At 42.2% G+C, this 72,089-nt stretch overlaps 1 protein-coding gene across 1 annotated transcript; it reads right to left on the bottom strand.

The window, feature by feature from the left end:
- Window positions 1-24,968: 24,968 nt before the first annotated feature.
- On the bottom strand, window positions 24,969-43,996 carry LOC126189749 (proton-coupled folate transporter-like). The gene is made up of 11 exons (XM_049930966.1): window positions 43,990-43,996; window positions 41,119-41,238; window positions 36,162-36,440; window positions 35,810-35,984; window positions 33,717-33,903; window positions 33,468-33,615; window positions 32,386-32,487; window positions 31,735-31,872; window positions 31,364-31,447; window positions 28,841-28,997; window positions 24,969-25,177 (listed from the first exon to the last, which is right to left on the bottom strand). Exons 2-11 carry the CDS (start codon window positions 41,216-41,218, stop codon window positions 25,096-25,098), a joined length of 1,452 nt encoding a protein of 483 aa, XP_049786923.1. The 5' UTR covers window positions 41,219-41,238; window positions 43,990-43,996; the 3' UTR covers window positions 24,969-25,095.
- Window positions 43,997-72,089: the final 28,093 nt, after the last annotated feature.

Genomic DNA, 72,089 nt, shown 5'->3' with positions numbered 1-72,089 from the left:
TGTCCTCTTATCCTTACCAGTACGAGAATCACTTCCTGTGTTTTGATGTAGTCAACTTCACTACATAATTTCGAAGCAGAAGGTAAGAACAGTCTCATGAATCTTATCAACTGGATATTGATCCTTCATTGCAAGTGCTGTCAATAGAAAAGTAAAATTGTAAGGTAATTCATTGATAACTTGTTGAAAGTTGTGAATATAAGAATCCCAAGATCAATGACAGTGATCAGACAGCATATTTAGCGAAATTCTTTCATAATCTGTTCTGAGGAGTTTGAAGCAGGATGATACATTGTGATAAAAGTAGTTTTGACTTATCTCCATTGCAAAGGCCTTTACCACAGTAGCTGCTGAAACTGTAGACCACTATCTGAAATGACTTTATCATCATGAAAATACTCGTAAAATTTCAAATGACAGAGCTACTAGTTGCTGTCCTGAGATGTTTCAATGGCACATACTCTGACGTCAGTTCTACATCTGTAAAAATATAAGAGGCATCCTTAGCCTCTCTGTATACGAGCACTGGAACGACAGCATCGACTGCAACTTCCTTTAACATCCAGGTAATAGTTGGAAACACTGGAGCATGACGAGATACCACCGGTGGCTTTGCCTCCATACAAATTAAGCTAAAACTTTGCTGATTCTCTTCATGTTTATGAAGTAACATGGATTACAAAGTTTGTGATAGCACTTCTTAAGTCAAAATTGTGAATAACTCGAATGAGTATGGCAAATCAACTTCTTAAATAGATCACATGGTATACACGCAGCCCTGTGTGAATTGCCAAAATCCTTCTTTTTAAACAAAATATTATACTTTACACTATAGTACTGTCCAACTGCAACATTGGATGGCCCTTCTACTTCAGTTTCACTTCTCTCTAGGAGAAATCTTTGTTTCGTTTCTTGACAACATCCTCAAGCAAATATGTGATGCAATTCTTCAAAGCAACGTATTTCAGGTACAAAACACTAAAATTATTTTCATTGCTATTTTCTTTTGCCCCATTTTGGCAATCTAGAGGTGATCTCTAGAGAGAATCTGCAACAATATTTTTCTGTCCAGGAATGTGAACCACAGTAAAACCAAATTCTTGTAAATATATAACCCATTTGCCTAAACATCTGTGTGTCAGCTTAGCGTTCATCAAAAGCAAAGCAGGGTGTGTAGATCTGGGTCTATTAAACAAATAAATAATAAGGAAATTTGACAAACTTCCGTGCAAGAACCAACGCCCCCAATTCCGTGATAGAGCAATTACGTTCACAGAATGGTTCAGATGGGTATGAGCACTATGGGACTTAACGTCTGAGGTCATCAGTCCCCTAGAACTTAGAACTACTTAAACCTAACTTATCTAAGGACATCACACACATCCATGCCCGAGGCAGGATTCGAACCTGCGACCGTTACGGTCGCGCGGTTCCAGACTGTAGCGCCTAGAACCGCTCGGCCACCCCGGCCGGCTTACCTTCACATTTTATGAGCACACAGCTCGCAAAAGCAACAGTTCTACAGTATGTAACATCATCTGCTTCGACTTCTTGAAAGGGTTCTGTTCCAAGACCAGTTTTAGAATTGTCTGAGCAAAGACAAAGTTCCTTATTCAGGTCAGGATGACAGGACAGAAGCGTTAAGAAGAGACTGCTTCAAATTTTCAAATTCAGTTTGTTCGTGCGGTCAATAGATACAAATTTAGTTTCCAATTTTTTAATTTCTTCTTCTAATGCTCTTATGCTATTTTCTTCCTGTATCTTACTGGCATTAATTTTTCATGTCTGCTGAGGATTCCTTTATTTATTCGTTACTGACTTCTAACTTTTCTCTTAATTCCTCATTACTGACCCTTTTCATTTAATCGTTAGGTAGTACTCTGTAACTGCCTCTGATGCTAACTTACTGCTCTCTAGCACTAGGCTCTACTTTTTCATTTTGCGCTTGTACGCTAGTCCCTAATCATTCATCTAAATTGTCACTGTGTTCCCTCATAGCAATCTGCAACATGTCAAACCTCGATCAAGAACATTTTTATGAACTGAAACTATATTCTGTGGTTCAACTTGAACGTTCAGTTTAGCGGGAAGTACAGAAATACTTGAGAACTCTTGATGCCTGCTAGTAGATTAAAGTAGAATCGTCATTTAACAACCACATACATCCCCACTCATATGAAAACAATTTATTTCCCAATACATGCACTAGAGCCTAGGTTACTCACTCCTGTCTGCATTCGTATCCATCCTGGTATTCCTTGTCTCGATTCTGCTTGCAAAATTCCTTTCCATTTTGTAATAAATATTGAAAAGAACAAGGCAATAAACAAACTCACCTAATAATATCGCATAATGTCACACACTAACGGAATATCTATGATTCAAGCAACTGGCAATAAAGAAACAATATGCCATTGCACCAGCAAAATAAACAAAAGTATCCAATACTGTTCTTCAAGAAACAACATTATGCTCCAGGACCAAGATTGAATTCAGACATGTCTAAAAAAAAATTCAAAATGTCCCACAGACAAACAAAGAAAAGAATAGTGTATCAGCAAAGCATTAGTAGTAAACACTAGTAGTTAATGGTTGTACTTGCAGATAAATACATCTAAAACTTCAACAATCGAGACCCAATAGCTCAGCAGACCACAAAATTTTTTCGTGGTTCAATATGAACTAAGTAAATAATTGAAACCAAATCACTAGATCAATTCATTTTGGTGTACTTCTCACGTTCATTACGTGCAAAAGTGAATATAAACTCCACTATAGAAGTGTCCTCAACATCAACTAGAGGTGGCATTAGGTGGGGAGGGGGGGGGGGTTGAGGGTACGGGTCATTTTCCAAACACTGCCAAACCTACAATATCTCTCCACTGCTCATCATAGCTCTGTAACTGACAATCAAAGCTTACTCTCTATATGAATGTGTGGTATATGTTCTTTTGGACAAACCGAAAGAAAAGACACAGGAGGTCGGACATATTTGTGCATCCGCACAGAAGATGGTGGATGCATTATCCAGGTAAGCGTATTGATTATGTGATTCCTGATCCCTGGTTCGAAGCCCTGTGCGGTACACATATTCACACGCCGTCCCTCATTCCGCGTAATGTCCCGATGAAGTTGACAGCAGTGATACCCTCCCTTTTCTTTCTTCCCCTCTTCACCTTCAATTTATATAGAGCTTTCTCTATCATTTCACTTACAATGTTACCTGCCACAATAACTTATAAGAACTGCAATAGTGAACTTCACTAAAAACATTCAAATTACCGTTTAATGACAGATACACTGCATAATCAGATGAGTAATCTATATCGCAGATACTGCTTCAGTTAAATAGTAACTAAATTCTCACGCATATATGGCCTCGACTAACATATGGAAACACACGAGAAATGCACGTTTGAACATAAATGGAGATATTAGCCAAGCCTGCAGGTTGCGTCGTTGTGCTTGTCCACGAACGACAACTGTGCAATATCCTCAAGACGTTACAAATGTCATTCATGGTCACGAATGTGTTGTGTGTAAGTGCATTATGTCAGAGCTACGTGGGCAAATTGTTGGTGGTAATATGGCGGTGCTGAAGCCATAAAACATGGACTCTGGAGCAACGGAAGAAATCTTTTATGCAGATGAGTCTTGTTTTACACTGTTTCCAACATCTGGTCGAGTTTACGTTCCAAGAGTGTAGTCCTGTAAGCACCCGTGGCCAGCCTAACCCCGTCTTGGTGGAACCGCCGATACGTATACCACACACACACACACACACACACACACACACACACACACACACACGGTCCAGCTGTGACGTCACGAAAGCCCTGTAATACTAGAGTAGACGCACTCTGTCCTCTCCTCAAGAACCGTGGCGACGGCTGTCTAAGATATTCAGTACTTTCTGGGTCCTAGCCTTCAGGTCCTTTAGGTGTCGTAACCACGACAGTTCGGAGGTCAAAAATCTCACCAAATCTTTAAAATACAAAATGTTATCCCTCATACGCAAGTCAGGTAAATTATAAACACGACGAAATAGCCTAAAATTAACACACAAACACTTATTTGCAGAGAATGTAAAACCTGTCTTTGCAGCCCACTCTTCCAGCCTCTCCAAGGTAAGTTTCAACTTCCGAGTCACTGTTGCAGTGGCGCAGGAGGAAGAGACAACAGAAAAATCGTCTACAAATAAGGAGCACTGTACAGGACTCCTCACTGCAGACGTTGTGCTGTTTACGGCTACGGCAAAGTAGTAACACTTAAATCACTTCCCTACTGAACACCATTCTCCCGCTCAAAACTATTCGACAGCACATCATCAGCTAGGTGCCGAAAAAATGCATAGATAAGAAGGAACTGGTGAGTATGTTGATGTGGTCACGAAAGACACGTTGGTGGAGTTTTCTTAGAATACTGTGTCCCCAAGTAGTCTCGTACGCCATTCTGACATCAAAGAATGTGTCTTCACAATGTGGGGTCAATTTGATAGTAGTGGATCGACATTTCCTAAATCCATAGTAATAGCGACTAAGGAGCTGCTTGGCCTCCGATTGACCATTCGCTCCATGGATTTCTTACACAGATCGTTAAGGAGACGTTAAGGAGACCACTGGTACACTCCTGGCGTTTGGTTTGAAAAGAGTTTCCAAGTTGGTCAGCAGCTCCCGTCCAGGCAGCAGTACTTCAGAGCACAGCGTTTCGTAAGTGAGTTCTGTGATTTTAATCACAGTTTATTCTAAGGTTTTTCCGTATTTTGGATGGAAAGAGACTGTGACTGTTGTGTTCGGATGCGAGCTGAGTTGATGACCCTTCGCTTACATCTCCAGGTGGTGCTGGCTTCGATCATACTTGAGACTGTTGCCATTGGCAGATACTGGGGGGGGGGGGCAGATGTGCGGATCTGGGGTATATCCAGCATGTCCCGCCTGTTCCCCAATTGGTTTACTACTGTGACCAGCCATGGTGCTGCCCACACTGAGGATGACTCCTCACTAGTGGTCGAGTGAAAGATTGTTTCAAGTTGTGGAATGCAGCGAAAGGCCGATCCAAGGGCCTCCATAGTTTTTCTGTGGCTGTCAAAGACCCTGAGTCAGGTACAGTGGTTCGTTCTGTTCCAGAGGAAGCCTTTCGGTCCACAAGATCTGGGCATTCATAGAGGGTAGATTTATTGGTAACTGGGAACTTCAGTCTCAATTGTGTAGTGGGACCACTTAGAAATATGGCCGCCAAGAAGGTGAAGAAATCCATTATGCACTCTGTGTGCATAGTGGGAGGAGTTATTCCAGATGTGGAACGAGTGCTTCCAGATGTCATGAAGAACATAGGATGCAGCCAATTGCAAGTGTTTGATCATGTCGGTACTAGCGATGTATGTCACTTTGGATCAGAATTGTTTCTCTCTGGTTTTGGTTAGCTAATTGAAGTCGTAAAGACGATAGCCTTACTTACAGGATGAAGAAACAGCTCACCATCTGTAACATAGTCGACAGGATCAACTGTGGACTTTTGGAACAGACTCGACTGGAGCTTCTTAAACAGAGGCTCAGACAACGCACGCGGGGTGCAGGCTAAGATGTCTATTTGTGGCATCGTACCCAGGGTTGATCGCGGTACTCTGGTTTGGAGCAGAGTGGAAGATCTAAACCAGAGGCTCAGGTGAATCTACGACGGTGTCGGATGTGATTTTCTCGGTCTCCGCTATTGGGTACGGAACTGTAGGGTTACCCGGTCAGACGTGCACTACACGCAGGAAGCAACTACTAGAGTAGCGGAGTACGTGTCATGTGCACATGGGACTTTTCTAGTTTAGAGAAACCCTCCCTTGGGATCACTGAGGAATTGCCTGACAAATCAACCACAATGTCCTCAGAGAACGTTCGTCGTCGCAGACCAGAGATAGAAAAGTTTAATATTAGTCTAGTAAACTGGGAGCATCCAAGGAATAGTCCCAGAATTAGTGTCGCTTACTGAAGGTTATAATGCACAGATAGTATTAGGAACAGAAAGCTGGTTGAAACCAGATGTTAATGACAACGAAATCCTAAGCCAGATAGGAATATATATCGTGAGAATACGTTAGTCGCGAATTGGATAAAATCCAGCGAGATTATCACAGAATCCGATTGTTTACTAATCTAGGTTAAGTATCAAAGAGAGGTCAAAAATGGTAATCGGATCCTTTTATAGACCGACTTGTTCAGGTGCTTTAGTGGTAGAGCACTTCAGACTGTACTCGCAGAATGTTGTTAGTAGTTTTCCTGGTCATGACGTTGTAAGAGGAGGTAACTTCAACTTGCCACGTATAGACTGAGAGAGTCATGCTATCCAAGCCGCTGCCAGAGCATGGATTCGTATGGCAGTGTTCTGGATGCCTTGTCCGAATATTACTTTTGAGCAGATAGTTAGAGAACCAACACGTGAGAATAACGCCTTAGACCTCCTGGCAACAAACAGACATGAACTTATCGAATCAGTTAACGCAGAGTAAAGTTTCAGTCATCATAAGGCTGTGATAGCATCTATGACAACGGGCCTGACAAAGAATGTTAACAAAGGGAGGAAGATATTTTTGCTTAGCAAAAGTAGCAGGATACAAATTTCAGAGCATGTGAGCAGTCAGCATCAAATACACTCCTGGAAATTGAAATAAGAACACCGTGAATTCATTGTCCCAGGAAGGGGAAACTTTATTAACACATTCCTGGGGTCAGATACATCACATGATCACACTGACAGAACCACAGGCACATAGACACAGGCAACAGAGCATGCACAATGTCGGCACTAGTACAGTGTATATCCACCTTTCGCAGCAATGCAGGCTGCTATTCTCCCATGGAGACGATCGTAGAGATGCTGGATGTAGTCCTGTGGAACGGCTTGCCGTGCCATTTCCACCTGGTGCCTCAGTTGGACCAGCGTTCGTGCTGGACGTGCAGACCGCGTGAGACGACGCTTCATCCAGTCCCAAACATGCTCAATGGGGGACAGATCCGGAGATATTGCTGGCCAGAGTAGTTGACTTACACCTTCTAGAGCACGTTGGGTGGCACGGGATACATGCGGACGTGCATTGTCCTGTTGGAACAGCAAGTTCCCTTGCCGGTCTAGGAATGGTAGAACGATGGGTTCGATGACGGTTTGGATGTACCGTGCACTATTCAGTGTCCCCTCGACGATCACCAGTGGTGTACGGCCAGTGTAGGAGATCGCTCCCCACACCATGATGCCGGGTGTTGGCCCTGTGTGCCTCGGTCGTATGCAGTCCTGATTGTGGCGCTCACCTGCACGGCGCCAAACACGCATACGACCATCATTGGCACCAAGGCAGAAGCGACTCTCATCGCTGAAGACGACACGTCTCCATTCGTCCCTCCATTCACGCCTGTCGCGACACCACTGGAGGCGGGCTGCACGATGTTGGGGCGTGAGCGGAAGACGGCCTAACGGTGTGCGGGACCGTAGCCCAGCTTCATGGAGACGGTTGCGAATGGTCCTCGCCGATACCCCAGAAGCAACAGTGTCCCTAATTTGCTGGGAAGTGGCGGTGCGGTCCCCTACGGCACTGCGTAGGATCCTACGGTCTTGGCGTGCATCCGTGCGTCGCTGCGGTCCGGTCCCAGGTCGACGGGCACGTGCACCTTCCGCCGACCACTGGCGACAACATCGATGTACTGTGGAGACCTCACGCCCCACGTGTTGAGCAATTCGGCGGTACGTCCACCCGGCCTCCCGCATGCCCACTATACGCCCTCGCTCAAAGTCCGTCAACTGCACATACGGTTCACGTCCACGCTGTCGCGGCATGCTACCAGTGTTAAAGACTGCGATGGAGCTCCGTATGCCACGGCAAACTGGCTGACACTGACGGCGGCGGTGCACAAATGCTGCGCAGCTAGCGCCATTCGACGGCCAACACCGCGGTTCCTGGTGTGTCCGCTGTGCCGTGCGTGTGATCATTGCTTGTACAGCCCTCTCGCAGTGTCCGGAGCAAGTATGGTGGGTCTGACACACCGGTGTCAATGTGTTCTTTTTTCCATTTCCAGGAGTGTATTACGAAATTAAGAAAAATGAGATTGAATTCAGTGTGTTTCCCGTTCAGGATGGTCTCATGAACATTGTTCAACATTTCGTAAAGAGTGTAATTGCTGTGGTAAGAGGAAGATAAAGTAATGTTTGAACAAAACCAACAACTAATTAGAAAAGCCAAATTTTAATCAAGATTTATAATAAACGGATAAAATTGTTTGGACTAAAATTTTAATATTGTAATTCTGTATATATAATACTCGTATATATGTGTTACATATAATTCTGTATATATCCCAAATATTAATAAATAATTTTAATTGACTCTTTCCTTCATGTATAGCAAATTTATAAGGTCCATCTCTCCCAGTACACTGGGCCATCTCACCCATATACCAATTGGTGAGATGGACTAATCATGTATATTTTATTGTATCATTTTCTTTGTATTTTAAGCTGCCGTGCCTCAATAATATATTGCACTTAAGTTTGTATGAGACTCTATACGAAAATGCTGCCGCAAATAAAAAAAAGTTGGAAAACAAATTTTACGTTGAAGAAAAAAGTTGTCCAACTCTCCCGGACTTTCCCTACAAATGTGGGTATTATTAAGTTTAGTGAGCAAGACTAATTCTAGGAATTTATCACGGATGCTCCTGCTGTTTGCTAATAAGAGCTACAAGCAAGCGTTCAATGACTTTGAAAGTAGAACGTTGTCAATCGCCTTGAGAAAAAGCCCTAAGAGGTTTTGGACATATGTGGAATCAGTAAGTGGGTCAAAATCAACTATTCGTTCACTCAGTGACCATACTGGCACCGAAACAGAAGACAACAAAGAGAAGGTCGAAATATTTTATTTGGTCTATTGTTCACCGCGGAAGATCGTAACACGATCCCTCCTTTCAATCGTCGGACGAACGTCGAAATGGCAGATACTGAGATAAATTATCGCGGAAAGAAAAACAACAACAATCGCTTAGCAGTGGAAAGGCATCAGGACCAGATGACATACCTATAAGATTCCATAAAGATTATGCGAAAGAACTTACTCCCCATATAGGAGTAATTTAACGTAGATCACTTGAACAACGAAGGGTTCCTAGCGACTGGAGGAAAGCGCAGGTCATTCCCGTTTTTAAGAAGACTTATATTGTTGACGTCACCTGTTGTACAACTATGGAAGATTTTTTACGCTTTAGAAATATGAAGTTCTTGGATAAGGAATATCTCCTCTATAAAAATTAACATGGATTCCGCAAACACAGATCCTGCGACACTCAGCTCGTTCTGTCCCTCCATGAGATCCACAGCGCTGTAGAAAATGGCGCGCAGGTTGGTGCCGTGTTCATTGACTTCACGATGGCATTTGTCACTGTCACGAACTGTCTTTTAGTGAAAAAAAATACGAGCTTATCGAGTATCGGAGCAGATTTGCGACTGAATTCAATACTTTCTTGCAGAAACAACTCAACATGTCGCTCTTAACGGCACAAAATTGACAGATCAAGATAATTTCTGGAGTACCCCAAGGAAACGTGGTAGGAGCTGTAATTAGTCTAACCTCTTCTTCATGATTTCTGTGTGGGCGAACCTTATGAGGTTGTAGTACATTCCTAGAGTCATCATCTAAAGTTGGTTCTTGAATCTTTGTAAGTAGGCTTTCTCGGGAAAGTTTACGTGTATTTTCAATAGCCTGCCAGCTCAGTTTCTTCAGAAACTCTGTAACATCCTCCCATGGGTCAAACAAACCTGTGGCCGTTAGTGCTGCTCTTCTCTGTATACGTTCAATATCGTCTGTTAGTCCTATTTTGTTTCTCACATGAGTGTTCTATGACTAAGCCTAAGTGGTAATTGCATTCCACATCCCTAAAAATGTGTTACACCCATGTATTTGTATGAGTTTGTCGATTACAACTGTGACTCACTGATATTATAGTACTACATTTTTTTCCTTTTTTTTAAGTGACAAGTTTACATTTCTGAAGATTTAAAGCACATTATCAGCCTTTGTGCCGCTTTGAAATCTTATCACGATCTGACTGAACATTTATGCAGCTTCTTCCAACCATTACTTCATTCTAGAAAACTGCATCATCTGCAAAAGTCTGAGGTTACTACTAATATTGTCCGTAAGGTCATTAGCATACAATGTGAACAGTGGGGGTCCCAACAAAGTTCCCTGGGTACACTGGAAGTTACTCCTACACATGACTGTCAGCCTGCGTCCGAGTTAACATGCTGCCTCCTCCCTGCCAAGAAATCCTCAATCTTGGCAGAAACTTCGCTTGATACCCTCAGGATCGTACTTTTGACAATAAGCTTAGTTGTGGTACTGAGTCGGATGCTTTACGAAAATCAAGAAATACTGCATCTACCTGACTGCCTTCGTCCAATGCTTTCCATATTTAAAGTGAGAAAAGCGACAGTTATGTTTTAACAGGATGATGTTTTCGGAATCCAAACTGTTTGGCATGGAGGTGGTCATTCTGCTCGAGATACGTCATTATGGTTGGCCAGAGAATATATTCTCAGATTTTTACAACAAATCGAAGTCAAGGATACTGGACGGTAGTTTTGTGGATCACTTCTCTTACCCTTCTTGTACGTGGGTGTGGCCTACGCTTTCTTGCAATCACTGCACATAGTTTTTTTTAGAGGAACGTAATTTAGATTATAGTTACAGTAGGAACGAACTCAGCCACAAATCTCGAATAGACTCTGGTAGGGACTCCGCTGAGCCCTGGAGCTTTGTTCAGTTTTAATGATTTCAGCTGTTTGTCAACACCACCTTTTCATTGATACGAGGATGAAACTGGGACAGTTATTCTGTGTTTTCACTACGAAATAGAGTATTTGAAAAAGGAGTTAAGTATTTCAACATTTACTCACTTCCTATCTCGTATGTGAGTGACTGGACACTCACTGTGGTGCCACTAACAACCTTTACATACAACTAGAATTTCTTTGGATTTAGTGAAAGATCGTTTGACAATATCCTTCTACGGTAGTCACTGAAGGCTTCACGCGTTGTTCTCTTGACAGCCGAATGTGTTTCACTTAGCCTCTCTCTACCTCTAGTCCTACGCTTTGTTTCGCACCTGTTATGGTACAACAGTCACTGTTTATTTATGTGTTTCTTTAGAGTGACTGTATACTACGGAGGGTCCATCCCAAGAAAAAGTTTGACTACCTATTATGCTGTCTGTCAGACAAAAAGAAGAAGTTGTTAATCTGTGGTGATTTCAATGTAAATTCTCTCAGTAATTCTGATAGGAAAAGTGAACTAGAAGTGTTATTAACAACATATAACTTAGAATCAGTGATCAATTTCCGTACACATATAGCTCAGGACAGTAGCACGCTAATAGATAATGTATTTGTAGAGAGAGAGGATGTAAAACAAACACGGGCTTTCCCTGTGGTAAATGGATTGTCAGACCATGATGCAATACTGATTTACTTACAAAACCTAACAGGGTGTACAGTTCAGAAACCATGAAGTAAAATTGTGAGGTCACTCAACCCAGTATCTACACAGCACTTCAGAGAAAGGTTAAGAAATGTTAATTGGGGAGATGTATATAATGAAACAAATGCTAATGATAAGTGCAAAATATTTCTTGATAAATTTATATCCCTCTTTGAACATTGTTTCCCAAAGAAAATTACTAAGTGTAACACCACACACTTTTCAAAGAAACCTTAGATTACTACAAGTGTCTTCAGAAAGTAAAAGAAAACTGTATGAGACAGCAAGAACTAGTAAAGATCCAGAAGTAGTTTTACACTATAAAAATTATTGTAACATACTGAGAACCGTTGTAAAGAAATCAAGAAATATGTATGTTAGAAAAGAAATTAACAACTACAGCAATAAAATCAAATCAATACTGAATGTTGACCACTGGGGTAGGTAGTATTACTGTGAAAGAGAAGGAGACCATCCTAACCAACAGTACACAAGTATCTAATGTATTTAACAATCATTTCTTAAGTGTAGGAGAAAAAATTGGTGAGAACAGTTCAAAAGAAAAAGCTAGGCAGTTCATGGGAGATACGTAAAATTATTAAATCTCTGAAATATAAATGTTCTATTGGAGTAGGTGACATTTCTAATAATTAATATTAAAACAATGTGGAGCAATTACAGCTAATGTTTTGAGTCACATACGTAATGCGTCACTAACTCAAGGTATTTTCCCAGACAGGTGAAAATATGCCATTGTCAGACCTCTCTACAAAAAAGGGGATACCACAGATGTCAAAAATTACCAGCCAGTATCCTTACTTACAGCTTTCTCAAAAATCTTCGAGAAAGTAATGTACTCAAGAGTGGTTAACCATTTCAACAGTAATGTGATACTTAGTAAGTCACAGTTTGGATTTCAAAAATACTGTTCCACTGAGACAGCAATATACAATTTCACTGTCCACATAATAGAGTCTTTAAATAGTAAAATGCCACCAATAGGAATTTTCTGTGACTTATCCAAAGCATTTTATTGTGTGAACCATGACATTATGTTACAGAAAGTACAATTATATGGTATAAATGGAATAGCATATGAGTGGTTTAAGTCATACCTACAGAACAGGAAATAAGAAGTTTTCTTATATGGGTCAAGTGATTTAAAAAAGATTGCCACTTCATCTAACTGGGGTGAAATTACATTAATTGTTCCACAGGGTTCAATCATGGGTCCCTTTCTGTTCTTGATATATGTGAACGACCTCCCTTCCTAGCTGAAACAGGAAGCTGAACTGACAGTTTTTGCTGATGATACAAGCATCATTATTAATCCAGTAAAAGAAAGTCCAATTGAAAATGATACAAATAAGGTCTTTGGATAAGTCATTAATTGGTTTTCAGCAAATGGGCTTGCTCTAAACTTTGAAAAAACACAGTACATCCAATTTTCTGATGAAAAAAGTACAGTTCTTTCATAAAATATAACACATCAGCAGAAGTCAGTAGACAGAGTAGAACATACTAAGTTTTTGGGTGTACATATAGATGAGCACCTTAACTGGAAAATTCATATCTAGGATCTCCTATAGATGAGCACCTTAACTGGAAAATTCATATCTAGGATCTCCTAAAGCGACTAGTTTTGAGGATATAGAAATTAGTAAGCTAACATACTTTGCATAGTTTCACTGTCTGATCTCATAAAGAATAATATTTTGGGGTAACTCAACATTTAGACAAAAAGTATTCACTGCTCGAAAGAAAGTGGTTAGAATAATGTGTGGGGTTCCTAGTCACACATCTTGTAGGCATCTTTTTAAAAGATTGGGAATTCTTACAACAGCCTCACAATACATCTATTCACTAATGAAATTTGTTCTCAACAACATGGACCAGTTTAAAAACAACAGTGATATTCATGATTATAATACCAGAAAGAAGAAAGACAAACTATCCTTTGCTCAACCTATCTTTGGCACAGATAGGGGTAAAATATGCTGCTATAAAAATTTTCGACAAATTACCAGATGAAATAAGGTGTCTAACAGACAGCAGTAATATCTTCATCAATAAATTGAACTCCTAACTCCTTGAGAACTCCTTCTATACCATAGATGAATTCTTGAATAGGAATAAATAAATGTATAAATATAGTATATGCATTTGTGCCAATAAGGGAATGGGGTAAATAATAGAAATATTAATCTTCAACTCTGTATTGTAATATATATATATATATATATATATATATATATATATATATATATATATATATATATATATATATATATATATATATATATGTATTAAAAAATTTTGTTTCATATGTGCATTTCTTGTGCACTTGACATGTTCCACATCATAACAGCTACCGTACGGTGCGACTGATCAATGGAACACACAACTAAATAACTAACGAACTAACTGAACAGTTCTACTGGGTACATATAAATCAGGTGCATGGCCAAGTAATCTCTAAAAGCTGAGTCAGTTTCCCTGCAAGCTAGACAAATACAGGAGTATTTAAAAAGGAATTCAACAGTCCTCCAGCTTACACAATGCAGTTCATAGGTACCAAAACCATTATTTTGTGTCATATGTCTCGAATCAACGATAAGATTTCTGCCTGGAATTCTATGTAAAGCAGTATTTGACCACATTAACAACTTTTTCCTTCCCAGCACAAAAGTCATCATTAAACTAATGACATAGTAATTTGTGGCCCCACATTAAAAAAGACTGTCACCAGTGGTAGGGAACGTGTGTAGTATGTCAACAGTGCAAAGTTGTCAGACATAAATCAAGCCAGGGGGAGAATTTCCTGAAATAACAATCCGTATCTTACGTGTGTACGTAGATTTTGGGACTCACTTCCACCATCAGAGGTGTATCGCTATGTATTTATGGCCGTTAATCGATACATACATTGGGCAGAGGTGACGCCAGCCAGTGACGTCTCAGCGAAAACAACAGCAGAACCTTTTTAATGACTTGGCTTTCCCATTTCGGCTGTCCAGCTCATGTCACTACGGATCGAGGGCGGCAAGGGAAGCGTCGTTTGCGGATAATGATTATAAGTGTGTATATTGTTCTGCGATCTACCTACCATACATGTTATGTTTTTCTTCATTTCCCTTTTCGACAGTTCCTTGTTTACTTTCGCTTGTCAAGGGGTATTTACGCACTCGCCAGAATTAAATGTTTATTTGATTACATGCGTATTACTGAATTATTACTGCCAGTGTTTGGAAGAATCCTATAAATATTTGTGTAGAACGCTGATAATACGCCTGTAGTTTGACTCACATTCATCAGACGTGTGGTATAAGATAAAATGCGAGAAGTGATTTGAAGTGTTTTTGGTAATTACATTTAATTACAGAAAAAGTGAACGGCAAGTAAGTATTCTTTAGAAAAATTCAGAAAAGTTGTAGAAATCTGCTAGGCAAACCGCTTCATGAACCTTCGTTTGAATCTTGGTTCTTGGAGAGTGATTTAGAAATACAGTGGAACTGAGTATTGATTTTAAGAAACACAAATAAGGTAAGAAGATTATAAATCTAAGACAGTGTATAATGCTAACCACATAAAAGGATCGTCAAACTATTGGGGACGCTCCACAGGTGTTCAGTGGAGGCCCTGGAGAAGAAAAAATGTGCAGTAGAACTGAGTGTAGAATTTAAGAAAGATTAATAACGTAAGAAGATTATAGAATTAAGACATATCATGTAATGGTAAGCACCTAAAAGAAACATCGAACTATTATGGAAGTTCCACACAGCTGTTCAGTGGAAGCCCTACAGATGAAGAATCATTCCTCTCATCATATGCTGCAAGAATTTTTCAAGAGTTCACATCCGATCAAGATCATAATTGATGTTGTTATCAAAATGATTACCTTGAGATAGAGCCGATAAAATCACGATAAGAAACGCTTTTACAATTACAGAGATAAATACAGCAAGTATCTCTCTCACTTCCTCCGCCCTGTACACAAAACTTCATATGCTGGACAGCAGCCTGCGTATCACGGGCGTAAATGTAGCCGGACAACTTGTGATTAATCTTTAATGCTACTCAGACATAATGAAAAACTGCGTTATAGTGTATGAGTTCGTACAAAACTTGTTTAGTAGGAAGTGAAGATGTTTCAAAGTTATTCTATCACTGTTTCTAAGATTCTTTATCGATGACGCTCAGTATAATAACGGCAGTAATTCTTAGGAATGTATAAGCTCGCTTCCTTGCTAACCAATACGTACACCACTCTGCAACTTTATGATGACGGCGTTTTGTTTCGAATCTATGACTCACTGTCGTTTCCTGTAGGATACTATGTGTAAATGATGTACGCCACTGTTCTCAAGTTGTCTTCTTGCTAACGGAGTTATGAAGAATCTTATTAGTCGCGGAAATAAAGTTATTCCATAGTATTTGCGAAAAGTGCGACCATATAAATAATACGTCACATCTGTGGTACTAATAATAAAGGTATTAAATTAAGGTGGAACGGAATATAAATCGCAAAATATGCTTTCCATGGTTTCACTGAATTGATTAAGGTGAATTTTAGGATAACCGCTTTGACAATCTGAAAATAACACAGTAATTTGCCTTCTTCTATCATTGTCCAATGTGAGGTTATGCTCCTGTGCTCGCTTGTGCTCTGTCTCTGATGACCACATCCTTTTTTTTTACTCTCTTTTCTGTGTCAACCTCTTCACCACAGAGTAGCACTTGCAAACTATGTCATCAATTATTTGTGCATGTATTCCAATCTCTGTCTTCCTCTGCAGTTATTACCTTCTACAGCTCCCTCTAGTACCGTGGAAGCTGTTCCCTGATGTCTCAACAGATGTCCTACCACCCTGGCCCTTCTTTTTGTCACCATTTTCCATATATTACTGTCCTCGCCGTTTCTCGAGAGAACCTTGTTATTTCGTTATGAGTCCACATTCCTCCAATTAAGGCTTATGTTTGATACTACTAGACTTCTCTTGGCCAGGAATGCCCTTTCTGCCAATGCTAGTCCACCGTTTATGTCCTCCATGTCCGTCGTGAGTTATTTTGTTGTTCCGGTAGCAGAATTCCTTAACTTCATCTCCTTAGTGATCCCCAGTCCAGGTATTATTCTGTCCTAGTTCTTATTTCTGGTACTTCTCATTGATTTCGTCTTTCTTAGATTCATATTCTTTATTCATTAGACTGTTACTTTCTTTCAACAGGTCATGTAATTCTTCTTCACTTTCACTGAGGATAGCAATACCATCAGCCAATCTTAACACTGATATCCTTTCACCTCGAATTTCAATTCGGATCTGGAACCTTTCTTTTGTGAGGTTCACTCAAATGAAACCTGGTCAGTGCGTCTACCTTTGCCTTACACGTAAGGTGGCACCATGTGACTGCGGGTATGGTGGCGCCATTATTGGTAGAGAGACTGACGCGTGCGCACCGTTTGATGTTGTATAGTGCCAGTGTGGTTTCACGCTGAAGAGACGGTGGTCACTCAAGTTATCGTCCACTACCGAACATGCAGAAGAGAAAGCAGGAACAACGAGGAGTGATTCGATTTTTGCCGGCGGAGGGAGTTGGAGGCGGTGAAATGTATCGACGGATGAGGGCTGTGTACGGTAAGTACAGTCTGAGTCATTCAAGCATTCAAGTGTTGTGGAATGGCGAAAAGGATTCCTTGAGGGGCGCGGGTCACTGGAAGACGATGCTCGTTCTGGACAGGCTCATCGTGTCATCACTCCGGAAATGGTTGCGGAGGTGTATGCTTTAGTCTTGGAGAACTGCAGAATCACTGTGAACGAGATCCATCGGTCACTTGCTATTAGCGTGGGCATCGACCACACCAGAATGCATCAACACTTAAACTTTCGAAAAATCTGTGCGCAGTGGGTTCCACACAAACTGAACGCCGAACAGCGCATTACTCGAATGGCGCTGTCTTTGAGCCATCAGCAACGTTATGATGAGGAGGAATATGCTCTCTGTCGCGCATTGTCACAGGTGACGAAACATGGTGTCACCATTTTGAACGGGAAAGCAAGCGTGAAGGCAAGCAGTGGAAACATGCGACTTCACCACCTCCAACGAAATCGAAGGCCGTAGACACCAGTTCTGGTAAGTTCACGATGTCCTTCTTTTTTGACCACAAGTGTCCACTGCTTTTCGAGTTCCTGGAACGGCGAACCACCATCGATGAACAGCGCTATCACGCCACTTTACAGAAACTTGACGAGCCATCAAGTCGAAACGCAGAGGCATGCTGTCCAATGGCGTTATCCTCCTGCATGATAATGCCTGCCCACACACGGCCAATGTGGTGAAGACGATATTGCAGCAGTTTCGGTGGGAAACGCTGGACCATCCGCCGTATGTCCCGACCTTTCGCCATGTGACTTTCATGTGTTTGGACATCTAAAACAACATATTCGTGGACATCGATTCGCAACGGACGACGAAGTGCCTGGCTCCGACAGCAGCCTACTAGCTTCTTCAAGGATAGAATTGACCCGCTAGTGTCGCAGTGGGATAAATGTGCCAACTGTTTTGGCGACTATTTTTGAGTATGTGTACCGTGTATAACTACATTTTTGAGTAAATAAAATCGTTACCGTTACTTACACTAGTGATCAGGTGTCATTTGAATGCCTCTTATATTTCCGTCATCGCTTCTTCGATGTATAGATTGAACAGTAGGGGTGGAAGACTGCATCCCCTCTTACATCCTTTTTAATCTGGCCACGTCGTTCTTATTCTTCCACTCTTATTCTTCCCTCTTGGCTCTTATACATGTTGTATATTACCCGTCTTTCCGTATAGGTACACTACTTTTCTCAGAATGTCGAACATCTTATTCTATTTGACATTGTCGAAAGCTTTTCCCAGGTTGACAAATCCAAAAAATAATGTCTTGATTTTTCCGAAGTTTTACTTCCTTTATCAACCGCAAAGTCACAACTAAATCTCTATTGCCTTTACCTTTCCTAAAGCCAAACTAATAGTCCTGTAACGGATCATCAGTTTTATTTTCCATTGTTCTCTGTATTATTTCTGTCAGCAGCTTGCATGCATGACCTGTTAATCTGATTGTGCGATAATTCTCGAACTTGTCGGCTCTTACAGTCTTCGGAAATATGTGGACGATATTTCTCCGAAAGTCAGATGATACATCGCTAGACTCATACATTCTACACACCAACACGAATAGTCATTTTATTGCCATTTCCTAAATTGATTTTGGAAATCCTGATGGAATGTTATCCATCCCTTCTGCCTTATTCGATCTTAAGTCTTCCAGAGCACTTTTCAATTGTGATTGTAATACTGGATCCCCCATCTCTTCTACATTGACTCGGCTTTCTTCTTTTGTCACGTCATGATACAAGTCTTCCCCGTCATAGAGACCTTCAATGTACCTTTCCACCTATCGGCTTTCTCCTCTGCTTTGACAGCGGAATTCTCATTGAACTCTTGCTTTTCTTTTCACCGAGGTTGTTTTGACTTTTCTACATGCCGAGTCAGTCCTTCCAACAATCATTGGTTTTTCGATTTCTTCACATTTTCCATGCAGCCGTTTCGCCTTAGATTCGCTGCAGTTCCTATCCACTGTATATTATTCCTAAGTGACTGTATTTCAGTAGTCCATAATCTCCCTGAGCATTTTTATACTTTCTTTTTTCATTGATCCACTGAAGTATTTCTTCTGTTACCTGCGGTTTCTTTGCAGTTACCTTCTTCGTACTTATTTTTTTCTTTCCAACTTCTGTGATTCCTCTTTTTAGAGATGTTCATTCCTCTTTAGCTGGACTACAAACTGAGCTATTCATTATCTCAGTATCTATAGTCTCTGAGAACTTCAGGCATATGTCTTTATTCCTTAGTACTTTCGTTTCCACTTCTTTGTGCATTGTTTTTCCTGACCAGTCTCTTAAACTTCATCACTACTAAATTGCGGTCTGAATCTATATTTAATCCTGGGTAAGTCTTAAATCCAGTATCTGATTTTGTAATCTCTGCCGAACCATGATGTAATCTAGTACCAATCTTCCTGTATCTCCCGGCTTCTCAAAGTGTACTATCTCCTATTGTGATTCTTGAACAGAGTATTCTCTATTATTAGCTGAAATATATTGCAGAACTCCATTTGTTTTCCTCCTCTCTCACTCCTAGTACCAAACCTACATTCTCCCATGACCCATACTGCTATTCATTCGCCTACAACCGCACTCCATCAACCCTGACTATTAGATTTTCATCTGCCTTTGCATGCTGAATTATCCGCTCAGTATCCTCGTATACTTTATGTCTCTTCATCTTCAGCCTGCGACCTCAGCATGTATGCATGACCTATCGTTGTCAGTGTTCCTTTGCTGCAGATACTGTGAAGAACATTCCTATCGCTGAACTGTTCACACTAAGTCACACTTTGCTGTTCCTCCTGCTGCTGTTGAGATTACCTATACTCATCTGACGAGGACTCGTTGTCTTCTTTCCATTTCACTTCACTGACACCCTTATATCTAGATTGAGTCTTAGCATTTCTGGCTTCTCTACTACGTTCAAACTTCTGACATTCCACGCCCCGATAAGTAGAACGTTATCCTTTCGTCAGTTATTCAGTCTTTTTCTTATGGTCAGTTTCCACTTACCAGTCCCCTCCCACAGATCCGAGTGGGAGACTAGTCTCGAATTTTTGGCTAATGGAGGGCTCATCATGACACATTTCAGTTACAGGCCACATGTCCCGTCGATACACATTGTGTGTCTTAAATGCAATGATTTCCATTGCCTTCTGCATCTTCATGAAGTTGATCATTGCTGATTTTTCCACCTCTAGGGACTGTCTCCCACCCTAATGGTAAGGGAGTGCCCTGAAAGTCTGTCCGTCCTTCCACCCTCTTTGGCAAAGGACGTTGGCTAAACGAGGTTGACTTCGTATGCCGGTATTCGGCCGCCCCTGCTGATGAGTTTTATTCAAAATTTAAAGGATGTTGAGGTCCGAATCCAGGACCGAAAACGTTTTGATTACTAATCAACGACACTACTCCTAAGAATATTATTTCATTCATTGCTTCAAGTGATATGTCACCTACAAAGTTATCGAACAGCAGTGGATCTCTTCTTCTATCTTTTGCGCGCTGCGGTAGATTTATTTACTTCCATGGTAACTGCAAGTCCCTGCACCAATTGTTGATCCTCTGCAGCTCTCCTTTCACTTCGTTACAGCCTTCTGGCGTTGCAGCCTTCATATAGACAACAATATCGTCGCCTTCAAAGTCATCCACTAAATAATTAATACAAATTGTCAAGAGCAACGGCCTATAACACCGACTTTGGGTACTCTCGACATTACCTTTACGTCTATCGATTATGCTGTCTTAAGAACGACATTTTGAATTCTACCTGCAAGGGCGTCCTGTATGCAATCACAAATGTGGTACCACACTCGGTAAGCCCGTATCTTGTTCACTAAACGACGTTGCGGGACTGTACCGAATACCTTCCGGAAATGAAGGAAAGTGGCATGATGCCTTAGCATGTTTCTCTGTCATTCTGAATCTCATGGACGAACAGAGTGAGCTGAGTATCCAAGATCTGCAGCATTCTTGTTGATTTTTAAAGAAGAGGGTTTCTTTCTCCAAGATCGTCAAAATGCTTGGCAATAAAACACGTCGTATAAACCTGCAGCTGACTGATGCCATATAGCTCTATAATTATGTGCATCTGTTCTACGACCTTCTTTGAATGTGGAAAACACCGTTACGTTTGACAGTAGCTAGGTATCCTTCTTTGCTCCAGTGCTCTTTGACGAACTTCTGCTGTAAAGGGAGCAAGTTCTTTCTCATAATCTCATCCGGCCTAGATGCCTTTCCAGTGTTGAGCAGTGTCAGTTAATATTTATTCTGCGAGCGCTTGTCTTAATAGATGACATTTCTGCATCCGTACGGTGATTGAAAGGAGCATTTTCCGCGGTGAAACAATTTCGGCAGACTGAATTCAGTAATTAGAACTTCTCTGTGTTATCTTCCGTTTTGGTGCCAGTATAGTTACTGAGCGATTGAATAGATTATTTAGATCCGGTTACCAACTTTACATAAGACCAAAACTTTTTACAATTTTTAATTAGGTCGTTATGCAAATTTTTACACTGAAATTCATTGAATGCTTTTCGAAGCGCTCTCCTCACTCTCCTTCTGTTTGTCTACCAGGCTAAGAATTTGCTTACATCTGTGATTAAGCTGTCTTTGCATTCGCAACAAGTTTCTCACACGGATTCTGAAGCACAGTGGGTCTTTTCCATTCTTCCATCCCACACAGTCTTCCTCTGGACATACCGGGTGGTTATAATTAAAGTGCAGTTACTCACAGAGGCCCTGTGTGGACTGTAATTATCGCATGGTAGCGAAACTTGGTAAGTATTTTAATGCGTTAATGTCTAACCGATTTACACTAGGAAAAACATTAGTCCCAATTTTGACGCCGGCCGGGGTGGCCGAGCGGTTCTAGGCGCTTCAGTCTGGAACCGCGCGACCGCTACGGTCGCAGGTTCGAATCCTGCCTCGGGCATGGATGTGTGTTATGTCCTTAGGCTAGTTAGGTTTAAGTAGTTCTAAGTTCTAGGGGACTGACGACCTCAGACGATAAGTCCCATACTGCTCAGAGCCATTTGAACACAATTTTGACGCCAAGTGCAAATCTGGCGCTGTGAATGCAAGAAAGACGTATAGAAACGTTTCCATACGGATTAGGAAGGGAGAGTGGTCTGAAAGATCAAAGAAGTGAGTGAGAAAGCCATAATATTGGTTTAATTATTAACCGCCGCTTACACAATTCGTTCATTATGAGCACCGGAAATATCGGCGCGATACTGCATCCGCAGATCGGCGTGATCAACAGTTGCTCGCAACAGTTTTGGTGGAATCTCAGCAACGCGTTACTGTCTGTAACGGCCGTCAGATGAGGTACAGACCGAAGTCACATGGACGTCAGGTGATCTTGCAGGCGGTGCATCTGGAAAAGCCTCCGAAGCGCGGACGGTTGCATTAAGCAAATCTTTCACTGGGCGAGCGCCTTGAGATGGTAGCGCATCTTGCACGAAAACAGTGGTTTCCTCAAAGCTGCGCTCTTCCAAAGCAAAGTAGGAACTGCATACCGTACAAGGAGATCTCGATAACCTGCAGACGTTACGGCACATCTGAAAAGGCCTCTGGTGTATTTTATTCAAAGACGAAAGGACCGATAATAGAGGTGCTCGTAAATCCACACCACACAGTCACATTCACCTACTGCAATGGCTCTTCGTGCGTAATACGCCGTTGAACAGAATTCAAATTCGGCAGTTCTGGGTTTTCACGGCAACCTATAGTGTAAAATATACCTCGCCACTCCATACAATATTGCCCAGCCACATGTCATCAACATCGATGCTTGCCAGAAACCGAAAATCAAATTCAAAACTTTGCTGCGGATTATGAGGGTTCAGTTGCTGCACCGCAAAATTTTCCGTACTGTTGACTATCGGATGTACAATTCTTGACACCGTACGAGTCCTAGGACAATTGGGGAACGTACTGCATCGTCAGTTACAGCTACTCCAACTGGGGTAGGGAGCCTTCACCTTCCAGGTGCCACACCAATTTCACCAGTGTTTTCGAATTTCGGTATCGTGTTCTTTAAACCGGGCCTCTTCTCAGACCTTTCAGTTGGCGTTACTCCGTCAGTGCCGCACTATAATTGGTGTCGTTCACATAAAACGGATTCACTAACAGCACACTGCCAGAATGCTTTTGAACTTTACACTTTGTCTTCCTCATCTTCGTTCTGAGAGCTGCCTATAGGATGTTGACTGCTTAGATACGGTACTCTGTAAATTGTCTCTTGTCACGCTTGCCAACCAAACTTTTTCCTACGTTTCTTAACATTTCTTGTAATACTCATAATCACTGATGCTATCACAGATGGCTGCCTACTCGACGTTAACTGACTAGAAGAGTTCGGGTGTGTTAGTTGTTACGAAGTCTAAGACATTGCCTTATCTGCTCCAAGTAATTCTCAGACAAGACATTCAAAATTATTATTATACTGGAATTCGTTTCTGCGGCACCAGTTTTTACTGCGTGATTCTCGCATTATATAGATGTCGATGTGTAGCCTCCCCCCCCCACCCCCCCACCCCACCAGCACCAGCACCACCACCACCTCCATTACAACAGCATGATCAGGAAACTTATTCATGGTATTCTGCAGGTGAACTCTGAAATGCGTTGGTACTACTACAGTCACTGACACAGGTGGTCTATAAAACCAGCCTATTACCGTGTGTGATATACCTTAATGGGTTCTTTTGCCCAGACTATCCCACATTGGGAATCTTGCAGTAAGCTCTCAATTAAGAGTACTTTAGGGCAATGAATAGGCTACAATCACTGGCGCGTCGGCTATCTCGCGTCGTATATTCCTTTGTGGATTTAATATTTCGCTGTTGTTTATTTTCCGTTTCTTCTAGATTTCTGTTACTAATACTAAGTGCATGTTACGAGTATTACGCTATGTTAAGGAAGACTAATACTGTGATGTTACCGCGGATGCGCTTGCGCGTTACTAATACACATCGACATGTGTAGGACATGTGCGGGACCGAGAGTTCTCGTCCGACAGTAATGTTGCTGATCTTTCTTCGATTGTAAAGTGTTTTGTGACATCGGAGAAACCTCGAAAGAGTGCCACTTGATTTGTAAGTCAGTACTCTCACGTTAAGGATTAATTATTTCTGCACAGTATTAAAAATTACGAATTGCCGTTTTATGAATTTTTCTACTGTTTGTGACATAAATGAGAAGAACACGTGCTGATTTTGGAGACTAGCAGAGTAGCGCAGATCTGGATTGTAATGTATGATTTTCAATGGGGGAACAAATTTATTGTATGATAAATTTGAAAGACAGAGATGATCTGTTAATGCAAATACTGATTTCTAAATTCTTTCTTATGTATGAAATGGTTTTTTATGAAAAGAAAATAGTAAAAACTTTGCAATATTTTATAAAAGCTTTATCAAACGATGTATTTATACAGGTGTCACATGTATTTTATGCATACTCTACAAATATGTACAATCGTAAATCTCTATAAAAATTGGCGTTGTATCTATCGATTTATGTAATAAATAACCAGTCGGTCTTAAAATGGGTTTGAATATTTAAGTGATATACATTTGTACTGAATAATAATTGTATAAAAAGAAATAGATATTCGTAACTGACGTACAATTATGATTATATGTACAAGAAATTATAGTTATAAATACACACATACATAAACTGAAACGTTCAGTGGATAAGTGAGTGTTAGCCTGTGACGCAACAGAACGACAGAGAGGTTATTGCTCTGCCACGTCGCACTCGGGCAGCCAGCGAGTAAGCCGGCCCAGCAGCGTCACTGCACAGCAAGCACGGTCGTCCCAGCTGTGGTCTCCTAGCAACGAAGAGAGCCTGCCGTGAGTGCGCCGCACAGGAACAGGGCGCGAGATTCAGGAGGCCGCAGGCAGAGAGGCGGGCGCTGGCAGTAGGCCGCGATCCTCACGCGGGCGACGGGGTCGCCTCCTCCTCCCGCCGCTGCTGCCCCTCCTTCTTCGCTCCGCGGTTCAGGTAAACAGCAAACCTGCAGCAAAAAGTAGACGCTAAAATCTCGTATCCACTGCATCTATGCAACACGCTCAAGGACTATTCACAGGCACCAAGGTATATTACGAGCATGCATACTGACGGAGTTATAATATTACTGACACATCTGTCGCGGTCATCGTCGATCGTATGGAGCTCAGGAGGGCTGTTCGTGCGCCCTATGTTTCGACTCTGCAGGCAGCAACTGTGCTGAGGTCTAGGGTAGAAACATACGCCGCCAACGAGTACAGCTTCACCCATTTGCAGTCTCATTGTGGGCCTACGGGAAGCTGAATGGACGTATCTATGGATTGCCTCAATGGTGGGAACAATTGAACGCTGGTGTGTAGTTGTTTTCAACTGTGGTCTTTGGAACATCCCAACACCTGTTGACCAGGCTCTGGACGTTCTTCAGGATCGACGGATTGTGCGAGCAGCTATGGCCGACTGAACACCATCCAAGGATGAAATAAGGGCACCTGTTGCACTTGATGTGACACGAGAAACAAGTGGGAAACGACAGTTTGCAGTAGAATTATGTCTACCACTGGCACAATGCCAACGCCGAGCGTAGCTACTCCAGAGTCATGAGAGAGTTCATCTACATCTACATACATACTCCGCGGAGGGTACCTCGTACCACAACTAGCATCTTCTCTCCCTGTTCCACTCCCAAACAGAACGAGGGAAAAATGACTGCCTATATGCCTCTGTACGAGCACTAATCTCTCTTATCTTCTCTTTGTGGTCTTTCCGCGTAATGTAAGTTGGCGGCAGTAAAATTGTACTGCAGTCAGCCTCAAATGCTGGTTCTCTAAGTTTCCTCAGTAGCGATCCACGAAAAGAACGCGTCCTTTCCTCTAGAGATTCCCAACCGAGTTCCTGAAGCATTTCCGTAACACTCGCGTGATGATCAAACCTACCAGTAACAAATCTAGCAGCCCGCCTCTGACTTGCTTCTATGTCCTCCCTCAATCCGACCTGATACGGATCCCAAACGCTCGAGCAATACTCAAGAATAGGTCGTATTAGTGTTTTATAAGCGGTCTCCTTTACAGATGAACCACATCTTCCCAAAATTCTACCAATGAACCGAAGACGACTATCCGCCTTCGCCACAACTGCCATTACACGCTTGTCCCACTTCATATCGCTCTGCAATGTTACGCCCAAATATTTAATCGACGAGACTGTGTCAAGCGCTACACTACTAATGGAGTATTCAAACATTACGGGATTCTTTTTCCTATTTTGCATTAATTTACGTTTATCTATATTTAGAGTTAGCTGCCATTCTTTACGCCAATCACAAATCCTGTCTAAGTCATCTTGTATCCTCCTACAGTCACTCAACGACGGCACCTTCCCGTACACCACAGCATCATCAGCAAACAGCCGCACATTGCTATCCACCCTATCCAAAAGATTATTTACGTAGATAGAAAACAACAGCGGACCTACCGCACTTCCCTGGGGGACTGCAGATGATACCCTTACCTCCGATGGACACTCATAATCGAGGACAACGTATTACTTATGAAGTCTTCGAGCCACTCACATACTTGGGAACCAATCCCATATGCTCGTAACGCATTGGTCCACGACACACAGGTTCCATCCCAGGATTTGTGGCGTGTGTGGGTCAGTTATAACTGACAGTCACATTTCGTGTTTCTGCAGTGGGGCACCGAGTCAAACGCTTTTCGGAAGTCAAGGAATATGGCATCCGTCTGATACCCTTCATCCATGGTTCGCAAGATATCATGTGAAAAAAGGGCGAGTTGCGTTTCGCAGGAGCGATACTTTCTAAAGCCGTGCTGATGCATGGACAGCATGGCTGGTATGGCGCTCTGTTGTCTTCACTGAATGACGTGGGCTCTGTCGACGAGTGTTGGACATACACGTGTATGACGTGGATCTGGTGACCTGAGTATATAGGAGTGGATTGGTCCACGACACACAGGTTCCATCCCAGGATTTGTGGCGTGTGTGGGTCAGTTATAACTGACAGTCACATTTCGTGTTTCTGCAGGCTAAAATAACCAGTACCCGTTACATTTACAGCCTGCTGTTTCTTGGACAAGAGTGCTTTTTCAGCAGTAAAACGCACATCCACATACGGATACTGTGACGGAACGTGCCCTTTCTAGTGTCCAACAACTGTTCTGACCAGCAAGATCACCAGATCTCTCACCAACTGAACAGGTACAGAACACGATGAAATAAGAACACACACGTTTTCCAAGGCCTGCAAGAATCGTTGCCGAATTGCAACAAGAGATGTAAGATACTTGAGACCTTCTATCGTAGGATGCCACTCGGCAACTTCAGTATCTTTTGCATGTGAGGACACACGCCTGCTTTACCGGGAACTTGGACATATATTCGTCCTGTATCAATTAGAGAATAAAGAGCATGTTATACATAACTGTACCGTTACTCCACGTTAGCAGTATCCAATCCCAGAGTAAAATCTAAAAATTATTTAACTTTTTAGAGGAGATGATGCTATTTAGTATAATTTGACATTTGTAGTCCTTTCTCGGCAACACCTCCCCGATGTCTCATAGACTAGCTCACTCTATTAGTACCTGACATGACAGATAAATGAATCTAAAGTTTGCAAGTTGACAATTAGTTCAAGACTCTGTCCCTGATCTAGTCATGAGACAAATTTATGTTTTGACTTTTTTCGAACTTCTCGTCTTCCTGTAGGTGTCTATCGTCTGAGCGGTTTCAGCTAAAAAGGCTTGCGCCAGGTGGCTGGGCTCCACGCAGGCCGGGCTCCCAGACTGGCCACTGTCATCATCATCATCTCTAGAAATAGAGTAAACCACAAGAAGATAACGCGGAAGACAACCATGGCTACCTCACGCAGTACTGTCAGCTGGCAAACGTTGACCGCAACCAAAAACAAATTACTACTGGCCAGTGCAGCCAAGACGATAAACACTAGTCTCCCTTTCATCTGCTATGACTGACGCACCTTATCATCGTTCGTATTCGCATACACTTCCTTGTTAAAAGGTTCCTCTTCGCTTTCTGGCGGAGCATTGAGGGTCGTCAACACGTAGAGATACACACAGTTCCCTACGTACTACTATCCACTCTAACGACTTTCGCAATGAATGAAACTAATTTAGATTTACACAACTGTGAACAAGGTTATACGCAAGCGAAGAACTTAGCATCGTCTGCAATTATGAGAGACTTAACTCTGTCAGTTGAATCACAACGCTAAGCGTGAGATAGGCGGTTGTTACTAAAAATATATATCTGTGGCTGTTCAACCAGCTTCAAAATTTAATTTTCACACACTGCATTTCAATGATTGTTCTAATCGTGTTCAATAATGACGCTGCAAGCTAGAGTCTTACAAATGCTTCCAACATGGAGTCCACCAAGACTGTGCAAGAGTATTGCATTTCAGCCCAGTATTACGTTTGTAAACATTTCTTTCAATCAAACCAGAAGCTCGACAGAAGACAACTAAGTCCCCACTTACTTGGCGAATACAGATGGGCTATGGAGTTACGTCCTCTGATAGTGTCACCGTTTCACGGAGCGTTCCAGGAGGTGAGTAGTACAGAAAGTGTGACATGTTGTTATTCCTGTCATCTCATAATCGTAGACTAGGATACATTGGTGTAAGAATACTCACAGCAGCACAGCGAGGTCGAGTGCCATGATCCCCGCGGACAAAAGGTGGAAGGCTCCAGGGAAGTAATCGATGGTCGCATTGAAGACGGCGTTGTAGATGGGAGGCCCCGCCAGAGGAGTCAACGCCTCCAGAGTGACCGCCAGCGCGAACACCTGGCCTGTGGACACACGAAACAGACGGGGCGCTGCTAATCAGACTCTCCACGCTGCAACCACATGTACACCTTGCGCCTCAAACAAGTAACCATACGGAAATTGTTCCTCAGTCTCGGTAGTACTGAAATCGGATACAGTCAGTGAATAGACTTAGATCCTAATCTTCTGTATTAACATATTCCACACCGAAAGTGTTGTGGTGGTTTTTCCCTATCTTAAATTAAAGTCTGCCATTTTTCAAGGTTCAGTACCTACAATGATAATACTGTTACTGTTCTGTAGTGGGCTCAGACATTTTTGCAGAATTTTTGATAAAAAGTTGAGTGAACCTTCATCGCTACATCTTTCTATGATCAGTTCTGGCTGTGGCATCTATCTGAAAAGATAGATGGAACAGTGGTGTTCGACATTAATAGAGAAGGAAACACCAATATCGAAAAGAAGGTTTCCTGGCTATATACCAGTCATGTTGCCGTGTAACACTGTAAAAGCTTCCAACGTTTTGGTCACATTCAAGGTGTGCATATTAGATAAGCGAGTACTAATAACACATGACGCCGTAGAACGCCTCGAAGGGTAATTTGTGAAGGTACCTCATTCTTCCATTACATTTATTTTAATATATTAATATTTCATACATGCAATGTATGAACTGCACCCTACCAAGAATTATGTTACTCAGTGTTAGTACCCTGTGATTACGGTTATAAAAAATAAGTAGAAGGTTGAAGCCATATTTTGACAGTTTTTTAGACGAATTGAAAAACTAACCATGTGTAAATTTCTGTACAAACTATTCTTCATTCACTGGAACACAATTGTACTTTTAACATAGTTTCTGGTGTTTTCTGTCTCGCACCTTCGTGACTCCAAGTAGATTCCTCTTCGTAAAATGCTGATTTCCTTCTTACATTTCCAGATGCTTTACGTTTTTTCCATTTATAGTTGCTCAAAATTTTCGATATATCAAATGAGAATCTGAGTCATTGTAGATAACATTTTTATGGCAAACTAATTCTCGGTAGAGAATTGTTCGTTATGTTACTTTTCATCATCAGACTTTGATTTGATGGATCTCTCCATGATATCTTCTTCTGTGCCATTGTCTTCGTTTCAGAGGTGCACTTACATTCAATATCATCAGTTATTTGTTGTAAATCTTACCAACAATGACTGTCAGTGCAGTTATTACTCTCTACGGCGCCCTCTAGTAAAATGTGCTAGCACTTATCCTATCATCCATACGCCCCTGATGGCTACAGTTTTTCGCAAATCTTTGACGGTTCTGCTGTGAGCCTCCTTAAGTCTTATCTTATTAGTACACTTGACATGCTGCATCCTTCTGTAGCATTATGTCTGAAATGCTTTGATCTCTTCTTTTGCGGTTGTCCTACAGATCACGATTCACTTCAATAAAACACTGCGCTTCAGAAGTACATCACAGAAATTTCTCTCTCCAAATAAGGTACATGTCTGATACTAGAGGAGTTCTTGTCTTAAGATGTGTTGCCTCTCCTCGCACTAAATTATGATCTGAGTCGATGCCTACTCCTGGGTATGCCTTACACTACAACATCTGATTTTGAAATCTGTGTCACATCATGATGTAGTACAGCTGGTATCTCTTTGCGTCTTCTAGGCTTTTGCAAGTACACCTCCTCCTCCTCCTCCTGAGATTTTCGAATGGCGTATTCGCTGTTATTCGCTGGAATTTATGGCACAAATTATTCGCTGGAATTTATGGCACAATGCAAGGAACCATTCTCCTGCCTCTTTCTTATTAAGGAGCTCGTATTCTCTAATAACTCAATTCTGTTTTCCTGTACTACATAGTTCCAATACTCTATGGTTATTAATAATTCTTCTCATTATTGCATACTAAGTTACGATTTCAATTCTCTCATGTGTTCTCTTCATCTCGCCATATTCTGCTGTGAATGTTGAGACGTATATCTCAACTGTAGTCGTTCGCATTCTTTCCGTTTAGATTTTGATGAGAATAGTGTTATCGCTGAATTTTTCACTGTAACTTCTTCGTTGTCCTACATTCCTACAATGAAAAAATCCTAATCCTGATCCTGATATACTGTTTTCTATTGCTGTTCATATTACCCTATATTCGTCTGGCAATATATCATCATTTTACTTTCATTACAACTCCCAAGGTACTACTAGGCCTAGTTTCTAGCATTACATTTGTCTGTTCAGACTTTGTAGTTTCCGTAACAGCCTTCATATGCTCCAGATTCGGATTCATAGAAAGTTATCATCTCTCTGGTTTTTCGCTCTTCTTGCCATGGTCTTCTAACGTTAAACAGTACACTGTAATCCACTGCTATAAAGGAGAGTGTTTCTGAACTGCACTCACCTATCTCGTCCTTGGCGACCAGCCTCGTCAGCATCGCCCTGGCCAGAACCCAGATCAAGGCTCCGAAGCAACTGATGGCTCCGCCTGCAAACAAATCAGAACACATTTTATTCGCGGGAGACCTGCAGCGCCGGACTCGAGGAGTGGTGGCCATGGTGAAGAATACAGCTGCACGATGCTTCCTCTGAATATACTCTGTATAATAATACTGGTACAAAGAAACGTAAAAAACATATAAAGCTTGCAACATAGAAGAGGAAGCTTAATGGCGTAAACATTGGAATAATATAGACTAGGAGTCGGTAAAGTGGTTGTTGTTAATGACAACAAGCCATAGCCAATTAAATGTCGCGGGAGAGGTGACAACTTACCCAGAAACATAAACCAGGATTCTGGTGATATGGCAAAAATTATGGAGGCAGCGATCTTGCAGGAGAAGGTGATGAGGGCTATCCAGCCGTCGCCCAACTTGAGCCACCGCACGAACACCATCACGCCCACCAAGGTACCTGCAAAGAGGGTACGTGTCGTGTTGAAACAGTAACTCACTTGTTCATCGATCGAGTGAATCAGTGTAAATGTATGTCGATCATTGCCTGGTATTCGTAATTGGAATCTAAAATCTAAGATCGCCGAATATTTATAATTTTATTGAAAGACAATCTGTTCTACAGCTATTAGCAACAAAACTGGAAATATGTTTATAATTCACAAGACTTTTACTCAACATATCTTGACACTATAAAATAATACTCATTAAGTTGAAAACAAAACCGGACACTATTACTAAGCAGAACCTGTGAACTGGACAGGAAATGAAGAAATTCTCGTGTAATTGCTGGATGCCCAATTGCAGTTGCACCTCGTATGGATTTGAGCACAGTGAGAGAAAAAGCTATTTTCAGATCAATATACGATTATGTCAACTGAAGTAGTTTTAATGTTAACTGTATTTACACTTCTCTTAAATGAATAGCAAATACTTCAGGAAGTGGAAGCAGAAGTAATGCGCAGTGCCTCACCTACAGCAGTGGTGCCATTGTTGAAGAATCCATACAGAAGGTTCTGGTCTATCGTCCAATGGAATTTTCCGTTCACGAACTGGTAGTTGGCTATGCCTTCTCCTGAAAACATATAACACAGTATTACGATACGTTTTTTATACGATGTTGCTTCCTACACGTGTTTCTAGGCTAGGCTCATTAAACATCTGTGCATAATTAATCTTTTCTTGAAATATTATTAAATCGCAATGTTAAAATGTTGTAAATAATTCGAACACCTATTTTACCTGCTAACAACACTAAAGCAAGTAACTGAAAAAAATTAGTGATTGTGTTCAGTCACCTGCCTCTAAATTCTACACTAATTCATAGTTAAACAAAATAAACCACTCCTTGGAAACTGATGGATGGAAAGCAAGAGAAGAGGCGCACAAGAAATTATCCGTCAAGAGATAACGACATTACAGTAAGCATAGTTAGGGAAGTGCTACATCCTTCAGAAGAAGAGGGTCCAGTGACTTGATTCGAGACGATCTTAAGGAATTTTATTACAAAGAACGCTACTTTCTTCATTTTTTCCGACTGCTTGACGATCGCTATCACGAAATACTATATTCCCTAAACGTTATTCCCTTGTGAAGAAGAACTTTAGCGTTGCGACCTTGTAGACATCTATGTAGGGAGTACGTGTTAAATAGCTTAACGTTCCGAACAATTTTCAGTAATAAGGTAGACTTGGTGCGTATCTGCTGAATCGAGCTTGAAATTATCTGGAAAAATTAACTGAAAAGCCATATGGAAATTGTCTTCGATGTTTTTCGCTTTCAGCCGGCCGAAGTGGCCGAGCGGTTCTAGGCGCTTCAGTCCGGAACCGCGCTGCTACTACGGTCGCATGTTCGAATCCTGCCTCGGGCATGGATGTGTGTGATGTCCTTAGGTTAGTTAGGTTTAAGTAGTTCTAAGTTCTAGGAGACTGATGACACCAGAAGTTGAGTCCCATAGTGCTCAGAGCCATTTTTTTCGCTTTCAGAACCAATATTACTCTAACAAAAACAGGTTCGTAGGTTTCTTTCGATGGCGAATGCGTAGACTGGCCGTACCTTGGGAGATGAGGACACCAGTGACGACCACGAAGATGACGATGAGGATGGCTGAGCGGCCGTGGTGAGGCCGCTTCATCAGGGACGTCTTGAGCGCGTCGCGCACCAGCTGGGGGCGGAAGATCCCCTTGCAGCAGCCGCAGCTCTCCTGAGCACACGAGACACGATTACGTCAGTTTTCGTTAAACCTGTTGCAATTTCGCATGACTTACAGTGGGAGCTCGGTTCATCTCGAGGCCAGCAACTCACGTCTTGAGGCGGCGTGTAGGGCGCAGTGGTCTCCGGCAGCAGGAAGATGGAGTAGAGAAGACACAGCAGCATGAGGCCGGCGGCCAGCGCGAAGATCCCGTGGTAGTTGAGGGCCGAGTACAGCGGCGAGGACACCCCTGACGCCACCATCTGGGCCACGTACATGGAGGCGTCCAGGATGCCCAGTCTGCAAGCAGCACATCCTCGATGTCAGAAGAGATCCACTCAAAAGGCTCTGCTAGCTCTGTGATGGAATGCCGGTTTCCGGCCCATTACATTTTGATCACAATTCCGCCTGTGCCACTGCTATGGTCTGTATTCGCATGAGGTCGAAGTTAACACGGTTGCACGCCACTTCCGTTGTAAATGATATTTTTATTACCACGACTAGTTTGCTTCAAGCCATCTGGTTTGTCGAGTCGTGTCCGAGAAATAGTGTGTGATAAATTTACTACTGAAGCCGGTTCTCAATCTGATCAGTATGATCATCAGTTCCGTTTGTTTATCAAATCAGACTTCACGGTGCTTTTATGCCATACTTGTGTCGTTACGTGCATTTGCTTACAATCAGCCTAAGATGCTACATAGTACTCAATTACATTGATGAGCAACTAACGCTGACTTTGACATTATTATGACAATACGACCATAGTGTCTCCAGGCGATTCATAGAGAATGTTTCGGTTTAATAATGGGAGATTAGTTCCATAGACTTAATCCAATATACTGGACTTTAGATAAATAATTTCTAAATCAGTCGGCTTCCATCGACATTGCCAAACCAAGAGACTACAGATAATTGTCAGCCATTCATGTCAGAAGAGTCAAATATTGTAGCTTTATGGTATAATATTTGTTTTACAAGTGTAAGTCAGCTACATTTTGTCTCCATATGTGTAATATTACACCAGTTCGCTTGCATATTTTATTAGATATGAGATTACCATTAGCGATGGGTGCCTAGGTAATTGATCATTTCTTTGATTGACACTGGATAACACCAAGTATTGACATTTGCTGTAGCATTGTACGCCTGGGAGTTACTTTGATCTGGATGCTGGCGGCAGGGTGCCGTGAATGTTTCGCCTTCCTGTGACAGCAGTGTTTGGCAGAAGGCTGGTTAGAAAAGTCGCCGTCGTGTTCAACTGAGATGGGTGTTTGACTGCTCTAAAGGGAACAGAGCAGAGGCAGTGATTTTACAGCCCTGATGGCGGCCTCCCCATGGCGAGGCTGATGAGTGAACGCGAGACGCACTAATGCCGCCAAACAAATAGGGGAAACAGCCAGCTGCTGGAAGATGGCTGTGAGGAGCGATAGGATCTTCCAAGAGAGAGACACATGCTTTTGGTGCAAAGCAATGCGCAGAGGTCACAAACGGCGGATGCGAGTTGGCCCATCGCAGATCTTCTTACGAGAGGCAGCGAGCCACGTTTCCTCCCAGAAAGCAGAGAAGTGAAGTTGACTCAATCGAAGGAGGAGATTTAGACTGCTCTGAAACAGTGTTCTCTTCGTAGTATAAGCTGCAGGCCATTGACTGGCAACTTCATGACCCGTGTAGTGGGAGGCATTATTTTTGTAACGGGCTCGGGGATTCTTTGCAGGAAGCACACAGGCAGATGCCTTAAGCCTCGGAGTGAAAAGGGGAACTCTCCTGCTGATGTCAATAGAGGACACGTCACGCTAGGAGCGACTTACATACATCGCTGAAAACAGCGTCAGGAGAGAGTTTTCCTGTTAGAAATTTCGCGATTAGGAATGAATGAAATCGTATCTACGTAAATATTCTTTGCTTCTCTGTAAAGTGCTTACTTATGAACTAATACCTTAGTTTAGTTTCTATTCCTGGCCTATGAGCAAAGAGAAATCTCGAAGACATCTATTCAACATTATCAACCTCCTAATTAAGCTAGAGTAGAATATCATCATGCCTAGATACAACTAATGTATTCCTCTAAGTATAGGTTGTCAGTGGTCTTTTTGAGTACGGTGACACTGACATAGAAGAAGAAAATTAATTCGATCTCAAGTTGCACACACTCCACTTATAGCCTCATCTGAATGAGTATAACAGGTATTAAACATTGAGTACCTACCTGAGCTCCTTCTGCCCCACAGGGCTGACGTCAGCAATGTAGACGTTGGCAACAGCCATGAGGTTCATCATGCCGCCACTGAAGGTGGCCACTATGGACGGCATCAGCAACCACTCTGCCTCTAGGTCTGGAATCGCAGACAGCCCAGAGAACAAGCCATAGCTAATGGCGTTCCCTGAAAGAAAGGGGACGATTTTTAGAATCGCTCGCAATCATTAGCGTGACGTTGTTCAGGGTTAGATTATTCATGACAGCTCTCAATGTCTTAGTGACTGCAGTGGGCGTAAACTGTGAAGTAATGCCACTTTGTAAAACATGGTTGAATAGTGAGAGTCAACTGCTCTGGACATACCGGCAAAGGACCAGATGAAGATGGGACGCCGTCCAAACTTGTCGCTCCAGCTGCCAATGAAGAGTGACACAGCGGCTGGCACGACTGCCTCGATGATGCCTTTCCAGGTGGTGAGCGTGCTGGAGTAGGCGCGATCGTCGTTGGTGCACACGTTGGGGTCGCTGGAACCGCACACGCGATCCAGGAAGAGCCCGCTGACCACCGAGTGTGTCGTCATGTAGGAGAACATGAACAGCACCACCAATGGCTCCACCGTCGGGCGGATGCGCCACCACTTCACTGCAACACGATGCACTTGCCTTAATTGATGAGTATATAACCGTGACCCCGAGACAAGGAATTAAAGAGACTTGTGGCTTCGTCACCATTGAGAGAGGTAGAGACCCAACTATGATCGTCAAAAGTGATGCCGAGTGTTTTGGGGACTGCCACGGTGGGATGACAGATTACGTATGTAAAGGATAAACCGTCACAGAGGGTACTTCCGAAATCTCCTGGCTATTTTACGGGAGGCCGTGAAGACGAAGCATTTCGGGAAACCGTCAAAGAGAGTGTTAGGGCGCACAGCCAAGCCCGAACTAAGTTTGCACCGCACACGGACACACATGCTGATTGTCTGGAATTATGAATTTGACCTCTACCTCAAATTCTCCTGACATGGCATTCAGCAAAGTCTTCCTGTTACCTCGGAAGAAGAAAGCATTGCTGACGAAGAGGTGGTTTTTAAGGTGTAACGGTTCCTGACGGCCAAAATACAGGCTTCACCAACCAAAGCCTCCACCAAGTCAATCATATTTGCGTAAAATATGTCGCACTGCAGCGTGAATGTGTTGAGAAGGTGTAACAGCTTGATTTCTTCAAGATGATTACTACAACTTTGTGACTACCCACAGTATTAATATCTGCTTAGTAAAGGCTTTCATTTCAAAGTGCTGCTTTCTGTTGTTGTTGTGGTCTTCAGTCCAAATACTCGTTTGATGGAGCTCTCAATGCTACTCAATCCTGTGTAAGCCTTCTCATATCAGAATAACCTATGCAATTTACGTCCTTTTCAGCCTGCTGACTGTGTTCATGTCTTGGGCCCCATCGCAAATTCCCCCTCCGCCGCCCCCCCCCCCTTCTCTCACATACAAACACACTGTCCTCCAATACTAAACTGGTGATCTATTGATGTCTCAGAATACTCCGTATCAAATGACCCCGTTCCTTAGTCAGACTATGGCACAAATTTCTTTTCTCCCCAGTTCTGTTCAGTCCTCCTCATTACATACACGATCTACTCATCGAATCTTCATCATTCGTCTGTAGCACCACATCTGAAAAGCTTCTAATATCTTCTGCTCGCAACTGTTTATTATCCACGTTTCACTTCCACACATGGCTACTCCAGATAAATACCTCCATCAAAGACATCCCAACATTTTAATTTACGAGTACAATCACTGTTAACAAAGTTATCTTCTTCTGAAACTCTTTCCTCGCATCTCCCAGTCTACTTTTTATATCCTCCCTACTTCAGCCGTCATCAGTTATTTTACTGCCCAAATAGCAACACTCCTACTACTTTTAGTGTTTCCTTTCTTGCCTAATGTCTTCAGCATCGTCTGATTTAGTTTGACCACATTCGGTTACCCTTATTTTTCTTTTATTGATGGTCATCTTATACTTTTTTTTTTCAAGACACTGTCAATTCCATTGAATTGCTTTTCCAAGTTTTTTGCTGTCTCTGATAGAATTACAACGTCATCGGCATTCCTCGGTGTTTTTGCTGCTTCTGCCTGAACTTTAATTCCCTCTAAAAAATTCCCTTAGGATTCCTTTACCGCTAACTCAATGTTCAGGCTGAATAACATTGGGCAAAGGCCACGACCCTGTCTCACCCCCTCCTCAACCAGTGACTCACTTATAACTACCCTGTGGTTCTTGTACCAGCTGTAAATAGCCTTTAGCTTCCTGTATTTTGCCTTTGCTGGATCTTTGCTCGAAGAGAAGTCAATGGGTTAATATCGCCTCGCATGTTCCTATATTTCGACAGAATCTATAGTTATCTTCCCCGAGGCTGGCTTCCACCAATGTCTCTACACTTCTTCAAATAATTCGTGACCATATCTTACAACCGTAACTTATCAAACTGATAGTTCGCTAATATTTACACCTGTTATCATTTGCTCTCATTGGAACTGGAGTTAGTTCATTCTTATTGCGGTCAGATGGTATTTCGCCTGCCTCATACATCTTGCACAATAGGTGGAATATTTTTGACGTGGCTGGCTGTCCCAAAGACATTAGTAGTTCTGACTGAATTCTATCTGCTTCCAGGGACTTTGATTCTACTTAGGCCTCTCAGAGCTCTGTAAAATTCTTCTCCAATAATCAAATCTCCCATTTCAACTCTTTTTGCGTCCTCTTCCCTTTCTATAACATGTCCTTCGAGTTCATTTCTGTTGTACAGTCCCTCTGTATAGTCCTCATACCTTCGAACTTGTCCCTTGTTTGGTTAGTACTGGTTTTCGATCTGAGCTCCTGATATTAATTCAGCTGCTTCTATTTTCGGCAAATGCTCTTTAATTATCCTATAGGCTGTATCTATCTTTCCCCTAGATCGATATATTTGATAGCCTTGCATTTATCCCCTAGCCATTCGTGTTTAGTCATTTTACATTGTCTGAAAATTTCAGTTTTAGTCGTCTATATTCCCTTTCGCCTGCTTCATTTGCTGCGTTTTTATATTTTCATGAATTAAATTCGATGTCTCCTGTGATATCCAAGGATTTTAACTAGACCTTTTCTTTTACCATTTGATCCTCCTCTGCCTTCAATATTTTATCTCTGTCCATTCGTCTTCTACAGGATTTACTTCCCTTCTTTAAGGCCGTCGTTGCCTAATGTTCACTCTGAAACTCTCAACTATCTTTGGCTCTTTCAACTTATCCTCGCCCTGCTTCCTTAGTTTCCTACATTTTTACGATTTCTTCAGTTTTGATCTACAGTTAATGATCAAGAAATTGTGCAATTTGTTTCTTAAATTCAATTTCACTGCAGTAGTCATAGATGTTCTAGCTAAAGCGACATACGTGAATTACTGCTGGACCAAGGTTCGAACCCGGATTTCCCTCCTATCGCGATTGCTCACCTTAAGACTGAGGCTACGCTAGCAAGCGTGCCAGACCTACCCAAACTTCTGTATATCACAACTTATCTATTTCTTCTCATCATTTTTAATTCATTTAAATAGCTTTGTGACATATGGAAGTTTGGGTCGCTCCTGAGGGCGTTCTAGAATAATTCTAGTGGGGAGGCAAAGTCCGTGTTCTAATCTTGTTTCGGCAAAAATTTTCATATGCTGCTTTTAGTAGTACGTCTGTATCTCTCACAGCTGTGTTTCATTTGAGAAATTAATTTCAATATTTGAAATTGTATTTCTGTATCAAATATTAACTATTCAGAGTCCACATCTGCGCCTGGAAATGTCTAACCGTTAATCTGTTCCTAAATCTCCGTCTTACAAATACATAAATTACCTGGAATCTTCCTGAGTCTCCATGTCTTTTCCACTGATGATTCGTAAACCAAGTGTTAACGATGATTAAATAATACACTGTGCAAAATTTTACCACATGGTTTCCTTTTTAATTCCTTTCCCCTAGTCCATATCTTCTTACTATTTTTCCTTCTCTTCCTTTTCCTACTGTCGGATTCCAGTCCCTCATCACAACTGAATATTCCTCTACATTAACTACGTGACTAATCTATCTTTTCATCATCTGCCGAGCTAGATGGCATATAATCTTGCATTACGGTGCTGGGTGTGGACTTCATATCTATATTGGCTGTGACATAGTAACTTACTGGGATTCCTATTTTATTACCCCTTCATTTGATTTTCTATTTAGAACCCTGTACTCACTAAACTAAAAGTTCTGTTTCTCCTGCAACCGGACTATATTAATTTCCATTGTATCTAGCTTCATTCTACCAATTTCCCTTTTTAAATTTTATAACCAGTCTTCCCTACTAAGGGATGTAGGATTCCACTCTCCGACACGTAGAATATCGGTTTTGTTTTTCCTTATGACGGCATCCTCCTGAGTACTACCTACTCGGAGATCTGAAAGGGGACTATTTTATCTTTGAAATATTTTACCCAAGTGGATACAGTCTTCATTTACTCATACACTAGAGGTGCATGCCCCAGGGAAAAATAATGACTGTAGTTTGTTCCCGCTAACAGCCGTTCGCAGTACCAGCACTGCAAGGCTGTACTGGCTTATGTTACAAATCCAGTTCAGTCAAGAATGCATACTCTTGCCCCTGCAACTAGTGAAAAGTGCTCCAAGTTTCATAACTTGTATCCTTCGTTGACTTACATACTATCCGAAGCAGATGCCTTGATTCAGTTTTTAGTCGATGTGCTTTTCAGTGCAAACTATACTACATTGTTCTGGAAAGTGCAGTTTAGAGACAGTTTGATGAACATTTTACCATGTGTGAACTTACAGGTCTCCTGTTTTCGTTTGTGATTTGCAGCATAGTGAAACCTGAGCACTGAGAGAATTGCTTTAAATCTGGATGAATGATTTCACTGCTTTTCATATCACAAGAAGAGCCAATTAAACTGGGAGGCGGTAGTCTGTGTGACCCGATAGTAGACTTAATTCATGAGCTGCCAGGAACTAATGTCCCCGTTGTTTCGCGGACGTGTACCTGCAGTCCAGGGTGGCAGGGAGCTGTGGTAGTCGAGAGGAGGTCTATTCTCATGTACTGAACTTTGACATAGGGCTCGTCTCAAAATCAACACTCCATTCCCGAACAGCTGTGAAGACCACCGAAAGAGTCCCGCCAACGTCTGTTTGTGAGTGACTGTTACACCTGGAGCTAGGAGGGGCGACACCTCTGTCCCTCCCCTCCCACCGAGGTGTGAACGCAGACCGCGTCGCACGCCTGGACACACACTCACCTGCGGGCGCTGGAGAGACTTCTGCAGGCTCATCCTCCACGCTTCTCTTCTCATCAGACATCGCTTCTTTCGGAGCTGCGACGTCAACCGTAGATTCCATCGTAGCTGTTATCAAGCACTCTGAAAAGCAATAAGAAAAATATGAATGCAACATGACTTTCAACGAAGTGATTTCTGGCGTGGTGCCAATCACGATTACGGGATAAAGATGCGTGATAATACATGCGTGAATCAACCGTGGGTAGGGTAATTGTATTTCGTCCTATGTGAACACACATAATCACTTCGTGAACTGCAATAAAAATTAAACATCACTTTCTTCTTAGTAACACAAGAAAATCTTCAGTGTTTTTGGAAAATGTAGTCTACGTGGATGGAAAGATAAAAAACGATAAGGTGCGTTCAAGACAGGGAAAAAGTCTTCTTGAATCATTCAGCGTTTCAATTGGTAATGTTAACGGTACTTTATCATGGTAATTTTCGTCACTAATTGGTCCACTATAATTTCGGCAGCGTTCCTAATTGGTAGAATTTTTCTGGCAAAGAAATGCGAGTTACGCTGCTATTACGTTTTTTATTATTACTATCCTACTATTATTATAATACTCTAAATATTTTCTCCAAAAATATCTTTGTATCAGTCAAACAGATTAACAAAGGTTTATAAGTTTCTGTGGAGATATCTAAATCTTCCTTTTATACGAGTATATCTCTCGGCTTCAGTGCCAAAGTCAGTTTTAACAAAATTTTTCAAGGTTTTTAGATATCATTAATGAGTAATATAATAAACCACCGTTTGGACCACTACAGCAACTTACATTCATCAGTGCATGATTTATGTAAAGTTTAGATTATCATGGTGCAAGATGACACAGTCTAATATCTAAACCTCGTTGAGTCTGTTTATTTCAGTACAATACGTGTTGTTAACTGGCGATATAAGGGTATCATCGAATTTCAGTTTTTCTTTAAAGTTTTTACGGTATAATGGTGTTATACATTTTAGCTTGTTACTAATAGACTGAATATCTTCTTGAAGAGATTCAGTCGGAATATTTGTTATATTCCCTCCAAAAAAGAGGGAATTTGCTGAGATAAGATTTTTGCAGTACGTGGTGCTCTACAAAAAAGTACTAGTGATGTATGGAAGGAACTTAACATTTCCAGAATGAGTAATAAGACACAGATCAATGAACTAAAATGGAAAGAACATTTGAGCGAAAGAAGGAAAATGGAATTCCAAAGATCTTGCTTCACTACAAGACAAAACGACGATGGAAGGTACCAAGGGAAATTTCACGTAAACAACGAATCAGACCCACAGACGCAAGCATTGAAGACATGGTGATTCTTTCATATTGATATCTTATATGTGATCACCAGTAAGGTTAGATGTTACGGATCAATTTACGATATATCGGTATCTCAAAATCCGCAATTTTTTATGCTTTCAAAGAGATTAAGTGTATTAGACGAAATGCTAATCATAGATATCTCGATAAAGCGCACCTATGAAAATTCGTTCTACTTCGAGTGTTGCTAATATATTTCATGATCCGGCAACTCTGTGACAAGACAGGGTGGATAGAGACTTATGAAACGAGAATCATCAATGGACTCTGAAGTGTCTTCAGAAACTGATTAGGAAAGTGAAGAGATTACATTATTGACGCTTCCTCGTGATGATTTGGAATGAAATGTTAGTTTAACCTTACCGTTTGGTAAATGACGCCTCCGTTTATGAAAACATCAGAAATTATTATGAAATAAAGTCAATAATGTTATGGTATTTGACGTAGCATGCCAGTCAAGTTCAATCGGTAGACGTAATGTTGGCATAGTGGAAGAAATTCCACATCCTGGAGGACCTCCTCACTAAGGATCAATTGGAATGAAAGTAAATCTAATCTAATCTAATTAACTGAGCTGACGATAGATTGATAAAAAACAGAAATAGCTTATTACTGAAAATTTCTATTGTACTTGAGAAGGTAAGTGATAACTCTGGTGAAATATGAAATGATAATTGGTTCTACAAGACACAATTTCTTTCTTCATAACCTGTGAGTTGACAACTATTTGAGCACTGGAATGACAATGAGCACGAATGGTAACTGATTGATTATGTTCAATCATTTGTGATTGAAACAGGTGTCCAACTTTCCGTTCATAGATATTGCCTGCAAAGGACTCAGCAATGTTGCAAGTATGAGGGAGATATCTATGAAGCAAGTTCAGTAGACGTTACTGATTCGTGAGAAAAGAGTTGAGTAGATTTTCCTAATGTTGTTTAGTTATATGTGAATAGCGCAGATGTAAAAAAATTTGAAATGACAGGCAAGAGAGAAAATGAAATACAAGTGAAATTTCAGAAACCAATCTCTCTCAAAAGTTTGTGTTTAATGCGTAATTTTACGCACTAAACCTATTCTGTGGCCTCAGGTGTGATGTGTGTTTATTGATGGTGAAATAAAAACACTCACAATCAATACTATAATAAATTATCTTGAACAGGGACTGAGAATGGCCTTTGCGTGACGGGAATATTTTACCGAGCTTGTTGGTAATACACGATGTTCTTCGCAATTACTTGTTTTCTTCAATGAACATCCGAGTGGTGTTATGAGATATTTTACAGTGAGACACTGGATGTCGGAAGACACATCCCACTATCCGTCTGTTTCTAGATTGACTACACATTCATATTCCGTACAATATACCCATAAAAAGAGCAAAGATATATCTGACGAAGCTTATGATGGGTACGTACTCGATTTAACATTTACGATAGATTTACTGCAACACTTAAATTACACTACACTGCAGTACCGCTCGTCAGTACAGACAGAGGCTTACAGCAGAATATCTCACCTGTGTCGTGGCTGGTCGTACCTGCAAGACTTGCTCTCTTCGACTGCAGATGTGCTTTAAATACAGCGATAACCGGATGTCGCGGCGATAGTGGATCGCGATAGCAGCGATCCCCGAGATAAGTTTTCACGTGATGGAGTACATCCTGTCAGTAAGTATTTAATCACTATATCGTTCCCTGCCTTTTTGGAATCGGTTTTACAAATATCACCGCAAAACATATTTGTGGCGACCTGAAACAATCGAGTTAGATTTCGACAACGTATGTCACGACGTGGAGCTGCATCTTAGGTGATCTGGCTATTGCTACTTGTGAGAAATCAGGGGGAGGCTCGAAAGGCCTTCATGTCCAGTGCAGTAAGCGATATTTGCTCCTTCCATAATGCTGTTGTGTGGTAACTTACGTGCGAAGATTGGTGTGATGCAGCTCGCCACACTAGTTTGCTTCGTGCTAATATCTTCATCTCTACATAACTCTTGCAAATTTCATCTACTTCGACCTGCTTTCCGTTTTCAAGATTTGGTCTCTCTCTACCCTCAGCATGTCACATTGCTATCTATTTCCACTTTTAGACACGCTGAGCTATAAGTTCGTTCGTCTTCATTACGACTATAGCTCTTCAGTAATTATCTGAACCATCCTCATCATTCTTCTGTAGCACAATATTTCAGAACCTTCTCTCGCTCTTCGTCTGTGCTTTATATGGTCTACGTTTCACTTTCCGAATAACGTTACACTTCAGACAAATACTCTCAGAGAAGATATCCCAGCACTGAAATTCGTGTTGGATGTTAAAATATATATCATTTCCACTTAGAACTTCCTAGCTGAAAGGCCGTGGTCGATGTATAAAACTATCCCCTGACGTTTCGTCTCCGACTGCGGGAGACATCCTCTGACGTAAAGTGGCGAAGTGCTTCATCTCGGATGATGTCTCCCGCAGTCGGAGACGAAACGTCAGGGGAGAGTTTTATACATCGACCACGGCTTATGAGCCCGGAAGTTTTAGGCGAAGACAATACCGGCCGTGAAAGCGTACAATGTATGATCATATATCTCTTTTTAAGATACTTTTTTTCTTTCTATTGCCAAACGTTTTTCTTTCTATGGCCAATCTGCATTTTATATCCTCTTAACTCCCGCCATCATCTGTTCTTTTGCTCCACAACTGGCAAAATACGTTTACTGCTCTCAGTGTTTCGGTTCCTACTTTAATTCCCTCAGAATCGCCTAAGTTAATCGACTACATTAGGTTCCTCTTGAGTTGCTATTGTTGACTTTTTAACCTCTTTTAATACACTGTCCTTACAGTTCGACTGAACTTCCAAATCTTTTACTCTCTCTCCGACAAAGTTACAATGTCATCGATAAACCTCCAAGTTTTATTTCTTTCACTTGTATTTCAGTTCCATCTGCAACTCTTTCATTTATTACCTTTACTCTTTTCTCATTGCATATATTGAGTAACATAGGGAGAGGCTACAGACCTCTCTCGCTCCCTTCACACTGGTGCTTGCTTCTGATATCCGTCAACTCTAAGATATGAAGTCTGGTTTACTTCAAGTGTTAGATAAACTTTCGCTATCTGTATTTTATACTTGCTAACTTCAGAATTTCTGAGACTCTATTCCAGTCAACATTATCAAAAGATTTTTCTAGAACCACAAATGCTACAAATCCAAGTTTTTCTTTTTGCAATCGATATTTTCAATAATTCTTTGGGTCATCTAAGGAGTATCTTGTTTACTGAGTGGTTTAGCGATGGATGATTATCGCAAAGATCCTAGTAATTCTGAGGGAATTTCGTCGATCCTTCTGCATATCTTAAAGTTATCCGCTGTCTCAGCGATGCGTCGTGACTGTTTTTCTTGCGTACAACAAAAAACAAACCGCCTTCAGCCTCAAATCATGATTTTTATTTCAGTGCAAGAAGCATTTCGAGCCCTGGGGCTCAACTTCAGGTGCTTGATCAGTCTATACTATTTCTCAGATTTATGTTAATATTTGTTCTGCTAAGAATACATAGGTATATTACATAGCAGCACATTTCAAATACTAGTTTTACAGAACTAAGACAAAATTGAAAAATTGTTCTTTCTACAGGTGATTACACGACTTTGAAATACTGTATGAGTAGACATATTTATGTAGGTATAACGTATTTTACAGACCATGAGATGCTCTTTATTTTTCGACAAATTGCCTCTAAAATTCAGATTCGTCTTATACTCTAAATTAATATGAAACTATCGAGTGTTTGATTCAAAATTTCCAGACAGTCTTAAAAATGGCCATATGTTCGATGACGCTGGAAACCATCTCTATCTGACGCCAATGAATTGAACTGGCAGCAGCAGTGCACCGACGCTACGAAAGTAAGTTCCGCGTAAGCTTGTTAACACTGTGTGCTTCATGCCATCACAAACCCTGAACACTGTCTAGCCTATGATGCGTCATTGTAGTCTGTGGCGCTAGTGAACTTGAAATGAAAGTGATTTGTGTTATAGGTATCAGTACAATATTTTTGTTAGTAGCTAGTTTTGTAATGGAAAAAAATAAAAGGTGTCCATATGATGCGAGCTATAAATTGAAAGTAATAACATATGCAGAAAAACATGGAAACAGAGCAACCTGAGCGGCATTTCGGTCCTCCCCAACAGAAAGAAACCATTCGCGTTTGGTGAGTTAGTAAGGAAGAACTGAGAAAATGAGGAAGACTAAATGTGCAAGTAGCAGACTGAATGGAGAATGGTAAAAACTAGATGATGACGTATGGAAAAGAATTCAAGGACACCGTCAAAATGCATTGGAATTAATACAAAAGCGATTGAAATGCACCCTCGTAAGCTAGGGCTACAGTGGAACTTTAGACTTGACGGGTGGAGTCGTTTGGTGCTACAGGTTTATGAAGAGTCATGGACTTAGCGTGAGAACCAAAACCAAACTATCGCTGAAAATGCAACAAGAGTATGGAGAGAGAATGTTATCTTTCCAGGCTTTATTATTCAAAATCGAAAGAAAACCTGAGTGTAATCAAGCCAAATAGCGAATACAGACGAAACTCCTCTGATATTTGATGTGCCGAATAACAGAACTGTTGCCCTGAACGGTGCTAATACTGTAACATTAAAAACAAGTGTACATGAGAAAATGCACTACACCGTTGTCCTTTCATGTTGTGCTGGCCGTAGGGGTGAAGGGACGAGGCTGGTAAGAAATTGTGAGTTAACAGAGTGTGGGAGAGAAGCAAAGGTGCTTTATTGGAGAAGAGTTCTCTTCTTATGCTAGATCAATTTAGTAGTAATTTGAAAAAATATGTGAAAGAGAAACTGAGATGGAAAAATAAATTATTCCCAGAGGACTTACTTCACAATTTCTAACTCGTAATGTTTCGATAAGTAAACCATTTCAAGAATGTATAAGAGAGGAACAGCACAAATGGATGATGGATGAATCACAACATCGATTTACGCTGAAGGGAACTTTACAAAGACCTACAATTAAATAAATGTGTCAGTGGATAAAACAGGCGTGGTCTAGTGAGAGAAGACATTATTGTTAGACATTTCAAGAAGTGCCACATAAGTAACGGTCTCGATGGCAGTGAAGACCCTCGTGTATATGAAGAGGACAACGATGACGACGAAGACGAAGAAGAAAGTTCAAATGACAGTTTTCAGGGATTTTAAATGTCAGTTCAGTTTTATAAACTACGAATTTGTTTTTTGTATGGCTCGGAAGTCTAATAAGAAAAATGTTAAAAATGTTATTTTTTGTTCAGAGATGCATTTCATGCCGTATTTCCATATTTTAGTCTAGCCCCAGCATGTATGAGAGTTTCATCGCTAGAGAACTGGAATAGTGTCTGAGCTATAGATTATTAGTGTCATTATGCAGTATGTCTGTCATCAAATGGTGATCTGAATGTTTTAGTGCAGTCCACTATTGGAACTCTTGTGTGTTGTCATGACCGGTCATGACAAGTGCCATTGTAACTGAAGTGATACATAAAATTTTGATTGTTAGTTCCACTCTTATGATTAGCAGTTGGGAGATATTGTCGTGTTAGCAGTGTTTGAAACCAACCCGCTGACTCTTGTTGGGGTTGAGTGTGAAACTTGACAGTCGACGTTGTACCCGACTTTACACATCTCTAAGGTGATAAGTTCATTGAAAATAATGCTTTTAGTAATTTTGCTTAATTTACTTACTTAGGAAAGTTCATGCTGAACTATGAAAAATTTTTGTTGTCAGTTACTATATGAGGTAATGTGGGGTCTTGGCTGCTGAAATTTTTATCTTTTGCTTTGCTAGTACTGGTCATTTACTGCTTGTATTTAATATTTATGCTTTTCTGATGTACTGTTCTTTTCTTTGTGTGTCTTTGGGAATCTTTGATTATTTCTTTGGACATGTCTGAATTCATGCTGTTAACAAACAGATTTGGGGCTTCGCCAACTGGAGATCCGCTATTCTGGAAGGAGGTGTACCTACGAGTGTACCCTGTATTAAGATTTGAAACTTCCCCTTTGAATGTAAAGAAAGACAGTGCTGGTAAACTTCTACGTTATTTGATACTGAAACAGCTGAGTAAAACTGAACGTACTCAGACAGTTTTCTCTTTACTTATTCTGATCATTTCTAAACTGACACATAATATTTTAGCGCAACGTAATCTGACTCATGATAATCCCTACAAAAGAATAGCCCTGACTAACAATAACCTATACCCTTCATGAATCACTTACCTCAGAAAATTCTTCGTTACTCGAACTACTGCAATACAGCGAGCGCCAGTGCTGCCAGCTAAATGAAAGATTCTAACTGCTGAAGGCACTAACTACTGACGGGCATATAGTTAGCAAATGAAAGATTTTGATAGAGAACAAACAATGTATTTACCTTAATAGTGTTCAAAAGTCATAATATATATAAAAATTCTTTACACCTATTTTAACAAGTTTCCTTTTTCTGAAGGACACACGTCCAGATCTTCCGCTCATATTAACATCTCAAAATTTTGGCATCTCTGTCCCCACATCCACCGCTGCTGGCGGGTGACCTTCAACCGCCCAACGCTACGGTCACAGGCATACATCTTTATCTTTATACCTAATGAAGGCGCAATAACTGACAACCAGTTTGTTAACTAATACATATTATAGAATGTTACACCAGTGTCCCATGTCTTTTCAAACATAACGAATAAAATATTCTACCAAGAACCAACGGAGCGACAACTAAAACATATTACAAAAAGGAAGGACATAAAGAGATGGGGCCCCTTTATAAATTGAAAACACTTGAGGCTGTGAGTGCCAAATGAAGAACAATATTAGGTAGAATATTGACAGACTATTAGATAGAATATTCCCTATAACAGGAGAAAGGTACACAATAGATGTCAAATGAGTAGCTTCAATAGCTGTAATAGTGAATGATGAAAATGAACAACTGGGAGATAAGAACAGAAGACAGAAGAGAAATCCTTGGATAACACAGATAATATTAGTATTGATGAATGGCGAAAATATCAATATATAGCAATTAAAGCTGGCAAAAGGAAAATGTAGACATCTAAAAAATGAGACTGACTGACAACGCAAAATGGCCGAGAAGGAATGGCTAGGGGACAAATGCGAGGATATAGAATTATATATAACTGGGGGAAGTACGCATAAAAGTATTCACAGGGATGGGGAAGGTAGATTTCTCTCACAGGAAAATTAAAGAAATATTTGGGCAAAACGGGAGCTGTAGGGATATCAAGAGGTCACATAGCAATCCAGTACTAGGCAAAGAAGGGAAGGCTAAATGATGGTAGAAATGTATAGAATTCTGTTTAAAAATGTGCTGCAGAACTAAAAGTGTATGCCGTAGTTTAAGGACTAGAAGGAGCTACGGATTGTAAGACGCACCATAATTTATAAGCACTTTTTTTTAAATAACATATTTAGCATTTCATGTTCAAAGACGCTAGCCTGCAGGTTGTGCCACTGTACTTTTCCACTAACGTCACCTGTGCAATGTCCTCAGCAGGTTGTAAGCATCGGTCATGGTCTGATATGTGTAATTGAGAGTGCATTATGTAAGAGTCCAATGAAAACAAACGTGGGAAAATTGTTGATGGTCATGTGGAGGAACTGAAGCCATAAAACTTTGACTTTTGAACAACGCAAGAAAATCATTTGGTCAGATGAGTCTTGTTTTACACCGTTCCCTGTAACTTGGTGCGGGTGCGGTGATGACTTTAGCAGCCATATTGTGATGCTGCGTGATCCCCCGTAATTACTCTGCAAGGTCAATGCACCGTCAAGGATCATGTGGGAATTTTGGCTGAATTGGTCGATCCCTCGATGCAGTCTTTGTTCCCCAGTGGTGATGCTGTGTTCCAAGAATACAGGGGTCGTGTACACACAGCTCGCGTCACCCAGAACTGATGCTGTGAGTTTACCGGAAGTGCCACTATTTCTCAGGAACAATCGTAAAAGATTCCTTTGAAAAGCATGCAGAATATGTACTTACACATTCCAAGACTATCAGAAGCTGTTTCCAATGCCAACGGTTTTCCTACACCGTATTATACATAACAAAGTACTGTGTTTTAAGTGTTTTCATATTTTTGCACATTTCCTGTAGACTAGAGTATGTATTGGTTCCAAATCAATGTTTCAGAATATCAAATGAAGAAAGATTAATCTGGCGGCAAAACTTCAGTATTCAACACAGACTTTCACACATAACTTCTAACAACAAGTTCAGTCCTTAGTTTCCGAGTTGAAAGAGTAAAAAATATTCCAGTGCAAAATTAAATTGATATGCACTCCACAATAGCGTAAAATTCCATATAACATCAACAGACCCTTCAAAACGCTAATCCTCCCATCAAAACTTAAAACTTTCAGTCGGAGTGATCATAGAACATCGTCCTGTCAATCGTCTGTATGTGTGAGTTTTGTGCTCAATGGCTAGGTTATCACCACCTGTACAAAATTAGGAGGGACGAATGTGATCAAAGTGGTATAAAATGAAAAAGAACAAGTCTTACACAAACACACAGACTCTCTCGCAGCCTCCCTCACTGCCAGCTAGACAATCACACCAGTTCGCATCATCTAAGATAGTGTAAAAATGAGCATATGGTCTGTTGGCGAATAAGAAACAAGTAACATAAGAGAAAATCTGAAGTAATTACACAGGAAATTGTGACTAGCTGATACTTGACAAAACACATGGACGGTCTAGCCATACATTTCACAACCACCTTTGTTCAATTGTCAGTTAAAATAGAGCGCAAAACACGTCACCAAATAATCTGCTGCCCTCTTGTCTGAGCACAGTCTATGAGTATCTAGCGCACCGTGACCTGTTTGCCACAAGCACCACACAAAGGAGAGTCCTCTCGCCGGAGCAGGAAGCCATGCATCATAGGCCTGTGTCCTGTGCGAAGACTTGTGGGAGAGACCTCATCCCGCCTGTATGGCTGGAACGGGGTACGACACGACAGCGTAGTTGACATTATTAGGCGCAGCTTATTTTTTGTAAATTACAGCTACTCTTCTTCCCATTGACACATAATTCTGTAACTCAACAGTAATATGGCAGCGTGTGGGGGTGGCCACACTGATCTATCTGAGAATCACCACACGCTTCCTTGGCTGCTATATCCGCCATTTATTTATCTTACTACCTACGTGCACTGACACCCAGAAGAGAGGAAAGACATCTCCTACCCCAACCTTCGTAGCTGGAGAAGGCGTCCTGGATATCCTGGATTGCTGTATGTGCTGTATTGTAGAGAGTGAAGGACACCCAGAGTTTCGGAACGCCGGCCCCTGGAGGCCGAGCGGTTCTAGGCGCTTCAGTCTGGAACTGCGCGACCGCTACGGTCGCAGGTTCGAATCCTGCCTCGGTCATGGATGTGTGTGATATCCTTAAGATAGTTAGGTTTAAGTAGTTCTAAGTTCTAGGAGACTGATGACCTGAGATGTTAAGTCCCATAGTGCTCAGAGCCATTTGAACCATTTGAAGTTTCGGAACAGCCGAGGAAATTACAGTCACAACACGTCTCATCTGCTCCACTGCCCTCAAGATCCCGTATAATTCGGAGTCGAATATGAGGTAACTGGATCTCGAGGAAAGTAACAAAGGAACAAATGGAGTCCCCTTGTTTACACCCACGCCTGAATACAGCTATACACTTGTGATGCTCATTTGAAAAGTCATAAAATAGTGTATGAAAAACACATGCAGCTATGTAATTAGTCCTGCATAGCACTACATCTAAAATTACTCTGTGTCTCCGCAGTAAATAAGGTAGGAGTCGATGAAAAGTGGCTCAAGTATATCTTTCACTGCATCCCGAATGACCTTGCTATTCGTGGACGATTGAAAAAATCGCTTTCCATAGCTAGACAGGCAACAGTGAGGATTTTTTATGCTTGATGCACAATGGGGAGCTGCCGCCGGACGGTGTGTGGCGGTTCCCCAGTCTCAGCACAGAGACCGTCTAATGGGGCTCGTCCTCTAAACACCCGTGGCCAGCCTAATCCCTTCATGGTGGACAGCATCAATGATCTTCAGGTAAGAAGGACTCGCCGATATGTATACCATGCGCCCACAGTGAGTCCATCTGTGAAGTCACGAAAGTCCTACAAAATTGGAGTAGGCATATCTTGTGTGCTCCGCAAGAACTGTGGCTGTGTCAATTCAACACATTCAGTGCTTTTTGGGCCCTAGCCTTCAGGTTCCTTAGGTGTGGTAACAAAGTTTGGAAGCCCGAAAACCTCACTAAATCTTTAAAATACAAAATGTTTTCTTTCATATGCAAATCAAACAAATTAAAAATACAACGGTAAATGCTATAATTAAGAAAACCTGCCTTTGCAGCGCACTCCTCCAGCCTCTTCACAGTAAGCTGCAACTCCCGAGTCGCTGTTGCAGTTGTAGAGGAGGAGCAGAAAATTGCAGTATTATCCAGAAATAAGGAGCACTGTACAGGACTCTTTACTGTAGATATTTCGCTGTTTTTTGGCTACGGAAGAGAGCCATCACTTAAATCACTTCCATACAGAGCTCCACTCTCGTGTTCATAACTATTCGACAGCATGTCACCAACTCGCTGCCAACAAAGCGTATAGATAAGAAGAACAGAGGGAATATGATGAGGTCACCACGAAAGGCACATTGGAGGAGTCTTCCTAAAATACTGTGTCCTGACATAGTCTCATACACCTTACTGATGTCAAGGAATATATCTATACAATGCTGTTTACATAGGAAAGCTTGCTGGATCGCCGCTTCTAGCGGGATTAGGTTGATGGCAGTGTATCAACATTTGCTGAATCCACAGTAATAGCGACTAAGGAGCTGTCGGCCTCTAACATCCAGACCAGACGATGACTCACCATTCGCTCCATGCCCTCTCTTACATAGATCGTTAATTCGACCTTCCAATAACTACTGGGACATGTCTAGTGTTTGATTGGTAAGAAACGAGATATCAAAGTTACCATCCTCCAAAATTTGGGAAATTGTCTTGTCTGACATAGCACATTAAAACAGTGAAGCAGGACTTATAAACTCTTCAAGCTGTTCGACTTCCCTAACATTACATGTCCACAAAAACATCCATATGTACTTTGAATTCCATGTAAACTAGTAAAGGCAAACGTATATGAATCCGCTGTATCTTTCGCCTACGTCTGACCATCTATTAATTCTGCACCACCTAAGTTCCTTTTGCACTAAAAGCACAAGAAAACAACTAACTCCATTTAAAAAAATGAATAAAAGTGTGAAAATACACCATTGCAAACTTATCCAACTTCAGTATCACTACAGACAAGCCCTTGTTTCTGAAGATGTCTCTAACATCTGCTGTTGACATGTCAGTACACACATTAAAATTAATTTCTCACTGCAACGCATTTAATAACCAGCCTGAAGTCGGGTGATTCAATGTGCAGTTCATGTCACTCCTGAAGCACTTTAAATTATCCCCAAAAGACAGAAGAAAGGAGTGACATCAGCTTGGTTCAGACTGCTGCTCTTTGACACGAGCAACAATCGAACATTAATGAATAGCTGCGAGGTCTACAATCTCAAATGGATGCACTTCACAAGCAGTTACTGGTGCTGACAGTAAACAAGGAGACCCACAACAGGCGGAGTATAGAAGGAGAATCAATGGATGGCCCACGGGCCTGAAGGAAACACCATTGTCCGGTGTGCTGGAACCACAGACGTTTTGGCTGCAGTTAGGCCACAAAGTTCAAGTACCCATGCACATTCTCAAACTGCCTCAGCAGCCTGCAGTAGGCGCGGCAGGCCGCACTGTTCCACAAACGCGCCAAATCATAAAAGAAGGACCTATCGTACGCAGACCCGAAAGCCTAATATGCACTGCCCTTACATCTACTGAAGAAGAAGTCCTGAGAGACTGACGCCCTTTGTAGGCACGTACCACCCCGACTGCTACCCAGTCCTCAGTAACGAGATTCTAAAACAAGAAGCGACTTGCACTTTTATTTACTGTGTGCATTCAGTTAAAAATTTTATATTTCTTGCATATTTGTGTTTCTAGTAGCAACAGTTTCGTGTTTTAAATAATGTATAGTGTATATTTCCGCCGTTTGTTTTGCGTTAGGCATTTGTTTTTGTGTGAGTAGACATTTACAACTGTAGAACTGGCTGGTTGGTCAGCAGCTTGCGTCTAGGCAGCAGCACTTCAGACCAGAGAGTTTCGTTTGTGAGTTCTGTCATTTTAATCACTGTTTATTCTGTAGTTTTTCCAACGTCAGGATGCGACTACTGTGTTCATATATCAGCCGAGTTGATGACCCTCCGCTTGCAGCTCCAAGTCCGAAGGTGTTCAAGAATGCTCTGCCAGGCTCTTAAATGTGAAATGCAGAGTAGTTATGCATGTGTAGATGAATAACAGATTTTCATGAATATATTAGGTTGAGCTATAATTTTTAGCCCGACTAACTATTAAAAAAATATATAATCAGATTGCTGAGACAGAAGATCGCAGTGATGACACATTTTTGTCTTGTTGAGTATCTGCACATGTCATTTGCTATAAAAATGCCTCACAACCATGACAGTGTTTTGTAGATAACGTTCTGAATTTCTATTTCCTCTGTCTAGACGATATTTTGATGTTTTCCAGACACACCGTTATATGAGAAATACCTCAGTGAGTGTTCGACAGGATAAGAGAACACTTTCAAAGTAAATGAAACAATACGTGTTCTTCGCCAAAAACAGGTAACATGCTTGGGCCATCCAATCTCTGCTACTGGTATCTGTACACTCAAAGAGAACTTAGAGTTCTTTACAAACGTCACATGCCCAATGGATTTTTTGTTCATTTCTACTGCCGATACAGCAGAGATACAGGCACCACCGGAAGCAGCACTGACAGGTCACAACGCCAGAGGCCAGCAGCCCCTTCCGTGGACACGAGAGATGCAACATGTCATTGAAAAGGTAAAAACCAGCTATCAAAAAGCTCTTGTCTCATCCAGTCTGTAATGTATCATTAGCAGCAATAGTATATGCTAGCCAGCATACTACCTAGCTTTCCATCAAAATTTTGAGAAATGTTGGAAACCTCCAGATTTTGTCCTCCTGCAAAAAGACAGAAACACAAACGGATTGAAGCGCACACAACCAAGCGCTGCTGTCCGTCCCCGAAAGAATAAAGCACTTCTGTGATTAAGTAAAAGCAGTTGTTGTTGTCGTGTTCATCAGTCCAGAGATTGGTTGCCATTGCCATTGCCAGTCTACATTTTATCACCTCTCTACTTCGACCATCATCAGTTATTTTGCTTCCCAAATAGCAAAACTCATCTACTACATTAAGTTTCTCATTTCCTAATCTAATTCCCTCAGCATAAACCGTCTTAATTCCACTGCATTCCATTACCCTCGTTTTGATTTTGTTGATGTTAATCTTATATCCTCCCTTCAAGACACTGTCCATTCCGTTCAACTGCTCTTCCAGGTCCTTTGTTATATCTGACAGGATTACAATGTCGTCGGCAAACCTCAAAGTTTTTATTTCTTCTCCATGGATTTTAATTCCTACTTCAAATTGTTCTTTTGTTTCCTTTACTGCTTGCTCAATATACAGATTGAATAACATCGGAGATAGGCTACAACCCTGTCTCACTCCCTTCTCAACCATTGCTTCCCTATCTTGCTCCTCGACACTTATAACTGCCATCTGGTTTGTGTACAAATTGTAAATAGCCATTCGCTCCCTGTATTTGATCCCCCGCTGCCTTCAGAATTTGAAAGAGAGTATTTCAATTAACATTGTCAAAAGCATTCTCTAAGTTTACAGATGCCAGAAACGTAGATTTGCCTTTCATTACTCTATCTTCTAAGGTAAGTCGTACGGTCAGTATTGCATCACGTGTAACAGCATTCCTAAGGAATCCAAACTGATCTTCACCGAGATCGGCTTTGCCAGTTTTTCTATTCGTCTGTAAAGAATTCGTGTTAGTATTTTGCGGCCGTGACTTAAACTGATAGTTCGGTAATTTTCACTTCTGCCAACAGTTGCTTTCTTTGGGTTTGGAATTATTATATTCTTCTTGAATTCTGAGAGTATTTCGCCTGTCTCACACACCTCGCTCTCCAGATGGTAGAGTTTTGTCAGGACTGGCTGTCCCAAGGCTATTAGTAGTTCTAAGGGAATGATGTCTACTCCTGGTGGCCTCTTTCGATTTAGGTCTTTCAGTGCTCAGTCAGACTCTTCATGCAGTACTATATCTCCCATTTCATCTTCATGTACGTCCTCTTCCATTTCCATAGTATTGCCCTCAAGTACATAACCCTTGTATAGACCCTCTATATACTCCTTCCATCTTTCTGCTTTCCCTTCTTTGGTTAGAACTGGTTTTCGATCTGAGCTCTTGATGTTCATACAGGTGTTCTCTTTTCTCCAAATGTCTCTCTAATTTTCCTGTAGGCAGTATCTATCTTACCCCGTAGTGATATATGCCTCTAAATCCTTACATTTGTCCTCTAGCCACCCCTGCTTAACCATTTTGCACTTCCTGTCGATCTCATTTTTGAGATGTTTGTATTTCTTTTTGCCTGCTTCATTTACTGCATTTTTATATTTTCTCCTTTGACCAATTAAATTCAGTATCTCATCTGTTACCCAAGGATTTCTACAAACCCTTCTCTCTTTACTTACTTGATCCTCTGCTGCCTTCACTATTTCATCTCTCAAAGCTACCCATTCTTCTTCTACCGTATTTCTTTCCCATATACTTGTCAATCGTTCCCTAATGCTCTCTCTGAAACTCTCTACAACCTCTGTAAAAGCCAGATAATGCGAAATCTGTACTGACCATAAACCAGTTACGTTTTATTTTAAGACGCTCAAAGAGCTTTCGAACCTAGTCTTAACGATCCCTATGTGAATGGTACATGAGGGATTGTAGTACATTCCTAGAGTCATCATTTATAGCCAGTTCTTGAAACTTTAAAGAAGGCTTCGAACAAACCTGTGACAATTCTTGGTGTCCTTCTCGTATACGTTCAATATCCACTGTTAGTCCTGTTTCGTACGGGTCCCGCACATTTGAGGGACATTCTAGGACCGATCGCACCATTCATTTGTGAGTAGTCTCCTATGTAGACTGATTGCACTTCCCCAGTATTCTACTAATAAACCGAAGTCTCTCACTCTCACCTGCTTTACTCAAGACGGAGCCCAAGCGATCATTCCGTTTCATATCCCTACAGAGTGTTACACCCATGTATTTGTATGAACTTTCTGACTCCAGTTGTGACTCATTGATATTACAGTTGTAGGATACCACGTTTTTTCTTTTTCTGAAGTGCACAATTTTACACTTCTGAACATTTAAAGCAATTTGCCAATCTTTGCACAACTTTGAAATCTTATCAAGATCTGACTGAATATTTGTGCAGCATCTTTCAGACAGCACTACATTCTAGAAAACATGCGTTATCTGCAAAAAGTCAGAGGGTACTATTATATTCCCCAAGGTCATTAATATAAAATGTGAACAGCAAGGGCCCCAACAAAGTTTCCTGATGAACTCCTACACCTGAAGAAGACTATTTATCCGACATAACATGCTCCAGCTTCCCAGCCAAAAATCCTCAATGCAGACACAAGTTCGCTTGATAGCCTCATGATCATACTTTTGACAATAAGCATAGTTGTGGTACTGAGTCTGATTCTTTACGGAAATCAAGAAATTCTGCATCTACCAGATTGCCTTCGCCCAAAGCAAGTATTTCAAGTGAGAAACGTTACAGTTCGGTTTCATATGGCGATATTTTTGGAATCCATACTGGTTGGCATGGAGGTTGTCAGTCTGCTCGAGATACGTCATTATGTTTGGGCTCAGAATGTATTCTAAGATTTTACAACAAATTGTAGTCAAGGATACTGGACGGTAGTTTTGTGGATCACTTCCATTAACCTTCTTGTACATTTGTGTGTCCTATGCTTTCTTGCAACCACTGGGCACAGTTTTATATGGAGGGATGTACAATAGATCATAGTTACATTACGGACTAATTCAGCCAAAAATTCCGAATAGACTCTGGTAGGGACTCCGCTGAGCTCTGAAGCTTTGTTCAGTTTTAATGATTTCAGCTGTTTCTCAACACCACCTTTCCACTGATACTAGTATTAAACTGGGTCAGTTCTTCTGTGTTTTCACTACCTAATAGAATATTTGAAAAAGGAGTTAAGCATTTCGACGTTTACTCACTTCGTATGTGAGTGACTGGACACTCACTGTGGTGCCATTAATAGCCTTTACATACAACCAGAATTTCTTTGGGTTTAGTGAAAGATCGTTTGACAATATCCTGCTACGGTAGTCACTGAAGGATTCACACATTATTCTCTTGACAGCCAAATGCGTTTCAATTAGCCTCTCTCTACCTCTAGTCCTATGCTTTGTATCGCACCTATTATGGTACAGTAGCCACTGTTTCTTTATGAGTACGTATCCATCCAGTGCAAGGCCAACTAATCTTTAAAACTTGAGTCACAGTTCCCCTACAGGCTAGACAACTACAGGAGTATTTAAAAAGGAATTCAACAGTCTTTTAGCTTACACAAATGCAGTTCATAGATACCATATCCCTTATTTTGTGCGACATGTCTCGAAACAACGATATGATTTGTGTCTGGTATTCTATGTAAAGCAGTATTTGACCGCCGTAACAATTTTTCCCTTCCCAGCACAAAAGTCACCATTAAACTAAGGACAGAGAAATTTGTGGCCTGGCATTAAAAAAGACTGTCGCCAGTGGTCCAGAACATGTGTATTATGTCAGCAGTGGACAGTTGTCAGACATAAATCAAGCCAGTGTTAGAATTTCCTGAAATAACAATCCGTTTCTCATCTGTATACGTAGATTTTGGGGCCAATTTACGCCATCAGAGGTGTATCCCTATGTATTTACGGCTATTGGTAGATGTATTCGTTGGGCTAACGTGCCACCAGCCAGTGACATCTCAGCGGAAACAACAGCAGAACTTTTTTAATGACTTGGATTTCCCATTTCGGCTGTCCAGCTCATATCACTGCAGGTCGAGTGCGGATAGTGATTACAAGTGTATATATTGTTCTGCGATCTACCTACCATGCATTGCGGTTGTTATGTTTTCTCTTTGTTTCCCTTTTCGACAGTTCCTTGTTTACTTTCGCTTGTCACGGTGTATTTATGCACTCGCCAAAATTAAATGTTTATTTTATTACACGCGTATTACTGAATTATTACTGTCAGTGTTATGGAAGAATCCTATAAATCTTTGTTTAAAACGCTGGTAATATGCCTGTAGTTTGAGTCACATTCATCAGACGTACGGTATAAGATAAATCGCGAGAAGTGATTTGAAGTGTTGTTGATAATTACATTTAGTTACAGAAAAAGTTAATGGCAGACTAGGATTATATAGAAAAATTCAGGGACGATTGAGGAATCTGCTAGGCAAAGCGCTTCAAGAACCATCGTTTGACTCTTTGTTTTTGGAGTGTGTTGTAGGTATATAGTAGAACTAAGTATCGATTTTAAGTGAACATTAATAAGATGAAAATACTATAAAAATAGAATGAAGCATATAATTGTAACACATAAAAGAATCATTGAAGCGTTATGGAAGGCTTGGAGAAGAAAAATCGTTACTCTCGTCATATGTTGCAAGATGTCTTTCAAGAGTTCGATCAAGATCATAATCGATGTTGACATCAACATAATAACCTTCGGATAGACGCCAAAAGACTACGATAAGAAACGCTTTTACAATTACAGAGATAAATAAACCAAACATATCTCTCACTTCCTCCGCACTTTACACCAGACTGAATGTACTGGACTGCTGCTTGCATATCACGGGCACAAATATAACAGCACAGATAACTCAAGTATTGAATTTGTTACTTGCGATTAGTCTTTAATGTTGCTCAAACATAATGAAAAACTACATTATAGTCCAGAAACTCACAAAAAACCAGGTTATTACGAAATGAAGATGTTTCCAAGTTATTTCAGCCCAATTCTCAAGGTGTGTTATCGATGATGTTTAGTGCAATAACGACAGTAACTCTTATGAGTGTGTAATCTCACTTCCTTGTTAACCAAAAGTTTATGATGAGGGCATTTTGTTTCGAATCTATAATTCACTGTCGTTTCCTGTGGGATATAATTTGTGAATGTTATATGCCACTTAAGTCGTCTTCTTGCAAACGGATTCAAACCGAAACTGATCAGTCGTGGAAATAATGTTATTTAGTCGTATTTGCGAATAATGCGATCATTTAAAGAATACGTTACAACTATAGTGCTAATGATAATTGTACTAAATCAAGAAGGAGCGGGGTGTAAGGCCCAGTGTATATTTCCCGTGGTTTCACCGAACTGCCTATGGCGAATTTAGGGATAATCCATTTGAAAATCACACAGTTGTTTCCCTTCTTCTATCACTGTTCAATATGAGCTTCTGCACTTGTGCTCTGTTTCTGATGATCTCGTCCTCCAGATTAGCACTTGCAGCCTATGTCATCATTTATTTGTGCATGTATTCCAATCTCAGTCTTCGTCTACAGTTTTAACCCTCTGCAGCTCCCTCTAGTACCGTGGAAGTCATTCCCTGATGTCTTAACAGATGTTCTCCCATCCTCCCCTTCTTCTTGTCAGTGTTTTTCATGTATTCCTTTCCTCGCCGATTCTCCCGAGAAGTAACTTATTCCTTACCTTATGAGTCCACCTTCCTCAAATTAAGGCCTACGTTTCATATTAGTAGTCTTCCCTTGGCCAGTAATGCCTTTTTTGTCATTAATAGGCCACCTTTTATGTCCCCCTTACTCCATCTGTCATGGGTTATTTTGCTGTTTAAGTAGCGGAATTCCTTAACTTCATCTACTTCGTGATCACCAATCCTGATGTTCAGTTTGTCGTAGTTCTCATCTCTGGTACTTCTCATTAATTTCGTCTTTCTTCGGTTTACTCTCAGTCCATATTATTTAATCACTAGACTGTCAATTCCATGCAACAGATAATGTAATTCTTCGCCACATTCTCTGAGGACAGCAACATCATCAGCGAATCTTATCACTGATATCCTTTCACCTTGAATGTTTATTCGACTATGAAATCTTTCTTTTATTTCCGTCATGGCTTCTTCGATAGCTTCTTCCAGGTCGACAAATCCTACGAACGTGTCTTGATTTTTCCTAGTCTTGCTTCCAATATCAACTTTTTTTTTAGTCATCAGTCTACTCACTGGTTTGATGCGGCCCGCCACGAATTCCTTTCCTGTGCTCCTGTGCTAACCTCTTCATCTCAGAGCAGCACTTGCAACCTACGTCCTCAATTATTTGCTTAACGTATTCCAATCTCAGTCTTCCTCTACAGTTTTTGCCCTCTACAGCTCCCTCTAGTACCATGGAAGTCATTCCCTCATGTCTTAGCAGATATCCTGTCATCCTGTCCCTTCTCCTTATCAGTGTTTTCCACATATTCCTTTCCTCTCCGATTCTGCGTAGAATCTCCTCATTCCTTACCTTATCAGTCCACCTAATTTTCAACATTCGTCTATAGCACCACATCTCAAGTGCTTCGATTCTCTTCTGCTCCGGTTTTCCCACAGTCCATGTTTCACTAGCATACAATGCTGTACTCTAGACGTACATCCTCAGAAATTTCTTCCTCAAATTAAGGCCGGTATTTGATATTAGTAGACTTCTCTTGGCCAGAAATGCCTTTTTTGCCGTAGCGAGTTTGCTTTTGATGTCCTCCTTGCTCCGTCCGTCATTGGTTATTTTACTGCCTAGGTAGCAGAATTCCTTAACTTCATTGACTTCGTGACCATCAATCCTGATGTTAAGTTTCTCGCTGTTCTCATTTCTAATACTTCTCATTACCTTCGTCTTTCTCCGATTTACTCTCAAACCATACTGTGTACTCATTAGACTGTTCATTCCGTTCAGCAGATCATTTAATTCTTCTTCACTTTCACTCAGGATAGCAATGTCATAATCGAATCGTGTCATTGATAACCTTTCACCTTGTATTTTAATTCCACTCCTGAACCTTTCTTTTATTTCCATCATTGCTTCCTCGATGTACAGATTGAAGAGTAGGGGCGAAAGGCTACAGCCTTGTCTTACACCCTTCTTAATACGAGCACTTCGTTCTTGATTGTCCACTCTTATTATTCCCTCTTGGTTGTTGTACATATTGTATATGAGCCGTCTCTCCCTATAGCTTACCCCTACTTTTTTCAGAATCTCGAACAGTTTGCACCCTTTTATATTAGTCCGCCGCTCGTGGTCTCGCGGTAGCGTTCGTGCTTCCCGAGCACGGGGTCCCGGGTTCGATTCCCGGCGGGGTCAGGGATTTTCACCTGCCTCGAGATGACTGGGTGTTTGTGTTGTCCCCATCATTTCATCATCATCCAGGAAAGTGGCGAAATTGGACTGAGCAAAGATTGGGTAATTGTACGGGCGCTGATAACCACGCTGTTGAGCGCCCCACAAACCAAACATCATCATCACCCTTTTATATTGTCGAACGCTTTTTCCAGGTCGACAAATCCTATGAAAGTGTCTTGATTTTTCTTTAGCCTTGCTTCCATTATTAGCTTAACGTCAGAATTGCCTCTCTCGTCCCTTTACTTTTCCTAAAGTCAAACTGATCGTCACCTAGCGCATTCTCAATTTTCTTTTCCATTCTTCTGTATATTATTCCTATAAGCAGCTTCGATGCATGAGCTGTTAAGCTGATTGTGCGATAATTCTCGCACTTGTCAGCTCTTGCCGTCTTCGGAATTGTGTGGATGATGCTTCTCCGAAAGTCAGATGGTATGTCGCCAGACTCATATATTCTATACACCAACGTGAATAGTCGTTTTGTTGCCACTTCCCTCAATGATTTTAGAAATTCTGATGGAATGTTATCTATACCTTCTGCCTTATTTGAACGTAAGTCCTCCAAAGCTCTTTTAAATTCAGATTCTAATACTGGATCCCCTATCTCTTCTAAATCGACTCCTGTTTCTTCTTCTATCACATCAGGCAAATCTTCACCCTCATAGAGGCTTTCAATGTATTCTTTCCACCTATCTGCTCTCTCCTCTGCATTTAACAGTGGAATTCCCGTTGCACTCTTAATGTTACCACCGTTGCTTTTTTTTAATGTCACCAAAGGTTGTTTTGACTTTCCTGTGTGCTGAGTCTGTCCTTCCGACAATCATATCTTTTTCGATGTCTTCACATTTTTCCTGCAGACATTTCGTCTTAGCTTCCCTGCACTTCCTATTTATTTCATTCCTCAGCGACTTATATTTCTGTATTCCTGATTTTGCCAGAACATGTTTGTACTTCCTCCTTTCATCAATCAACTGAAGTATTTCTTCTGTTACCCATGGTTTCTTCGCAGCTACCTTCTTTGTTCCTATGTTTTCCTTCCCAACTTCTGTGATGGCCCTTTTTAGAGATGTCCATTCCTCTTCAACTGTACTGCCTACTGCGCTATTCCTTATTGCTGTATCTATAGCGTTAGAGAACTTCAAACGTATCTCGTCATTCCTTAGTACTTTCGTATCCCACTTCTTTGCGTATTGATTCTTCCTGACTAATGTCTTGAAGTTCAGTCTACTCTTCAGCACTACTATATCTGCTCCTGGGTACGCCTTACAATCCAGTATCTGACTTCGGAATCTCTGTCTGACCATGATGTAATCTAATTGAATCTTCCCGTATCTCCCGGCCTTTTCCAAGTATACCTCCTCCTCTTGTGATTCTTGAACAGGGTATTCGCTATTACTAGCTGAAACTTGTTACAGAACTCAATTAGTCTTTCTCCTCTTTCATTACTTGTCCCAAGCCCATATTCTCCTGTAACCTTTTCTTCTACTCCTTCTCCTACAACTGTATTCCAGTCGCCCATGACTATTACATTTTCGTCCCCCTTTACATACTGCATTACCCTCTCAATATCCTCATACACTTTCTCTATCTGTTCATCTTCAGCTTGCAACGTCGGCATGTATATCTGAACTATCGTTGTCAGTGTTAGTCTGCTGTCGATTCTGATTAGAACAACCCGGTCGCTGAACTGTTCCCAGCAACACACCCTCTGCCCTACCTTCCTATTCATAACGAACCCTACACCTGTTATACCATTTTCTGCTGCTGTTGATATTACCCGATACTCATCTGACCAGAAATCATTGTCTTCCTTCCACTTCACTTCACTGACCCCTACTATATCTAGATTGAGCCTTTGTATTTCCCTTTCCAGATTTTCTAGTGTCCCTACCACGTTCAAGTTTCTGACATTCCACGCCCCCACTCGTATAACGTTATCCTTTCGTTGATTATTCAATCTTTTTCTGATGGTAACCTCCCCCTTGGCAGTCCCCTCCCGGAGATCCGAACGGGGGGATTATTCAGGAATCTTTTGCCAATGGAGAGATCATCATGACACTTCTTCAATTACAGGCCACATGTCCTGGGGATACACGTTACGTGTCTTTAGTGCAGTGGTTTCCATTGCCTTCTGCATCCTTATGTCGTTGATCATTGCTGATTCTTCGCCTTTAGGGGCAATTTCCCACCCCCAGGACAAGAGAGTGCCCTGAACCTCTATCCGCTCCTCCGCCCTCTTTGGCAAGGCCGTTGGCAGAATGAGACTGACTTCTTATGCCGGAAGTCTTCGGCCGCCAATGCCGATTATTTATGAAAATTTAGGCAGTGGCGGGGATCGAACCCGGCACCGAAGACGTTTTTCTGATTATGAATCAAAGACAGTACCCCCCCCCCCCACACTTTTTTTTTTTTAAAGAGTGTTCAGTTATGAATAGGTGGAGACAAGGCGGGCAGGGGTGAAACTCCCTCAAGTAGCTTTTTGATTTATTTTTGTTTTATTTTTATTTTTTTTTACCATGAAAAGGGTAAATGAAAAAAAGATCTTTATTGGTACAAACTTAAATACAACAGAAATGCCATCCTTCCGGCGAAAATAACACAAGACAGTATACTCGTACAAGGCGAGCAATTTTTTTTTATGAACAAGGTGTAGGAAAAAAAAGGAATAATAATTCTGATGTAAGCTGAGAGGTGTGAAGCAAATATACAGTGGAGTGAGGGAAAGACCATTGTTTCCTGGGGTAGTGCATGCGCCTACTCCACTGTGGGTTACAATGTAGAAAGTAGCGCGGGGAGTCTCAGATGTCAGCAGGGGGGCTGGGAGTGCTGTCGGCGTGTGGCACCATCCAACTGAGCGGGGGTGAAGTAAAGATCGCATTGGCGAAGAAGGCGCGGTAGCGCGGTCGGTGTTCGACTTCACTGTGGGCGGTTTGTAAGTACTGCCAGAAATCAAGGCGTGATTTGTCGCCATCATTATACGTGTAGGTCATCGTCCATCCCTTGACCCATACAATCGCATGATTTTTGGAGGCGGGGAAATAAGTTTTTTCAGGATGGATAAAAGTCCACGGATCAATCGAGTCCGGCGGAACGCGGAGGTAACAGGCAACGAACTGTCGGGCAAGTTTCCAGACGTCACTGGTGGCAGCAGAAGTTCGTTGATGGACATCGTCATCCACGAGGTGGCAAATGGAACAAAGTGGAGAGTCCTTTAGTCCGATTGCGTGAAGACGCTGATTTGTGGCGAATTTTTCATTTGCGAATTGCTACCATGTAGCCCGGACGTTGGAGGGAAGAAAAGGCTGGTGGATGTGACGCCACACCATTGACCACCACGTGGACAGATGTCTCAGTTCGATATTGTTGCTGGATACGGAACGAAGGAGTGGGGTGTAAAAATCTTTAGGTCGAGGAGAACGCGTGGTCGGTAAGTGTGTGTGAGCATAACTGAAGTCGACGATGAAATCAGAAATGTGCGTCAGATGGTGCTTGATGTGTCCGACTGGTACTGGTGGTGTTATGGTCGCGGGCACAAGAATTTCCAGCAAGCTGCGCGTAAGAGAGGTGCCCCCGTGCCACTGCTTGTGCATGGTGGACATGTACAAGGACGCCGCGCGGAGTCGCACATTGACAAGGCCGAGGCCCCCCGCTCGCGGGGGAAGGGTGAGCGTGTCGTAGCGGACCTTAAAGAGCGTACCGGCCGTAAGGAAGTATCCGAGGGCAGCCTGGAGGCTGCGTCCAATAGTTGATGGCAGCGGGAGGACCTGTGCGATGTGGACCATTCTGGCCGCCACATGTTGATTGAGGTATTGGACACGTTGTAAAGAATCGAGTCGTCGGAGAAGATTTTTCGCACCGTTGTGCGGATAGTTTGGAGTGCACGCCGAAAATTAATGGCAGCGGAGCGGCGTACGGTGGAGGTGAAAATGATACCAAGGTATCGTAGTTTTTGTACACACGGGAGAGGCGCTAAGTCGTCGTGTGAGAGGCCGCGTCCAATGGGCATCGCTGCGGATTTAGTCACATTCATGTTACTGCCCGCTGCAGTGTCGTACGTTGATATCAAATAAAGTACCGTGTGTGTTTCACTCCGTGAGCGGATCAAGAGGAGGAGGTCGTCCGCATACGCAGGACATCGAAAACTGTGCTGTCGCAAAGTGAGACCAGAAAGGTGGCTCGTCCGACTCCCGATGAGTGGCTCCAGGCTTATGGCATACAGTAGGGTCGAAAATGGGCAGCCTTGGCGTACGGAACGCCGGATCGCCACTGGTCCCGCTACACGGCCATTAACCTGAATCAGCGATTCGGCGGTGCCGTACAGGCGCCGGATCACGTCGATAAAGGCTGGTGGAAAACCCATGCGGTTCATCTCTGAGAAAAGAAAAAAATGCCGCACTTTGTCGAATGCGCTATCAAAATCAATGGCAACCACTGCGGCGCGGAGTTTGCACGCCGCTGCCAGTGCAATTAAATCGCGACATTCTCCTGTGGCCGTTTGTATATTAACTGAGCCGCCCGGAGTTGTTTGTTCCGGGGATAGAATGCTAGGCAGGATCTTGCCGCATCGCGTTGCCAGTAGGCGTGTAAAAATTTTACAGTCTGCGTTAAGCAGAGTCAGGGGACGGTAATGTGCTGTCGTCACACTTGGAGTCGGTTTGTGGATGGGTATAATAATTCCCATGACGAAGGACGGCGGTACGGCGTTCCCCATCGTCAGCAGTTCATGAAACATCGTTGTCCACCGTGACGCCATTAGTGTGAAGAAAGCGCGATAAAATTCTATCGGCAATCCGTCGACACCAGGTGACTTATTCAGAGCACCTTTTTTGATTGCATCGTGGATTTCGTCACGCGTAATGGGCTCCATCAGCTCGTCCGCTTCGTCGCTGGTGAGGGTGCGAGTTACGTGTGGTAACACAGACTCCTCAGCGTACTTGTTGGTAGTCTCCTCCTCGTACATTGTGCGGTAGTGGTCGACAAAGGCACTGACGATTTCGGCCTGGCAAGTGACGTGCTGGCCGCGACAGGTGGTGATCTCGGTGATGAGTTGTTGTCGTCGATGTTTCCTATCGGAGGCGATATGATGCATGGTCGGATGTTCTTGTTCCGCCGAATCTTGACATCGGGTTCGCACCATAGCCCCCTGCAGTCTACGGCGTGTCAAAGTTACAATTTGCGCCTTAATCCTGCTGCGGTCCCTCTGGGTGTCGGGGGTGGGCGGTTGGGCGTCCAGGTCGCGGAGAACGACGTAGAAATAGTCGGTAGTGTGCCGGCGCCACATAGCAACTTCCTTTCCATACTGAATCAAAGTACGTCGAATGGCAGGTTTGGCACATTCCAGCCACCAGGTCAAGGTCGTGCAGTATTTAGGTAAGCGACGTTCACAGGTGGCCCATGTCTAGGTAACACGTTGAAGACATTCGGGATCATGAAGATGGAAGGTGTTTAGCTTCCACGGTGCACGACTACGCCAGACCACTTGCTTGGGGAAGAGAATGTTGCAGATGTAGTTACAGCGGTCCGAAAAGGCCAGGGGCCAAAGTTCTGCACCTTGGACTGCAGGTGTGAGTTCCCGAGAGACGTAAATTCTATCAAGGCGGCTCGCGGAGTGACTCGTCTGGTAAGTATGTCCAGGCGCGTCGCCGTGCCGAACTTCCCAAGTGTCGCGGAGCAACAGATCTCGGACGACAAGACGCAGTTCTTGACAGGTGTTGTAGTGGGAAACTTGATCTTTAGGGTGCAAGACACAATTAAAATCACCCCCAAGCAAGTAATGGTCGCAGCGTCCAAGAAACAAAGGAGCGATTTCTTCTGAATTGAAGAGTGCCCTGTCGCATCTGCGGGTGGAGCCTGACGGAGCGTAATTGTTGACGATACGCGTCCCCATGACGGTGACGGCCATGCCTCTGGCAGATGGAAGGTATGTGAAATCGGCCACTGGAATGCCTTCTCTGGCGTAGATGGCTACGCCGCGTCCCAGGTGGTCACCAGCAGAAGGATAAGTGTTATATCCCGCGACGTCTGGAAGTGTGGCCAGGTGTACTTCCTGTAGTAGTGCGATATCGACGTCCGACGCCCATATCATCTCTCGCAGCAGTTGAAGTTTCACGGGTGAGCTAATGGTGTTAGTGTTGATCGTCGCTATTCGGTAGGTTTGGAGCCGTACCCTGCCGTGGAGGGGAACTCCACCGGCGGAGGATGAAGAGGGACGAGGCAACGGTGAGTCGTGCCGTACGCCACCTGACGGCATTATCAGTGGCGTAACGATGCTTCCGTCTGGGGTAACTCTGTCCCCAGCGTGTGGTCCGGGTTCTCATCGACGTCCTCACTCCACATCATTGAAGGCGTTGTCGTTGTGATGGTCGTACGTTCCACTTCGGTCGTAGGGGCGGAGAACGTCTCGGCGGCAGTCGCATCGGTGGAGTCCATTGGTTCAGGAGCACCTGAGCGAGCCAGTAGAGTAGGCATCGACGTATCCACAGTCGGCGTCATGTTGTCGTCATTCGTATCGTCCTGTAGGTTCTCCGAGGCCTCGTCGGGTTGGACGGCCTCTGGAGCATCAGGGGGAGGCGATCCGTCTCGTTCCGAGACCGTACGGCGCCTCCTCTTGCGCCTCTTAGGTGAACGTTGTTTGCGGGATCGTCCCTCCGTGTCGGAAGACGGAAGGGAGTCGCGTCGCTCTGAGAGGAAGGCCGTCGCGGGAACGTCAAATGAAGGGGCGTCCATATGTTCAGGCGAGTGGGTGTCGGAAGTCGTCGCTGTTGGAAGTGGCGCCGGAGTAGCGTCAGGCTTTGAGCGCGACGCGTCGGCCCCAGCGGTATCCGTAGCAGCTGGAAGGGTCACCGGGACGTGGTCCGATGGGCGGCGGCCGTTGGGAGGAGAAGAGAGCGCCGATGCCTAGGTGATCGGTAAGACCGTCGTCGGAGCCTGAGGTGCCACGGTAGCGGCTGGCAATTGGGTGATTCGTCGCTGAAGACACTCAGATCTGAGGTGGCCTTCTTTGCCGCACCCGGAACAGGTCTTGGGTCGGCCGTCGTATATGACAACCGCGCGGCACCCGCTAATTTGCAGAACGGGGTACGTTTGGAATTGCGCCCAGCGTTCGGCAGTGTGGCAATGTACAGTGCCATAGGGGCGGAAATCCGCGATAACGTCTTCCGCCGGAAGCTCGAACGGGAATTCAAAAACTCGTATGGTGCGCATTCCTAAGCCGGCATGGTCGACAGTGACCGCTCCGACATTGCGTTCGGCGTGGCAAAAGCGTAATCCATGGTTGGTGTCACGAAGTATTCTTTCACATACCGCGTCATTGACGACTTTGACGTACACATTACTGCTTAATATGGACAAATGGATGCCCAAGATGTCAGAAGAAGGGATCTTAGCAACGTCGCGTAGGAAGCGTTCCACTTCCAAGGCCTTCGGTCGTGCGTAGTCGTTGCAGAAGTTGAATCGTAAAGTTGATTTTCGAAAACGGTTGGCCATGGTTCTAATGCACGTAAGCGACACGTAAGTGACGGCCGCTGAAATGTAAACAACAGCGAGCGCGCGCACTCCGCAGGCGGAAACAAAAACACGTCCGCACTGCACGGCGGCGAAAGACGGATCAACCACGGGAACATAGTGCCCTTACCTTTCCTAAAACCAAGCTGATCGACGTCTAACACGTCCTCAGATTTGTTTTCCATTGCTCTGTGTATTATTCTTGTCAGCAACTTGCATGCATGACCTGTTAAACTGATTGTGCAATAATTCTCAAAACTTGTGGGCTCTTGCAATCTTCGGAATAGTGTGGATGATATTTTTTCGAAAACTCAGATGCTATATGGCCAGACTCAAACATTCTACACACTAATGTGAATAGTCGTTTTGTTGCAATTTCCTCCAAAGATTTTAGAAATTCTGATGGAATGTTATCTATCCTTTTGCTTTATTCGATCTTGAGCCATAAAAAACCCTTTTCATATCTCATTCTAATACTGGGGCCCATATCTTTTCTATATCGACTCGGGTTTCTTCTTCTGTCAGTTCATTAGACAAGTCTTCACTGTCATAGAAGTCTTCAATGTACTTTTGCACCTATCGGCTGTCTCTTCTGCATTTAACAGTGAAATTCCGATTACACTCTTAATGTTACCACCCTTGTTACTACTTTCACCGAAGGTTGTTGAAATCTGGTTTCGCAGGACAGAGAGGATCAGGTTGGGGAAAGAGGCCAAGGCCAATTACTGTTAGTCATACAAGAACACACACAACTTTATTCCTCAAACCATTGCACAGTTTTCTCTTTAAAACAACAAAGATCAATTCACGGCTGAGGGCCCAATTAATACGTTTAAACGATTGCTTTTAAAACACCAGGACTTAGAGTAACGGCTGAAGGCCTTACTTAAGTAAAAATACAATATCTTCTCAGCTAAAGGCTGAAATAATATTTCAGATCAGCTAAGGAAATTATTTAAAGCCAAGCATTTACAAATTCCGGCTAAAGGCCAGACTAAGGAAAATTTAAGTTAATTCTTTGGCTGAAAGCCCAAATAAAAAATTTTTCTTTACATAATAAAAGAGGGACTTTAAAGATAAGCCTTTACACAGTACACCAGAAAAACATCTTAGGATATCTTGAAGTATCTTGTCAGCTAAAGTCCCAAACAATTACTCAAGAATGATTAAAGACAATCCTAAGATAAACATTTACAGAACACGGCCGAAGTCTGTTACAAGAATTCAAGATATTAAAGAGAAACCTTACAGACAAGGATGTACATGTTAAAGCGATAGATTCTGAAACAAACGTGGCTAAGGCCTAAATGCAGAGCAACAAGAATTTTAAATGAAACACAGCTGAAGGCCTAATCTTAAAGTTGTTATGAAGTTCGGCTGAAGGCCAAATACTAAACATAAAACGGACAATATTAATACACGGCTGAAGGCCTGGCACAGTACCTGAAACCAAATAAAATGACGATCACAAACAACAAACAGTGGTGCTCAGAAGTGTTCCAAGGGTCGGCCTGAGGAGGAAACTCTAACCACAGTTCAGGTGAGACAGACAGCCAAGCGTAACACTAAACAATCGGGTTGCAGCACGACCTACAGACGGCTGACGAACCAACCAACCGCCCAATCAGTTCCCATCCACCCAACCACCAGCACGA

The sequence above is a fragment of the Schistocerca cancellata genome, chromosome 1, assembly GCF_023864275.1.
Source record: "Schistocerca cancellata isolate TAMUIC-IGC-003103 chromosome 1, iqSchCanc2.1, whole genome shotgun sequence".
NCBI lineage: Eukaryota > Metazoa > Arthropoda > Insecta > Orthoptera > Acrididae > Schistocerca > Schistocerca cancellata.
The sequence above is the reverse complement of the archived record's forward strand: the minus strand, read 5'-3'. Positions and strand labels throughout refer to the sequence as shown.

What these genes read in the sequence shown, in the direction of transcription:
- LOC126189749 (XM_049930966.1), bottom strand. Translation starts at nt 41,218, where the DNA reads ATGGAATCTACGGTTGACGTCGCAGCTCCGAAAGAAGCGATGTCTGAT. An exon ending in AGTCTCTCCAGCGCCCGCAG is followed by an intron (nt 36,441 to 41,118) that starts GTGAGTGTGTGT and finishes ATCGTGTTGCAG; the next exon opens with TGAAGTGGTGGCGCATCCGC. An exon ending in CCTACACGCCGCCTCAAGAC is followed by an intron (nt 33,616 to 33,716) that starts GTGAGTTGCTGG and finishes TCGTGTGCTCAG; the next exon opens with GAGAGCTGCGGCTGCTGCAA.